The sequence below is a fragment of the Larus michahellis genome, chromosome 1 (genome assembly GCF_964199755.1).
Source record: "Larus michahellis chromosome 1, bLarMic1.1, whole genome shotgun sequence".
NCBI lineage: Eukaryota > Metazoa > Chordata > Aves > Charadriiformes > Laridae > Larus > Larus michahellis.
The window spans coordinates 152,819,002-152,890,380 of NC_133896.1; the positions used below are offsets into that span (position 1 = coordinate 152,819,002).

Genomic DNA, 71,379 nt, shown 5'->3' on the forward strand with positions numbered 1-71,379 from the left:
AACAGAAGTTATCCCTCTATGCTTTAAAGGCTGCCAGAGTTGTAAATGTAGGCTATAGGACTAAAGGAATCACTTCAGCCACCAACTCCAGGACTTGAACTCATGCGAAAGCATTTAAAAATATGCTTATAAACCTATCAAACTCTGCTTTCAAAGGAAAATTCTTGTTGTAGGTTACGGTACCATTGTAAGGCTGCAACTGGAGGCGTTCTTTTAGTCATTAACTTTTTTTTCCCCCAAAGTTAAACATTTAAATTAGTATTTCTGTATTCATGGCAGCGACAGGTGCTAGGCTCGAGAACAGTGGCTACTTTTGACAGCCAGCGTGGGGACACAGTCTCAGAAATCATTCAATGACTAAGTGTCCTGGTGCAGAATGAGCTAAAGAGGGAATTTGCAGTTTAAACATTAAACAAGTTGCTTAGCTATTAAACAATTACATTGTTTTAATCCTTAAGAGATGGAGACCAATCTGTCATCTCTGGTTCTGGGTTTCCAGCAAATGTGCCCAACAACGTCATTTTCCAGTGATACCCAGATCACCTGGAACACAAGTAGTGAGAGAAAGGAAAAACGGCACAAACCTCCTCCGGGCAGCTCCTCTCGATTTTGCCTGTCTTATGAAGAGAAAGAGTGCACTTGACTTTCAAGTAATGGCAAAAATTAACTTCATGGGTTAATAGCCTTCCTGGGTTATAAGCGTCCCTCTGGAGCTGGAAACATCACTTAACCCTCCTGCAGTAGCTGGAGGGTCCCTTTTTTGTTCTTTGGGATGATATTTAATGGCGATGCCCTGCAGCACTGCAAAAACCTCTCCGTTACTTGGTATGAGGCGCAAAATGCTCTCCCACAGCTTCCTGGCTGAACCTGTTAGAGATGCTTACTCATGGTGAGCAGAAGTGCCTGTGTATGCATCAGCCGGCTGGGGAAGGCCTTAGGAGAAGTCTTTGAGAGAGTGTTCACAGGGGTGCAATTACACTGATGCCCAGATTAGCTCTGCCTCTGAGGAGGTGGTTGCCCATAATCCGCAGAAGCAGCAGCAGGTTGCTCCCTCAGGGCTTCAGGCTGGAGTACCTGTGACCAGCGCTGTGGGGCGGCAGCTTCTGCATGCAGCCTCAGGGGAGCCCCAAAAAAGCAGAGTTTATCACTCTGAATTCAGCGCTGGCTTCGTTCATGGGGCTGCTTTTGAAGATTAAAAAAAATAGCTGTGGTCCTTCCTTCATGCTCTGCGCCTGTAGTCGTGTATCCTGCTGCTCCTGCCACTCCTCCAGTTCTGGAAAATTAGGCAGCTGCCGGTACCCGCGCCCTTTCTCAACCCTTTCCAATTTAAAAACCGAGCTGTGCAGACACAACAGTTAACATCGTAAGGGCCTTAAAACGGCTTACCAAAGTTCAGACCTGCACAAGTAAATTGCTGCCATTAAAGTGCCCATATTAGGGAGGTATAATGCCTCCGGTAGACCTGGTTTATGGGGACGGTTGCTAAGCAGCCCTGGAAAAGGCTGTGGAAAAACACATCCTCAATGGACTATTGATTTCATATAATAAATCACTCCATAGCTGAGATATTCTTTCACTAATTAATGGATTTAGAGACTGCGTTACACGGTCAAGGCCCTGATGACATAGTCCACATAAAAAGAGTCTAACTCCTAATGGAAGAGACATTTTGAGAAATGTTTTTTAACATAACGCATGCAGGTGAGCAACCGACTTCCCTCCCAAAGAAAACAACGCTCAGTCAAGCATGTTTGTATATTTTAGTCCTTAAATGTCCACTGAAGCTATTTCTAAATCGGTAAAAAAGATCTATGCCAGCTCTTTGGTGTCTGTTCTCCCTGAACTCTTTGCGCATCTGGTGACATGTACCACAGGCACACATTTCCCTGCCTGTGTTACTGTGTGATTCCCATGCGGCTGCAGTAGTCAAGAAGAACCACCTTTTTTACCTGAGGTAACCTCAAAACTTCCTTCTATGTTCCAATAGAAATACTAGATTTTTTAACAAATTTATTTCAGTAACACGCTGATGTATTTCAGTAAGCTGGCCTCCTATACTATACTATACTATACTATACTATACTATACTATACTATACTATACTATACTATACTTCGGGGGATAACTGCAGAAAGTCTTTCTGTCTGTTTTAGCAAAGTGGCTAGGAAGAAGGGTGACATTTATGCTTTTCTTCTGAACCAGGAATGCAGATTTCACAATGCTGCTATTTGGTCTGTGTCAGCGAAAATCTAAGAAATATATGACCTAACTCTTCTGCATAGAGTTGATTTCCATCAAAATAAAATATCAGCACTAGACTATTACAATTTTTTTTTTAAATCTGCTGAAAATGTCTGTCAAACTAAAACAGCAATGAAAATTACAGACAAATATTTATTAATATATTTATGATTTTCCCCCAACCATTTTGATTTTTTGATCATATTCACTAGAGAACACCTATAACGCCGCTCGTAGGAGATCCAGTTATTGGAATAGTCACAGTAACATTTTCCAGAAATGCGTCCTTGATATCAAAGAGAGGCCAGAAAATCAAGTACAAACATATGACCTCATGATTTTTAGGGAATCCCTAAAAATGGAGCTAAATTTATGATACAGTGAAAGTTCTCATTTGTTCAAATCAGCATTTATTGTTTTTTTAATTATTATGAAAGCAGATAACAGCAATTAAGATAGATCTTTTCCTACTATATGGATAAAGCTGGGTTAATGTAACGGATGACATACAGCCCTGTAACTCAAAGCTGTGCCTACGACGAAAAAGTTCCAAAGCCTACTACAGCAAAAGTAAAACTAAAATATCATAACGCCTGTATGAACCACCTGAACTCTTGCAAGCCGGCCACGGTGTGACTACCAGCGCCTCTCTTTTCCAAACAGCACGCTGTGGGCGGGCTGGACTGGTGGTAATTTCCAGTAGTAATCAATGAAATGGATTAAAAGGTAAACAAACTGAATTATGTGAGTTACCACCTTGATGCGTAAAATAGCATGCACTTTGTCACGTGAAACGCTGCTAGCGCTGTGTCTGGTAAAAGAGATGATGCCTGTGAGCAGAATTAAAGAGATTGATGCTAGGAGACCCTGCTCTGGCAGGGGGGTTGGGCTAGATGATCTCCAGAGGTCCCTTCCAACCCCTGCCATGCTGTGATTCTGTGATTCTGGGAGATGAAAGCGCGCCCGGGTGCAGCTGGCATGGCACTGCTGGGGCGATGGGGCGTTGGTGGGGGCACTGCGGGAAGGTCCTCCATGGATCCGTTGCAGCCAGGAGAGTGTGGCGTACCTGCTTTCTCTTTGTGCTACCCCTGAAATGGTGCGGAGCGACCCGACAGAAAATTGTTCCGAAGCGGGAGCAGATGCATTGAGCTGTCAGGGGGCAGAGCCATGACGAGACACCGTGGCGCCAGGGACACACCTTCACGTCTCCTCTATTGCTCTACCCAGGCTGAGGGGACCGTCCTCCCTCCCCGCCCCGGGGAAGCTTTGAGACTTGGGAATATTTTTCTCCATATGACGATGTCCCCGGCCATGCCCTCAGGAGGAGCTGCTTATTGTGCAGATGACCAGCAGGGCTGGGTGCAGTGGGAGCGGTGGTGGAGGGCAGTGCTGCTGCTGCCTCGTACGACCTGGGTGAAGCACACCCTGCTCTGATCTCTCAGGCAAATCTCTGCCATGGATTTAAAGACCTTCCACTGGTGGTGAAACCCTTCAGCATCTGCGGAACCATCTGGACAGGGCTGGTGGCAATGGGAAGCAGCACGTGCTGCAAATACCGACAGAAACTCCACAAGACCTTCAGCAACTTATGCTGTACTAAGCTTCACTGCTACTATTTCAACAAGCTACAAAGTCAAACCTGGTCCGATTCCCTGCTGCATCATGCTATGTCGTAAAGGCAATTCCCATGCAAATGTTGGATGTTCTCTTCTATACAATCCATCCATAAAATAGATTATTTTGGTGTAGCAATGGACAGTATCAATTTTAGGAACTAACCTCAGCTCCAGCTTTCTTCCCTCTCACTGCTGGGTCTCTGTCAATGTATTATTTCCCTTTTTATTACCAGCATGTAAGTCACCAGCCTCAGGATCAATGATATCTTTCTCTCATTTTTTTTCTTCCCATTTACCAACTTCTCATTTTCATAATATTGTTTAAAAAAAAAAAAAAATCAGCCTAGTACCCAGACCCACAGCAGTGTCAGAGCTAGAAGGATTTTTGTTGTGTGTGCCCTTTTATTTTTGGAGAGGAGGCAAGTAAGAGGACAAATAATGGCAAATATGTGGATGGTGCCGCAAGGAAGGGTCCATACTCCCGTGTCTGGGAGAGACTTTGTGACTGTAAAGGCACGACCTGGGTGCCAAAGTATCGCTTTGTCTCTGCCAGTCCGCGGCAGGCAGGCTCTGTCAATCAGCACTTTCCCACCCAAAGGCTTCTTTCCCCTCTTGGGGCAAACTGAAAGTCCTCAGACAGTTGTTCACCATTTCCAAACGCCTGTGGGGCTATCATACGGTGGTCCAGTTCCTGGCTCTACAGTTTATGCTGTGACTGTTGAACAGGGATATGAATCCCAGCATAGAGGGGGATTAGGAAGTGATATTACAGAAAAGGGTCAATAGGACAGTATATAAACAACTATACTTCCAATAGCCTTGGCCAGCTTGCTCTTGCCAATGTTTTTTCACTGACATTATTGAAGATACCTCTCAGTCCAGTGCAATATCCTGCAGGCAGATAACTAGAAAGGATCTGTAACATTGCTCTTAGGAGAGCAGTTATTGACACTTTCATAACCGTATTTTTCAGAAAGGCTTTCTTCATCAGCAGGAAAGGTCATAAAATGAGGCATGCAAGTACAATTACAGATCTTATGATTTTAGACTGAATTAAATTTATGATTTACGGTCTGATTTGCATGTGAGAGATAATGCTATCTCCTTCACCTGAGGCTGGGACTTCTCTTCTTATGGATGGTCTTTTGACAGGGACCAGGAGATTCAGGAATGACGGAGCACTTTCTTTTTGTATTTTTTTCCATATAAAGGAAATGTTCTCAGAATTGGCAATATTTATCTGTGTCTCTTACTTCAGAGAATCTAATATAACAAATAAAAACACCTATGAAGATATCACATGCAGCTAGAGGGGTAGATGGTGTGTACACTGGTTTGATATTTGGACATGTTCTCCTGGCTGACTTGTAGATAAAATAAAGGAAAAAAACTTTTATTAGTGTCATGTTTTTAAATTTGTCATTAAAACCATAGGCTTAGTGCCCTGTTTTCATGTTCTGGGGGTAAAGGACAGCTACTATTCAGCTAATTGATTCTAAGCTTTAACTTCAACTCACTAGAGAAATGGTAGCCACTGATTACTTTTTGCCATTTGGGGAAAAAAGGAGAGCTCTCACTACCTGCTTTTGTTTTATTTGAAGTCAAGAAAGACATGCTTTGCTATAAAGGCACACAGACCGGTGTGCTATAAAGATTTTATGAGTTTGAGCTTTGGAATACTGTCTTACTCACAAGTGATGAAGTCATGAGCACATTGTGGCTGAGATCCCATTCTTTCAGGAAATACAGAAAGCTGGTGCTCAGCAGTATCTGATGGAATACCACCCGTACTAAATTCATGGCAAATTCCCAATGACTTCAGGAACAGGATTTTGCCAATCATGTTTAATATTGGCAACACACACACAAACACATATTATTAGGTCTATATTTATATACGCATATATCAGAATACATATATGAACACTCATACATGTTTACATAGAGTGTTCTTTTAACTCCCTGAATTAACAGAATGTTAAGTCTCTTAATTAAGAGGAACGGGATTGTGCCTATCACAATAGGGGCAACATATAGGCAATATATACAGTAACATATTGTAAACTATATCTTATATGTTATATATTAAATATACTACATATAATTCCATCTTAGATAGATAGCAAATTTATACACATGTATGAACATAAATATATGTATTTATACAGAATACGTTCTTTCAACTCTCTAAATTAGCAGAATTTAACTCTTAATTAGTGGGAACGGAATGTTGCCTTTCATATAGTTGGTACAAGCACCTTTCCTGTATTTGGTAACAGCAACATATATATACATATATGTCTACATCTACATCTACATCTACACCTACATCATCTACATCTACACCTACATCTACATCACCTACATCATCTGCATCTATATCTACATTATATACATACATGTATATGTATATACATACATTAAAAACTACTTTATTAAAACATATATACATACATACACATATGTATCTATATACAAATTTGGACACACATATGCACATAGACATAAATATATATTCCCTATACTCCCTAAATTACTTTTATTAGTGTAATGTATGTGTGTATATATAGGTCCTTACATGTCCATGTAAGTTTATAGATTGTGTTAACTCTCTACATTAGTTTATATAAATATTTATATGCGTGTGTACGTATACGACTGTGCACAAATGTCTTTTCAAGTAATTCAGAGCCAAAAGCATCCACTCCGGCTACGCCTGTACCTTTGCCCCCCTCGGGACGTGCTGGGGGGTAGGACCCGGTGCCGGGGTGCCTGCACACCCCTCGCCCCCGCTGCCCCGCACCCGCCCCGCGCACCTGCGGCCGGAGGCGAACCGGCGGCCGCCGCCCGGGCGCTGCCGCCGCGCCCCACAGCGGGTCCGGGGGCGGCGGGGGCGGCGGCTGGAGGCGGCGGAGGCGGCGGCGGGGCCGGGCCGCCGCTTTGCCCCGCGGGGGCGGCCCCGGGGGGGAGCGGGGCGCCGCGGCCGGCCGGCGGCGCCGGGCCGGGGACTCGCCCAGTCACCGGGGAGGAGGCGGAGCCGGCGGGGCCGCGGCGGCGGCAGGTGCCCGCGGCGGCGGGATGGTGGCGGCGGCGGCGGACGGTGCGGGGCCGTAGGGCAGCGGGGCTGCGGGTCGGGAGCCAGGGGGACGCCATGGGCAGCCGCGGCCGTTCCCCGCGCCCCGCCGCGCCGCTGCTGGTGCCGGTGCTGGCGGTGCTGGCGGCCGGGGCGGCGGAGGCGAGGGCCACCTCGGAGAGCCAGCTGCCCGGCGCCTCGGCGATGGGCACCGGCACCCCGCCGAGCCCCAGCGGCACCGCCTTCGAGGAGACGCGGCTCCACGTCTTCACCCTGGACTACCCCCACGTGCAAATCCCCTTCGAGATCACCCTCTGGATCCTGCTGGCCTCCCTCGCCAAGATCGGTGAGCGGGGCCGTCGGGCGACACTCCTTTCCTTCCCTCCCTCTGTCCCCACCACCCCCCCGGGTCGCCCGCCCCCCGGTCCCGCCGCGGGCATCCGGGCTGGGACCGTCCCGGGGACGCGGGGACCGCCGGAGGGTGATGCTCCTTGGCGGGGCGGGATGCCCGGGCGTGATTTGGCTGGCAAAAGACGGGGTTTTCTCGGTGAGGGGGAGAAAAGAGAGACCTCCAGCCCTCTGCAGCAAGGCGTAAAGCCCGGGCTGCGGGGACTGTGAAACCCAGAGTTCAGCCGGTGCGCCAGCCGCGGAGTTTTCCTTGTCAATCTCTTCCGGAGATTTCCCGCTGTCATTTGAGCACTATCTTCTTTTTCTTAAAATAACGCCGGGTATAATGACAGTTTCGGAACAGAACAACGGATCGATGGAAAGCAAATATTTATGAGAGCAGAGCAAGCCTCCTCATTGTACTTTCCCACTATTCACTTATGTCCCGAGAAAGACAGAAAAGACAGCACCGAATGAGTAAGAAAAGCCACCTCTTCCCTCATGTGGAAAATATTTGTATTGCATAGTTTCACTGTTTTGTGTAGTTCATATAGAATGTTTTTAATTAGCTTTCTATGTCCCAAACAGAAAAATGAATACACGGTAATAATCTAAAGAATGTCAGGTAAAGGTGTGGTGTTTGTTAAAACACACATTTTATTTATTAGCTATTTAAAAATCAGTAAATCTCTGCTAATGATGAACTTTGTATCTTCTTAACTAGAAGGTAATATAAGGAATAAAGCCATGGGAACAAAAAGAAAGGTTTACTCATAGTCCACTTGTTTGATTCAGAAGTCTTGATTTTGCAGCTCAGATTACAATAGAAACTATGATCATGCTCATTTGGATAAAACATTTGGGTAAAACTTAAAACTTTAACTTTTGCTTGGGACATTTAAATAGACTGTGTCACATTCTGGTCAGTGATCAGGTAATTAGGATTCCGCAAAACCGAAAATTTGTACTCACCTCCTGCCACAACTAGCGTTGTAGTTGGGGGCCTGATCCTCTACCCAAGGAAGTTGCTCTGGCTTCCTGACTTTCTGCAGAAATACTCTATGTTGCATCCATTAAGGATGCATGTGTCTTGATGCATGTTTCTTAATGCATTAAAGATGCATGCTTAATCTTGAGTATGTATTGAGGTGTTTGCAGAATCAGGACAGAGTTCACATATGATACACTGTCATGAATTGTAACAGACAGAAAATATGGAGTCTGTTAAAGAACTTACCTCAACCAGTTGAGTACTGTAAAATTGCTCTGGCTTCTGAGCTTAGATACAGCAAGAACTCTTAAATAAGCTAAGGCTAGTGAAAAAAGTTTCTGTTTTTTTAAAGATTACAGGAAAGCCACTTGAAACATGTAAACACACATACATACACAATAATATATAGTTTCTGTAGGACTGTACACTCTATCATGATATTTTGCTAGTGCACAGGCATCTAAAAAGTAGAAAAAAAAAGTGACTTGGCTACTTTACTTTTCCAAGCTGACAGCAGTGCAGTGAACAAGCAAGCAGAGTAGATGAGGAAAAATGCATATAATTTTTAAATCCCTTCAGTTATACCAAACTGAATTAGCTGGTGTGGCTAATCTAGGGCATTACCTCTGCTGTTATACACGTGCGTGCACTAAGCAATGAGGGCCGGATGCAGGAGAGGCCCTAGGTGTGGCAATGCTCAGCTTCACCACACCTATCTGCAGGCTCCCCGACTCCGGGACTGGAATTAGGAACATCCAGTTCTTGCTCCTGGTGCTCCGTCTGTGCTTCCTTATACAGCGAGCGCATCAGGTAAACCGTCCCAGGACAGATACCCATTGCTCCGAAGTCGCATTCCCACAGCGGCAATTCTTCACTCGCTTGTGCCTTCTTTTATATTGAAGGTAGCCCTGATGGGCAGAGTTCTCTAACCACCGAGATACAGGAATGTCGGCTCTGCCACATCCTACTGTGTTTGTAGGAGTGGGCCATGTGTCTCAGTTCAAAGGGATGGAGAGGGTTTTCCCAGCCTGTAACACCGAGTGCGTCCCAGTGAGAGAGGAGGCTCTCCAGTGCGTTCCTCTGCCCAGAATTTCTTCCCGGGCAGCACAGGCATCTCGCCCCTGTCGTGCCAGGCAGTGTGAAATCCACCTCGAGACTCCTGCACTGCCCAGGAAACTTCGCTGCTTAATCTGGCATCGCAAATTCCTTTCTGGGGCTAGGCCCTGAATGCTTACACTTGGCACTGCCGAGCAGCAAACCTTTATGACCGGAGCCCTAAGGTCTTTTTGGCTGCAAGGAGCTCAGAAGGTAGGGTCGCATTCAATAACAGCTCTCACGGTGTGTGGACCATCCCAAAGACAACTGTATGGCAGCACCTCCTTATCGCCCGACTGGAGCCTTTTTGAACAAACGCGTTTTTGCAGAAGTGCAGTTTCACCGGAGCTGAAATGTTCCAGCATTTGCTAATTTTTATAGGGGATTTATCTGACAAGTTTCTCAGATCCTGTCTGTGATCATGTCATTGTAGGCTAGGTTTAGAGAGAGCGAAAGAGACAGCATGAGAAAGGAGAACCTGAAGCTGTCAAGCAGAACTTGAACATTTTGACAAGGTACATTTTCACAGAAACATGGCAATTTTTATTCTAGCATAGAACAAGGGCACATTTTGAAATCTAAGAAATTGCCTTGAATGGAATTGTTATTTTCTGGCTACCTCTACTTATTTATTATCTAGTGTGGTGATACCATATAGGAGGTATGTTACTAACATGCTGATGGCCTCCATGAGTATATTAGGTAGGACCCAGTGCACCTGAAGCATGCTGCAGTCTCTAGGCAGTGAGACTAGTCTACTTACCTCCCAGTTTTGCTTAATTCTTATGCAACTAAACCTATAAAATGTTGTCTAACTGATCCAGATTCCTATTACTTCTATGTTTAATCACAAATGCATGATTAGAAGTGCTTCTTCCGGGAACTGAGCTGATATCCTTCCAACACTTCTCTCCTGAAAAAAGATTTAAGCTGTTCAGAGGGCCCTTGGAAAATTCATGTATAATCAGAAGCACACATCTCAGTGGCCTTTCCAGCATCAGAGTGCACTGGATTTCATAGAATCATAGAATCATAGAATCATAGAATCATAGAATGTGTTGGGTTGGAAGGGACCTTTAAAGGTCATCTAGTCCAACGCCCCTGCAGTAAGCAGGGACTTCTTCAACTAGATCAGGTTGCTCAGAGCCTCACCAAGCCTGGCCTTGAATGTCTCCAGTGATGGGGCCTCCACCACCTTTCACCCAAGAAGTAGGAAACCAGGTCTCTAAGGACTTTTAGCTTGAAGAATACTGACCTTGACGCTTTAGGCAAGCGTCCTAGTGCCCAATGGCCTGAGGGTAAATATCTTCTGTCCTGTTGAAGTTGAGTCAGTGCGTAGTCAGGAGCCCAAGAACAGGGTGAGAGGAGGAGAAAGTAGCTGTGGTCCTGGGTTCAGCATAAAAGTCTGAGTATTCATGTACTGCAGGGGATCTGCTCCTAGGGCGCTCCTGACCACGTGTCTGTGGGTCCGTCAGAGCAGGGAAGATGTCCCTCATCCTGCAGGTCACCTGTGCCTGACTTGGTGTGCATTGGATGCTAAATCCTAGCTCTCTACTCTTAAATGGGGAACCACAGCCTGTCCCCGATCACCTTTGAATGCCTTTCATGGAGGCAAGCAGACTTCTAAGAGTTTTGATGCTGTTTATGCGGATAAAAAGCACATTTAACATAACAGCAGCCTTTCTGTCACCTTTAAGGATGAGGTGAAGTCCCAAAAGCTCTGAGAGGGTATGAACTTTCCAAAGAGTGACTTATAAAGAAGAAAAGAAAAAGATATTTATTTTTTTTCCACCATAGACTTTTCATTGCCATTGCATTACAACTGGCTGGGATGTTTTTTGTTTGCATTAAAAGCTGCATTTAGAAAAATTCCCTCCTCTTCAGTTTTTTATTGAGGAAATGATTTAAGATACTTTTGAAAGGCTTAAAAAAAAATCTTTTAGCAAAATCTACTTACTCAGGGGAAACTTCAATCACTATATTGGAAATTTTGGCGTCCTGCCACTGCAGAAACTAAGACAAACCATAAAACGTTTATGTGGAAGTGGCTGAAAGGTCAAGTCTCCAACCGCAAATTCTTGTGTTTCCAGGGTCATTACCTGTTCTGCCAATATAGGATATTGGTGACTCTGGTTTTGAAGAATGACAGCGAATTTGGCGGTCCTTCTAACAAGTTACATAGGCTGTGTTTCTAAATACTAAAAAGCAATCTGTGTTAATCCAGAAAGGAAAAAAATGCAGCTTGAGAAGTTTACTTTAAAAAATAACTTTAATAGTTCTAGAATATGTAAGTGAAAAGTCTGTGGATTAAAACAGCTTTCCCCTTGGCCCTTCTTAACCATTTGTTCTTCCTAATTATAAGTTCAGACTTTCTTTTACCTGGAAAAAATCTATAATGAAAGGAGAAATAACAAAACAGGTGTTGCAAGATACAGAAGCCCAATATTGGGAAACTGAATGTGAACTATACCAACCTTGCACTAATTTAACTGTTTCGACTACAGGTGTGATTTTTACTGAAATAGTTTTACTGAAATAGACGCCCGTTATTACCACACCCAGTGTTTCCATGCAGCTCTCATTTAAAATAATTTAAATGCTTTTTAGTTAGGCAGGAATTGTGGGATCTTGTGGGTGTGGATAGTTTTCTATATAATTATGTAGGCCAAATTTAGATAAGGAGGAGCCTGGAAAAGATTGGCATCGCCAGGACCTGGAATGTGACCTTGGTGCATAAGGTTGATCATTCCATTAGATTGGCCAGGGTAGGTTCCTTCAAAACTTCCCATTCATTACCAAAATTGTCCTTAAAGCAGTCAACTTATGCAATTAATGGGAATCTTTAAATCAACACTGCAGGGCTTGGAGAGTTTTAGTAGGCTAAGGAACATTCCAGCATTAAGTCCTCATTCCATAACCTTTTTTTATTCATTTTTTCAGTACTTTGCAGAGATCTTTACGAGAGACTCTTGACACTGCTGCAATTCATATAATACAGAAGAACGAGCATAACACTACTTACTTGTCACTTTATGTAAAACATGTCTGTTATTGTGAAATTAGTTTGGAGGCTTGGCTAAACTGGAATAATAATGTGTCTGTAAATGCTTCCTCATGGTGGCTGAGGAAGTGGCCATGGGTGACTGGGTGCAGGTCACATGTGGTGGTTCCCCTCTCTAGCTTTGAGACTCTAAAAGACTTCTAAATATGAAATGAATGTACTCCTTAAACTCCTTTGTGAAGCTGTGCACGGAGGAAGGGGTGGTTAGTGTGTTTGCAGGGTTTTTTTCTCTATCGAGGTGTAATTTGCCCGAGAAAAGTGTTTGGATTGTTTTTCTGGAGGATTCCACATTACAAAAGTCCCCCCCACTTTCACAAACAGAAGCCTTGCACACAGTTGTTCCAGCCAGCCTAGCTATTAACTGGAACATCCAGCTATTAAATAGATCCTCCAGCAATTTATCTGCATTAACTACCCTAGCTGACAAATTTGCCTTGACCTTTTGTGGTGGTCCAGTTCAGTCTTTGCAATGAAAATGAAATGGCCCTGCAATTGCTGTTTGTTTACTATAGAAACGAAGATAACAGAATCCAGAACAATCTCTTGGATTCTGTACAAATAACCGTTTTACTTTCTTGTGTTTGAATTTCCCTTGAAGGCTTTCATCTCTATCACAAGTTGCCCTCAATAGTACCTGAAAGCTGTCTCCTCATTCTGGTTGGATTGCTTCTTGGTGGGATTATTTTTGGAGCAGAGGAGAAGTCCCCACCTGTAATGAACAGTGATGTTTTTTTCTTGTATCTTTTACCACCCATTGTACTCGACGCTGGATATTTTATGCCAACTCGTCTTTTCTTTGAGAACTTTGGTACCATATTCTGGTATGCCGTGGTGGGCACACTCTGGAACGCCATCGGCATCGGAATTTCACTTTATGGAATTTGCCAGATCAGTGCATTTGGTTTGACTGACATCACGCTGCTGCAGAATTTGCTCTTTGGCAGCCTCATTTCAGCGGTGGATCCCGTGGCGGTGTTAGCCGTTTTTGAAAATATTCATGTCAATGAGCAGCTTTACATCCTGGTGTTTGGAGAGTCTTTGCTGAATGATGCTATAACTGTGGTAAGTTACTTGATAAATGATTAGTTGATAAAAACGGTAAGTGATTGTTTGCATGCCACTCCGTTGTATCTCTCTGTATCTGACTGTTACAGTTTGCTAATGGATGGAAGTTAAGGAGTGCTAATGTGTTTATGTAATTTTTTAAACTTTAGATTTAGAAACTAGAGTAGTCTTACTGCACCTGAGTAACGTGTAATGGTAGCATATTTGCTGTAGGGATTTTACTACCCCATCTCTTTAATTTCTGTATCTTCGAATTCTGTTACTTCTGTAATCTGAAACTGGAGGTTTTTCTCACCTGCAGAAATGTTGTTGGACAGGAGAGGGAAAAGGGCCAACGTGGGGTGTCCCAGCGTGTTCACAGGGAAAATGGGCAAGCCATTGAGATGGCAGAGGACCCGGTGGATGCTAGCCTTTTGCATGTGCCCATCCAGTTGGAACTGCCCTGAGACCACCAGTGCATTTCTCCCAGGCTACAGATGAGATAGGACAACCATCTGGAGGCAGTAATTTCTAATCATTAACCAGCTGAACTGGGTTTGCGGTGCTGACCTGCGGACAGCAATCTGCAAATTCCATTAACACCCCCAATGCCCCTCGTTTGCACCTGGTGACACCATGTCTGGGACATTACTCCCATTTATCCATGCCTTACTTGAAATCCTGCCCGTGCCAACTATGTCCTGGCACACTTTCTGTTTTGTGAGACATGGAGGCCCAGTTTTTCATCTGCCAGAAGAATCAGGAAGATTCATGAATTGGGTCCAGGCCTTCCCTGTCTCTGTCCCTGGCTTCTTATATCTGTCCCATTCTGTGCACAATTTTTCTTTGCTTTTCCCCTTTTCTAGGACTTTGCCTCACCTGCTTAACACGTGTATATCTCATCATTTAATCTGATCATTTGGTACTCATCATTTCGAGTGTGTCCATGGGAGTATAAGTTGGGTTTTTTTACGTTTGTGCTTCACGCTTTACCTGATTCTCTTGCTACCCAGCCAGCTGAATCGCTTGCCTTAAAGCCTCGCTTTTCTCACTAGTTTACAGCTGAAACTGCCTGCCATTGCTAAACTGGTACTTAAGCCAGTTTAAATAAATGGGTGTAAATACTGAGTTTCAAAAGGCTTAGCAGTTCAGCCATGGCTGTGTCTGTCTCTGTTTACTCAATGACCACTCACGTGGTAGAATTCTTTTTTCACACAAGTCTTTTTCTGGGGAAAAAAGGTCTGGTTTTATGTTAACGCTAAACTTTTTTGGGTTTTTTTTGTGGATTTTTCAAATGAAAATCACTTTTTCCAATCACGAAATCAATCACCTTTCCACTGGAGCAGCTGTTAATCCAGCATGATTTGCTAGGAAAACACTGCATCCTGATGACGGAAGTATTCATGTGTGCCACTGCCCAATGGCAAATTACTCCAAAACACCATTTTTATAGACGCTGGCATGGCAATTTAATAACCATGATGCATGGCTTTCCTGTAGGCGTCATTATGGCCTCCTTTGGAGGTAGTCCTTTCTCACGGCATGCCTGCCCAGGTGCCCTAACACAAGGGAGGTACTCTTAGGAGTCTGTAGGGCCAGCCCAGCATATGAACTGGCCATCATACATATATTCATGAAGGAGTGAAAGGAATTTAGAGTACCTTTGGTCTTACTTCCCAGCTATCGCTTAAAGGTAGCACTTGGCAGGAAATCAAGTGGTTTCCACAGGCTAAGCATTGGTCTGCTAATGGTTCCTTGTTATGATTTTGCACACCTGCAATCATGTGATTATACTTAAAATGTGACCCGGGCCGTCACACAGATCCCCCGCGGGGTGTCCTTAGAGGACCTCGCCTCCCCTGCCCATAGCGGTGCTGCCAGACCAGTCCTTGCTGTGGTGCTGCCGGGCTTGTGCTGCTATCTGCTCAAAGGAGATGATGTTTTGTAAATACCATCTCTTCCTTTGCCCTTGTTGTGGTTCCGGGAGAGCTGATAAAACCAGCTAGCAGGCAGAGCTCAGCACCTTCCATCCGGCGTTCGTCTGCTGGAGCCCTTGAGTCCCACCTACTTGGGGAGGTAGGATGGGATGCGGGGATGAAGCAGGAGGGGAGCTGGAGGCAGGCTGGCCATACGCGGGAGCTGCCTAATTCCTACGGCCACTGCAGTGTCAAAAAACTCAGGGGCTACACAGATGGGCAGTGCAGAACGGCGTGGCTTTAGTAAACATGCTTTCTAAATACTTTAAGCCCTTCTTCCTGCTATCCCACTTGCACTGCCTGGCTGCTCCTAATAAAAAGCTTTAATTATGATAGCAGAGTCATCTATGCTTTCCCTTTTCAGAAAAAGTGTTACCACACCTTCGTTTTAGATGCAAAGTGAGGTTTGCTTTCTCAGGAATCTCAGCTCTACTGCGTTTCTCAGATGGTCTTTCATGCCTGCTAGTTTTTGCGATGTGCCTGTGCATTTGGATGATCCTTTTCGCTCACTGATGGAATTTTGGAGCTTGAATTTGTCTGAGGACAATGTTTGCCAGTTGGTTTCTGGTTCAGAGCTGGTACTTTACCGGAAGACTGCACCAGTGATAACTAGCACAGTGATATTAAATGGCAAGATCACAGTTGAAGTTGAGTGTTAGCAGTTCAAATTCCAATTCTGGGCTTAAAATCACAAGGACGGATCCAGTGTCATTGCAATAATATTATTTCCATGTTAGAAAACATTACAGCAGTGCTCTGTATTCCGCCTCTAAAGAAAACATTATTTTAGAGTGCTTTAAAGTAATTTCAGAATTAAAAACTAATAACCGAGAACCGATAAAGATAAGCAATTAGTGTCTAGGAAGAGCAGAGATACTCTGAGACAAGGTTAAAAAGTGATTGGTGACTTACGTTCCTTGGTGTAACCTTCAGTGAGTTCAGCTTAAGGCTGTTGAGTAAATGCAAATCTTGAACTTGAAAAAAAAAAACCCATTCTCATACCAAATGCATTACAAAATGTGACCGGAGTTGATGTTGTTTAACTCACCTGAAAGCTTAGAGAGGGCTGTAAAACTGAACTGCGGTAGAGTAAAAGGGAAGTGAACCTGATTTTGATCTCATTTACAGCAGTGTAAATAAAGAACAATGGGAACAAGATTAAAATCATGTTCATGACATTCCGTAGTCCTAGCTGCTGCTTCTACCACAGTGGCCTGGTTTGGGGCTGAGGTACAAAGGGGAACGTTGCTTTTCTTCTTTCAAATAACTTATGACAGCAGATTTGAGATTTATGGGGATGTCTGTGTGTAAAAAGCAACAGGCTCCATTCTTTTTGCAGGGTGAATACTTCACTGTGAGGATGAGGTGATGTTATGGAGAAGCTGTTGCTTGAGCAGATCAAAGTTATATGCTTCTTTACAAGCAGCTCTCAGTGGCCTTACTTTGGAGACTTGCCTTATATTTATTTATATGGTTACTTTTTAAAATATAAAAAAGGCTATTTAAAACTCCAGTTAAAGAAAATAATCGTCTTCCCTAATACATACCAAGGGAGTATTCTGCCAGGTCGAATTCTGTAGGTGTCTTGAAGAATAACACAACTTTGGGGTAGTCCCAAGTTTCAACAAGTGACTCGGGGGAAGTCCTCTCCTTGCAAACAACACAAGTCAACAGTATTTTTATTTCATTCCGTGATTCATGGAGTCGTGGGTGTCTGTGGGCTGAGAGGTCCTTGGAAAGTGACCAACAAAGGCTTAATTCTGGTATACTTCTCCTTATGCAAATCCATGAGGTCCACAAATCAAAACAGGCTGAGAACCAGTGGAGCCTATGACATTACTTTCCTGCCCTGCACAGGGCATAGTAACAAGGAGCAGGACAAAAGGGCTGGGAGTCTGCCTCACAGCAGCAGGTGAAAAAGGACACTTCTCCCAGGTGGACTCCTCCTGGGGGCATCGTTGTTATCAAATAAATAGTTCATGCTCCTGCTCTTGTCCTATTTGTTGCTTTCTAATGAAAATTACTGGTGACCATGCTGGGTTTGATTTAACCTTCTTTTTTCGTGCTTACTCTGGAATATATTTTTTCTTTTCTTTTTCAGTTCTTTCCTTTCACTTAGCCCTAAGGACCCGTAATAGGCCATGTTTTTTCATTAGTCTATAGCGAGAACTTTTACCTCTGTAAGACCTACCAAATTTTGGCCGAGAAGAGCTGAACAAGTTACTTTCTGTCATGTGAGAGAGAACAAGACTGCAAATATGACAAGTCCCTCCCAGCCACTCGCTCTTCAAACACCTACATTGTTGGCACAGTGCAAGTACTGAAAAAAAATTGTTCTCAAATAGCATTTCTGATAGAGAAACCTGTTTGGTTTACTAAGAAGTCTAGAAAGAAAGTGGAGGTTTAACTCCTGCAAGCTGTCCAAGATGACTAGGCAGGTGTTTATGGTGACCACGGTGGCTCAGCCTGTGTACCCACTGTGATAGGAATAGATGCCTGTGACCAAGCTTAGATCTGTAGAAGGAGACTACGTAGCCATCAGGGTATCGCATGGCTGGGAGCCTATGTGCAGCACCAGGCAATGCTTAAATCTCCCAAGTAAGTCTGCAAATGGGACGACTCTTTAAGGTTTCTGTGAGAGTAACTCATTCCATTGTTGTCTGTTCTATAGTAGCTAAAATGCTGGGTATTAGAAAAATGTGGGCTTTGCATTTACATCTATTTCCTGTGTAAAACAAAAAGGCTCTCTGGTTAAGAAAATACCATAATGCCATTCACCCAGTTTGTTCGGGAGGATGGTTATAAACACTTTGAAAATTAAACTGGGCAAACACCTGGTAACAGGTACTGGGGATTAAATCCAAATCTCTAGAAATAATCTAAAGTTTGAAAAGTCTTTAAATCTAACCTAATGGTTAATAAATCGGGGAAGGAGCACTCCATGGATGCCATGTTTCTTGTACTCCTTGGGGTGGTCACTATCTTTCCCCTCAACCCCCCATGCCAGATGAATCTATGGTCTAATTCAGTACTGCAGCTCTTGACGTCTCATATAGATAAAACACATTTGAAAATAACGTGATTTTTCACTGATTATGAAACTGTATTTTTTCCTCCTCCTTTTTGTATTTCTTTTATTCTGGGGAAAATCTGAAATGACCATTTCTGGAGAAACTAGAAGCTCTGCAAATAAATGAATGCAAAGAAAGGTTAGGTAGGTCTATGCTTGTGGCTTGCAGAATGTCATGAGTTAAAAAAACTGATCCATTTGCAAAGATGTGAATAATGATATTTACCCTTCTTTGTATATCTCCCTGATATTTATGGATGACAAGTAATATGCCAGAGGTAAACAACAGCATATCTCAAACATGGGTTCAAGGTAGATAGATAGAGAAATTCAAAGTTCAACATTGAAGCAGAGGGACATAATGACATGAAGGGAAATTAAGAAGAGTGCAGAAACATAATGTGCTTTCTTTTTCCTCATAGGTCCTGTACAATTTGTTCAAGTCTTTCTGCCAGATGCGCACAATTAAGGTTATTGACATATTCGCTGGGATTGCTAACTTCTTTATAGTGGGGATCGGTGGAGTATTGATTGGAATCCTTTTGGGATTTGTAGCAGCCTTTACCACCCGTTTCACCCATAAAATCCGAGTGATTGAGCCACTCTTTGTCTTCCTGTACAGTTACTTGTCATACATAACAGCTGAAATGTTTCATCTCTCGGGCATCATGGCGTAAGTACCCCAAACTTCAGTAATAATAGCACCCAAGTAAGAATGCCAAAGGAAATTGCAGAGAAGACCAGATTTTGCAAACTTTGCTCTATGGCATCGTTCCACCATGCATGGCAGCGATGCTGGCTTGAGGATTTCCGGCCTCTCCCCTCCCGCTTCCATCCCATTCTCTCAGCTTGCCGCCACACCAGCTGTGTCACTAAAACTGCTCATGGCATCACACCATAAACCGTATCTTTGAAATGTTCCAAGTTAAAAATAATCCCTTATATTTTCAGTGGGGTTATTTTTAACTCAGATCAGTTTGGTGACCCGTGTCCTCATGTGACCCTACAACTAGTCATAAGGGCATGGCTGAGGGGTGGCCCCCAGGGATGTGGGGTCCGTGGTGGCTGGGAGGGAGAGGGAGTGGTAGCTGGGAACTTCATGAGCTGGCTTCGCTTCCGATGCCAATATATTGTGAAACTACATCTTACACTTAGTCATATGAGCAGCCAGTAAGTACCATTCAATAAAGACAATATATATATATATATAATTAAGGCAAACTCTCACTGGATTATAAGCACAGTAAGGACTGGGTGAATGAAAAATTTGCAGAATCTAGTCCTGTGGTGATATAACCCTTTAGTTTAGTATCTTGATACGTCTGCCTGTGTGTTACAATGCTCTCCGAATACATCATTATGTATAAGATAATATTATTCTTCCCACTTCCAACAGATAAAAATATTTTCACTCCTGGTTTTTCACTTCTGGGCTTCAGTAGAGAGAAAGCACAGCCTCTCGTTTGATGCTGTTTATACTGCAACAACCTCAACTATAGAAAGAGTTTGATATACTTGAAAAGTTTGCTCTGGTTCCAAGTAATATTTTTAGAGGCCAACCTTCTTTAATGACTGTATTGTTCTAGTGGCAAATATAAGTCATTCAGGCATTAGGAGCATAGCTTTTTATGAAAGCTCAGATGCTACTTCTGAGTATCACTAATATTTGATAATACCTCATCTGGTGGTTATCTCTTAGGAAAGTGAAGGTAGGTTTGATATCATAGTCATGCCGGTATAAGGTTTTCTGGGGCTGGGAAGCAATTTACATGGAAACTTACAGCTGATTATTTCAGTAGTATAAAAATAGAAATATGCCATGAAACGGGAGGGGTTAGTACTTTAATATAAGTAAAGAGCTAAAGATTACATGGGTTTCTTTCTCTGATATGAGCCTAAATAAAGTAACATATGCATCCACTTTGACCGAGTTCACAAATGTGCCATCTCTTCCCCTAGCTTCTATTCATAGCATTTGTGTGGTTTCTAGTTTCCTCCACTTCTTAAGTCAAATGTCCTTGACATCCTATGATCAAATACTTAAAGGGCTTCTAAACCAAAGACGTGTGGCTAAACTGTACATGGAAAAAATTGTGGCTGTGTGCATGAAAGTACTGATTTGGACATGCTGCGTCCGGGATACAATGGAAAGGGCACGGCGGGTCTGCTGGTGGGTCAGTGGACCCACCGCATGGCAGTGCCTGCAACCAGCACACCAGTGCTTCCCGTGGCACTAGCAAACTATTCCTTTTCATTCATACCAGTGGCCCCTGAGCGGGTGCAAAACAGAAGAGGAAGCACAAAGTATTTTTTCCCTCCAGCAGCACAACAGAAAATAAGTTGGCTTTACAATGCCCTGTATGTTTTTTGACTCTAAACATATTTTGTAATAGCTAGCAGAGCTGGGTACATCAGTAAGACCCAGGGGGAGCAGGAAGGGCTCTCTGCAGCCATGTAGTGTCTCAGCGGTCATAAGATGTAGAGCGTGTCCCCTCCCAGCAGCGCTGCTGAGGGCCTTAGAGCTCCTGTAATCTCCGCATCCCCCTGGAGTAAATCTACCCCATGCTTTTCACCTTTTGCTAGGCTTTGAACTGCAGAGAGTATTTTGCTCTGTGTCACAGTGCAACGTGCACCGGTGTTGAGTTCCCTGTCGTTTTCTGCAGCGAGTGACTCACGGCATGGTGGCCTGGGTCTGGCTTCAAAGTCAGCCCTCCCTTGAGCATGTGGTTGGACCAAATGACTTTGGAGTGTCCCTTACAACCCGGGTTGTTTATTCATTATATGATTCTATGGCCATTTATAGTTCAGCCTATAGGGGATAATTGCCTGATCTCCCTTTTTTCACCCATATCCACATGAGTCCATTACAGTAGTGATTCCCACTTCCTTCATAACCAGGTTCGTAAAGATACTCAGCGAGACCTTGTGGTTACGTGCTGTACCATACTTTAGATGGAGGATGTGAGCAGGAACATACAGTGTTATCAAACAAATAAGATACATACGCACAGTGCCTCACTTCTGTGCTAGGGGGAATTCACTGGCAGAGGAATAAAGAGGAATGAAAGGTCCTTGTCCCTCTCCTGATAAGTCTGTGTACTCCTTCTGGAGACAAACCATTCTTGAAGCATCCGTGTGTAAGCCCTGCACGGGGTTACCTGGCTGAAATAGCAAAGGGACTAAACCATGTCCCCGTGAGCTGCAGTGAGAAAGTCCTCTCCAGAAGGAGAGGCAAGAGCTTTTGCTCTAATTAGAGCCGGGCTTGAATCAGGACCCACGGCCGCAAAACATACAGATTTGAATCTGAACTTTATTTGCTTCCCTTTCTAGTTATAATGCTGCATTTTCTGCTTACTAATTTCTCAGAAAGGCTGTGAAGCAGCAGAAATATTGATATGTGTTTCTTTTTTTTTCTGCAGCAGTGAGTTAGCAGGCTGAAACGAACAAACATTGAAACTACTGTAAATTTAGTAGGTCAAGGAAACTTGAGGATTGAACCCAGTGGCCTAGTTTATTGCAGTCATGACAGAAACTGTACTGTTTGTACAGGAGGACTTTTATCCTCCAGAAGCACAGAAGGTTGCAGGTTAATTGCAATTAACTGTTTTTTCCCTCCATTTCTTGACCAAGGCAACTACCTCAGGTCACAGAAGTGGAAGCCAGAATTACTGTGTGTGGATAATAAATGTAAAATAAAACAATAAAACATATCTAAGCTTTTATTTAGATTGTGGTGACAGTAAAAATTTGGTTTGGGAAGAACATGTAATAATGTACATAAAATCTTGCATATTTAAAGGAATTTAATTTATAATGAATTCTAACACTGTGTTGTCATACCATTTTAAAATTAAAGAGACTTCAACAGCTTTTTTTCTAATGTAGATAAGCATTCTGAAGAGGTGGCAGATTGATAAAGTAAGCAGTGATTAGATGTGGAATATTGCTTACCTGAAGTGTAACAAATAATGTACAGGACTCTCTGTTATATTGGTGAACCAACATATCAATTAGTTGACACTAATTGAATGAATGCAAAATGTGACCGAAATGAATATTTTTTTATATATATATATATAAAAAGAGTGTTGTCCCTTTAAATTCTAGTGGTTGAGCATGGTAGGTGTTTTAAGTTACAGCTTGCAAAGATCCTGATTAATCTGGTGACAGATTCTTATCAGTCATCTATTTGCAGTGCCTCCATTACCTCAGGATCCAAAAACAAACCACGTCCAGAGCATGCTTCCCCACTCCCCAAGCCGCAGGGCTTTCCTAAATGACTGTAATCATGAAAACTATTTGTTTTAAGAAGGTAATAAATAGTACCGAGTGTTTTGTTCTGTCTCTGATGCAGACCTGACAGCCCTAATGCTTTGAGAATTAAGCTTTGAGACTCCGAAACGACCGTGGGTCTGGAAATGGCTGTTTTGCAGCCTGCCCACTGCGTTCTTGCTAGATTTCATTTGCTGCCCTTGCACTTGCCGGCTCCACTGTGTGCTCAATTGGCTGGAGGTAGCCAGGATGCATCGGACTTGTTACACTTGTACAGCCAAGCTGTGCACGCACAGGAGGGTTGTCACGACCTGTGACATAACCTGAGATATTTGTCAGTCCGTCAGTGCAGCCTGTGGCTTGTGAAGAGCTGGTTTGCCACTGAATGTGAGAGTTCTGGAAGGCTGAAAGCATTAAGCAGATTTGAGACCCTTCTTCACATACACTTTTGAGGGGGGTTGCCAGAACTATGTGTTAACTGAAGAACCTGGGGATGTTTGACAGCTTCTGGGCTTGGGTGTACGTCCTGGCCAAGTCATCACCCCGTGTCAGGACAAAATCCATGCAGGTCCCTGGTCCACTCCCACTTTTTTCCTGAGATGTACAGGCACATATGTTTGTGCGATCTGTGACAAGCCCCCAGTCTGGGCAACTGAGATCAGAAAAAGGAGGAGAGCTGTGAAGAGCATCAGTAGCCTGTCTGTATTGGCAAAGATGCAGGACCTCTGTTGTCCCAGCCCCGTGCTCAAAATAGAAATGTTACCTAAACCACTGAGTGTTGCAGGGAGGGAGCCTGCATGCTCGTGAATCTGGATCTTTTCTCCTGTGGTGGGTCTCACATCGCCACGATGAGCTCTGCTTCCTAGATAGCATGCTGCTCTTGGGCCACAGAGAATCTTGGAGGATCTTTCTGTTCAATACCATGGTGAAATCAGCTGACAGTGAGGAGAGAGCTGACAATTATGTCAGTACTAAATGCAGATGGGGGTCTGGGGTAGTTTTAGTCAAGCTTCTTCTTAGTCTTGGAGTTTGCTTAAGGCTGGAGCTAGTTTTTGTATGGCAATGGCCATTTTATTTTGTGCTGTCTAGATCTGCCTCCCTGTCATGAAGTGTAGGTAGACGAAAATGCAGGGTGAAGGCCAGGTTAGATACACTGTTCTGCTAGCAAACCCTCTCCATCTGTATTTGTAAGCCACTACCTGCCCTGTTGAACTGCATCTGTCCCCACATCATACCCTCTTTCCTGGGTTTTATTCACCCTGGTGAGCCTGAAGGAGCTGTGCTGCTTGACAGAGGTCAGTGAGGTACACCGTGCCCTCTCCCAGGTTCCACATGTCCTCACAGGTTCATCCCTCAGCAGTGATGCTGCCCAGTCACTTTGGGGATGCAGATGTGTTGGTGGGGTCAGAGATCTGCAGCTATGTTTCAGATCCTGGCCATTGTCTTCCACAGCAGCCCATGCTGGCTCCACCTAAAAGAAGGAAACTTCTGGACAAAACTAACTTCAATTAATTAGGAGAAGTGTGTTCAGAGTCTGACAGTGAGTACAGCTTCAGCTGCTACTATGGACAACCTCTTGCAAAATGCTAAGAAAGTTTACTAAGGTCATTTTGAAGTTACTGCTACTTCTGGGATTCCTGTTTCTGCTTTGCAAAATATTTTTTTTTAATCCCTTCTTGTAGATGAAAGAACCTAGACATGTGTGTTCGTAATGTCAGTGAGCTTTTTCTGAGCTCTCTATCTGTCTGCCTTTCCATTTACACTCACATTCAGGGGCGTTTGAGTTGTTCAGAGATGGGGCTCTTTGCTTAGAGACAGGATATGCTCAGCAAGAGACTTTCTGCAGTACGATCTCCATGAGATGTGGGAGACTCGTCTTTGACTTTTTCCAAAGAGATGCTGGCAAACCTACCACCTCCTCCATGAGAGAGAGCAGTGTGGAGATTTCAGTAGGAAGAAATATCTCTAAATAATTATAAACTGAAAACCTGTTGGAACTGGGATAAATAATGGTAGGACAAGTCCTCATGGGATATGTTCAGAAAGACAACATAAATACACATCCCTCTCCCTCTGTTTACGTTTAGTGTACATGGTTTGACTGAGAGCCCATACATGGGTGTGTATAACCATTTTAACTGTGAAATCTGAGAAGACATGTTTTTGCCCTAGATAATAGAACCAGGAGCAACAGCTATTTCACAACGCATCTTGCCTTAGTTGCCCACCCTGATAATTATTAGGCAATTGAGACTGTGCTTCCCTACACTGAGGCACCACCTTGAGGTTATCCTCCAGCCAGCTCTGCTAACTGTCCTTAAACCTGTAAACTTTGTCGCTGGGTGATCCTCAGCCATCCCTGCACCATGGGTAACTGTACTGAGCAACTGATGTACAGCCAGTAATGTCATTCTTTGCTCTTCCTCCCCGTGAAGAAACTCTGTTTACTAACACACGCTCAGAGCATGGACACATAGGCGTACTTACAGTAAGCCCTGTCTATTCTCTTGTGTATCAGCTGAGATTCACGTTTCATTAATTTGCAGATGCTTTAAATGTGCAACAGCACCTGCATGATTTCTGGTTTCTCCTATGGGTCCATGGTCAGTCCTATGCACAGACAAAGCAAGCAGTGGCCTAGAGTGGTGGAGGATGACAAATTGTCTGTCACCTTGCTGCTTGCTTTGCCTGGAAAGAGGAGCTAGCTATTGTCACTACTGTTGAGGAGGGGTGTAGTTTGGTGGGACAACTGCTGGTGGGAAGGATGTGCAGTTGCCATCCTGTCTGATGTCCCTCAGCAGCAATAGAAGTAGCAATCTCTGTTTTCCAGGGCTTCTCCAGGCTCTCCTCAGCTCCATCTCTTTCAAAACACAGAGTCTGAGTGACCTCTGTACAGATCACGTGGATTTAGTATTTGACAAAACTCTGCATATACTGATATCATCTCAGAAAACTCCCCAATGTGGAAAAAGAAATCTCGTGCCCAAAATCTGTAGGTTCACCAAGTCTATAAATTTGAGACTGGTTATGGAATAAGTTGTGCTTTGTTTTTAAAGAGGGCTATGGATAAGTGAATAATATTCTGTAGAAATATGAGAGGCTAAAAAAAAAGTCAAGCCAATGACATACAGGATAATGTTTGCCTTTCAGGATTACAGCTTGTGCCATGACCATGAATAAATATGTGGAGGAAAATGTTTCCCAAAAATCCTATACGACAATAAAGTATTTCATGAAGATGCTGAGCAGTGTCAGTGAGACCTTAATCTTCATCTTCATGGGAGTGTCTACAGTTGGGAAGAACCACGAGTGGAACTGGGCCTTCGTTAGCTTCACCCTCCTTTTCTGTTTAATCTGGAGGGCACTGGGTAAGCAAGTCTCAGACTAGCCGTCAGTATTCTTTGCAAGTGAAACTTTTTACCTCTCCTCAAGCAGAGAATGCCAAAATTTAGGCAGAGTCCCATCAGCTTGTAGAATGGTCTTCTGACTTGTAAGATGTCCTAGATCTCAGGGTCAGCTTCCACCTTCCCCCAAAATGGAACCCAGAAATCAGTCTGGTCCTGATCCTGCCCATCTAAAGCCAGAGGCAGTATGCTTGGTAATGAGAGTACGTGTATTTAAGTAAACGTTTATTTACAAATAAGCAAATTTTGCTTAAAAGAATTAGCAGCTGTACAACCATAAAACAAGTTGTGGGAGTTGTTTTATTTATGTATACTAACTTTGGGATTTTTTTATGCATACAAACTTTGGGATTTTCCCAGTCATTGGCATAAATAGCACCAAACCAGGAAATGCTGAAGTGTTTTTCAGGTATATATTGTCAAGAAAAAAATTCCTATAAGAAACTGCTCGACCCCTCCTGAGTTTGCAGTACTAGCTCTTTTACCTTGAGACTTGAATGCAGGTCAGGCTCATAGGTCTTATGTTTTTCTATGTAATGATTCGGTTTCTCTGTGCATAGAGGCAGCTTATTCTCTGGTCTGCCTCCGCCACCGCTGCTTCCAGCTCCCAAGTCTCCCTCCAGTGCAGAAATCTGGACTATTTTTCCCTTCTGCACCTGCAACCCCACAGTTAATACCTTATGCTGAAAAGCAGCTAAGCAGTTTGACTGCCCCCCAGCTCCTGGCTCCCGTGCTTGCCCCCTTCACCTGCCTTTATACCTTTACTCCGGTCCACCATGTCTCTGGAGCCTTTGCCTTCGGTACACCAGCATGCACTGGCATCTGCTCCCTCCATCCCCGGTCCTGCATCCTTCCTCTCCGTGCAAGTAAAATTAAGTGAGTGAATAGGAGTTTGCAGAATTCAAAGCTGAGATTGATGGAGGTGACAAGCCAAAGTGTTCAAAAGCACCACAGATCCTATTAAAAAAAATAATTAGGAATCTTGGTCTATACTGACACAGAGAATTATTGCTGTTCTGCAGATACAGAGCCTAGCAGATAGCTGTCTTGTGGAGATCAATTACCTGCTTCAGGTCCTAAATCCAGCTGACCTGAGGGGGTTAGCTCACTAAATATGTTTAAGATTATGATCTTTAGGCATTTTAAATTTTTCTTCCATAGTGTTTTCAAGCTGCTAAGCAACATTTAATTTCTTCAATAATATACAGGTAAGAAGCAAATAAAACTGTTTTAAAACCAGTATTAGCATTGTGGGGAATTTCTGTGCAATTTGATTTCCCTTTTTTTCCCTCCTCCCTGTATTTCTGTTTTTTTTTTCCCCTCAGGTGTTTTTGTTCTGACTCAGATCATTAATGTGTTCCGGACAATTCCTCTCACTTTTAAGGACCAATTTATTATTGCCTATGGAGGCCTTCGAGGAGCTATTTGCTTTTCACTTGTATTTCTGCTTCCTCCTGCTGTGTTTCCCAGGAAGAAATTGTTCATCACTGCTGTTATTGTGGTGATATTCTTTACCGTTTTCATTCAGGTAACACCTTTCCTCTTCTGAACAACTTCTTTCTCAGACAGGTTAATAAGCAGTGGGTAGAAAAACAAATGTCCTAACTTACTGGAAGGAACATACTTGAAAGTACTCTCCATGGTCATAGTTTTAAAAAAATGCTATGCAGACTGGTAGCAAAAGTATGCCAGATATTAAGTACTTATGCTAACATATAAGTAGTATTAAGCATTTAAGACCTAGTGAGGTTGGAGTAGAGATAAAAGATAATCTGGGTACAGCCCTAGCACTAATTCCTTGTTAGAATGTTTAAAGTTGTGCATTTACTCAGGAGTTCGGTGTTGGATATGGTGCAGAGTGAGCAGGGGATGGAAGACACTGAGGGCCCTGAGAAGTGAACTGGAGTATTTGAGTCGGAGTGTTAGGCAGTGATGGTGCAAACCAGCCGGACATCCGTCCAAAAGCACCAGCTGTATGGAAGAATGTGAGGAACTTGCCTCTGGTGTTAACCTGGCTGTGGAGGCCTGGTCAAGAGTGACCAAGAGAGAGGGAAGTGACTGAAACCAGCAAAAGGTAGAGGAGGCTAAGCCCCTCAAATAAACATATGGGGCTAGTAATTTTCCAGAGCGGTGAGAGAGAAGCAAGAAGCTAGTACATGGAATTTCAGGCCTATGGGAAAAAAAATATATTTTTAGCCTGCCTTTTACATGAATAAAGCTGACATGGGAAGTAGCAAGTATCTGCACTCACACTTGGGAAAGGTGAAAAGGTGGCTGGAGCAGCTGGAGGTCAGTTAGTTGACCTTAGCATATAAGCTGTGAAACCTGATTTTGAAGGATAGAAGAATTTAAAATATGGAGGTAGACAGAATGCATTGTGAAGTGCAAGATGGTTTACCAAGGGAAACCTGGTATCATTCTTTGATAAGGCAGTTTATTTTCTAGAGTAATCTCATCTAACTGGACTATTGTAAAACCTTTGAGGGTGGGGGCTACATAGGACATTGTTAGCTTTACTCGTTAAACTGAGGTTTAGATTGACATTAGGATGAGGAAGGAGCTGACAGTTTCTCCTATAAAGGGCAATAGAAGCATATTGTCCTTTGGGTCAGAAAGGACCTCTGGGGGTCTCTAGTCCAACCCTGTGCCTAAAGCAAGGCCACCTTCAAAGCTAGATCATGTTGCTCAGGGCCTTGTCAAGTTGAGTTCTGACTGTCTCTATGGATGGAGATTCCCCAGCCTCTCTGGGCACCTGCTCCAGTGTTTGACCACCCTGGTCAGACAATAGGCTGGTGAGATGTTATTAATGGAATTCTTTAAGGATGGTTCCTGGGGATGGTTTTCTTTAATATTCTCATTATTGACCATGGCACATAAACGTAGGAGTTTTTTGTTGCTGATGTTTCTTGATGACAGGCTTTGGAAGGTATTCTCAGGGTGATAGCGAGATGGGGTATCATGTAGAAAGAAGAGAATAACTGAGGGCCAATATGATAGAAACAGAATGAAATTTAACAGTACTAAGTGCAGGTGTGTTCGTGTTATGATTTTCTTGCTAGGGATTTCTCTTATGAAATGGGAACCTTTGTTTGGGAAAAAATAGAGATGCAGGTGTACTAGTTTTTAATGGAGTAGAGTTTAAGCCACCAGTGCAGTGGGGACAGAAGAAAGATAAATATGATCTTAAGACATACTGAGACAGTTATTTCCATCAGAGAATAGTGTCATGTTCTAGAGTGATCATGGGACTGGTAAGCCTGTTGTGTGAAAGGAGACCAGGATGCCTTGGCCTTAGCAAAATGAAAGGAATATAAGAGGGAATATAATTGCTGTTTATATGAGGGAGTGGACACCAGAGAAGGAGGAGCACTGTTTGAACTAAAAAGACAAATGTTGGCACAAGAACAAAGTGGTACAGAGTGGCCATGATGCAATCAAGAAGCAGCGTTCTAATTATCAGAACAATGAGGTTCAGGATGAGTGTTCCAGTATGAGCAATGGGGCAAAGAAACCTAACTACTTTTAAGATAAAGCATTTACAAAAAGAAACATGTGACCTGGTTGTCTGGGATAGCAGGGACTGGTCTCAACACCATAAGAGATTCATTCCTCTCCTCTGTGCCAGTGCACCTATACAAATAAACAAATTATGTCAATTCTTCCGCAAATAATTGTTCAAAACCATTATATCATTCTGGGATAGCCAAAACATTTTGTTCTTTCTCAGAGAATAGTCAGGCAAGGACACATATTTACAAAAAGCCTTAGTATCACGATCTTGAATAGCAATTGTAATACTAGTGTTGACACATCTTTGAGTACCTGTTTTGGAAGTAATCACTTAAAACGAGGACTTTATATGTTTGCTTTGGAATGATGGCGGATCTGTTTTTTAATTCAGAAAACAAATGAGAGTTTTTCTAACACATAACAGGACTGAAAAAAAAGTTTAAAAATACTATGGATGGGGTAATTGTTGTATTCCTGATGGGGTTTGTCAGGTTGCCCCTCTTGGACCTCTTAGCTCTAGAGAACCCCTTCCTTCCTCCTGTTGCATTAGTGGAGTCTGTGTGTTGACAAGGACTTCATAGCTAAGTGCAACACCTGCAAATCAGAAGAGTGAATTCACTATTGTAAGTATTGTGTCAGGCTGGATTTTGGGGTTAGGAAGGTGAAAGGGTATCCAGAGCTAAAAAGGTATCCACAGCCATTTTCAGTGCTCTGACAGAGACAGAAAATACTGAACGGCTTTGTTTTTTCTTTATGTTTATGGAAAAAAAAGCCCCAGCACTATGTGCTTTTTTTTTTTTCTTCACAGGGAATAACAATTCGCCCACTGGTGGAGTTTCTTGATGTCAAAAGGTCAAATAAAAAGCAGCCTGCTGTCGGTGAAGAAATTTATAACAGGGTATGCTGCAGCTTCAGTGTCGTAGATGAAACGCTCATATAGATGAAATTCCTAGTAGCTTTCAGTAAGACAAGTATTACAGAGAGACACACACACTTTTTTAGACTTCTTTTTGATAGCTGTTATAAGGGCAATAACTGTAAAGCTTATATTTAACCTTTATCAATTACCAAAATTATCATTATTACATATCATAGAATCATAGAATCATAGGGTTGGAAGGGACCTCTGGAGATCATCTAGTCCAACTCCCCTGCCAGAGCAGGGTCACCTAGAGCAGGTTGCACAGGAACGTGTCCAGGCCGGTTTTGAATGTCTCCAGAGTTGGAGACTCCACCACCTCTCTGGGCAGCCTGTGCCAGTGCTCTGCCACCCTCAAGGTAAAGAAGGTCCTCCTCATGTTTAGGTGGAACTTCCTGTGCTCAAGTTTGTGCCCATTACCTCTTGTCCTGTTGCTGGGCACCACTGAAAAGAGCCTGGCCCCATCCTCCTGACACCCACCCTTTAAGTATTTATAAGTGTTGGTAAGGTCCCCCCTCATCTGTCTTTTTTCCAGACTGAAGAGACCCAAGTCCCTCAGCCTTTCTTCATAAGAGAGGTGTTCCAGTCCCCTCATCATCTTGGTAGCCCTTTGCTGTACCCTCTCCGGCAGTTCCCTGTCCCTCTTGAACCGGGGAGCCCAGAACTGGACACAGTACTCCAGGTGCGGCCTCACCAAGGCAGAGTAGAGGGGGAGGATGACCTCCGTTGACCTGCTGGCCACACTCTTCTTGATGCACCCCAGGATGCCATTGGCCTTCTTGGCCACAAGGGCACATTGCTGGCTCATGGTCATCCTGTTGTCCACCAGGACTCACAGGTCTCCTTCAGCTGAGCTGCTCTCCAGCAGGTCAGCTCCCAACCTGTGCTGGTGCATGGGGTTATTCCTCCCCAGGTGCAGCACCCTACACTTGCCCTTATTGAATTTCATAAGGTTCCTCTTTGCCCAACTCTCTAGTCTGTCCAGGTCTCTCTGTATGGCTGCACAGCTTTCCGGTGTGTCAGCCACCCCCGCCAGCTTTGTGTCATCAGCAAACTTGCTGAGGGTGCACTCCATCCCCTCATCCAGGTCATTGATGAATATATTGAAGAGGGCTGGACCCAGTACTGACCCCTGGGGAACACCACTCGTCACCGACCTCCAACTAGACTCTGTGCCCCTAATCACTATCCCCTGAGCTCTGTCTTTCAACCAGTTTTCTATCCACCTTACTGTCCATTCATCAAGTCCACTCTTCCTAAGCTTCCCTATGAAGATGCTGTGGGAGACTGTGTCAAACGCCTTGCTTAAGTCAAGGTGGACCACATCCACTGCCCTCCCCTCATCTATCCGTCCAGTCATGCCATCATAGAAGGCTAGTATCATTATTTTGGAATCTTCACTTTCTTAGTTGTTCACCTCTTAAGGTAAATTAACTTTCCGTAGTTTCTTTTACATATAAGAGACATGTTATTTTAGAACTTGGTTACATTAGGAAAGCTTTGGCAATTATATTAGATTGCATTTGAGTTAGTCTAATTAAACAAATGTAAACTCCTCCTAAACACAGTCTTAAACTTACTTAACTCTCACATCATCAGCCCCTTTATGGGTTTGTATTTGGTACGTGTATGTCTCCAATTATTGCAGTTTATTAGCCATGCATATTCTTGAATGTATTTCTCCTTGCGGCATAGCTGTGACAGGTGGTTTTAAATTCTAAAAATGAGGAATAATAAGGGCCACGTTCAACAAAGAAGTCAATCTAGGTATCTAAAAGTGCGTCCTTTTAGAGCTTATCCTTCGGACGTATCTACCGTGATTTCCCCCTGAATTTGAGAGACCCCTACTGTGGTACTTGAATTAAGAGCAAACGAGCTGCCTCTGGGGCTCAAGTGAGATCTTAGCTGAACTGATTCACTCTTTTGTAATTCATAATAAACAGAGGAAGAGTATGTTTCTAATATTAGGTGCTTTGGATGCTTTGAGGTAAGTCTAGACCACAATCCCCTATAATTGGAGCTCAGGACCTGGTGCTGGGTATCTCAGCTCTGTCCTGTGCATCCTGAGAGGCCAGTGCTGACGTGGGGAGCTGCTGCCCACTCAGGCTCTCTCCTCTGCAAAGTCATACCTGCTTCACTGTCAGGCCTGGAGAAGTCCCTGGAGAAGTCCCAGGCATAGCCCTAAGCAGTTAGGGAACTTAAAAGAAATGAAAATATGGGGGGGGTGGAGGGGGGAAGTTACTGACAGATTCAGGCAGGAGCTGGGCAACACTGATGTTGAGGAAATTAGCAACTAACTTATGGCTTTTGGGGGCTGTGAGCTAAGGAAGCTCCAGGGGAACAAACCAGAGTCAGGCTCAGAGTTTGGTTAGACTGCATTTAGTGAAACGGAAACATCGCCCTGAATTCTGACTAGACTTTTCTGTTTTGAAGTAAGTTAGAAACTAACAATATCTAAGGGTGAGCCAAGCGATATCTGTAAGTTTATGTAACGAACCAACATTTCCCCTTTAGTTCTTTGACCACGTGAAGACTGGAATTGAAGATGTGTGTGGACACTGGGGTCACAACTTTTGGAGAGATAAGTAAGAATGTCATTTGAAACTTTTGTTATACAGGAAAGGCTAAACTGGCTCAGCAGCAACAAATGAAGGCCGTTGGGCATCAGATTTCATTTTCAGCATTTTAATCTTGAAAGCGGATGGTTGTTTTTAGAATGTGTGGGTTACGAAGGGAAAGCAGCAAAACAATGTCTTTTTACTAAACCGCAAGCAAGTAGAACAAAATCTCCAGCTGGGAAGAAAGGCAACCCTCTGATCCCAGGGTAAAGTACAGTACCTTCAGAGGGTGTGTGTCCTCTCCCTGTTTCTGACTGTTTCAGAGCATTTCCCATGTGTCTGCTGAGCCTTTCATACCATCCGGCTTTCCTCCTGCAAATTGTATGTCTGTGCGGCGTTAAGTGAGGGGTTAGGTCCCTATTTGATGGGAAACATACAAAAGCTTTGAGACTTTCTCTAGGGAGATCAAGGCGCTAGCTGGCATGAGGTGCGTGAGAGATCCTAATGGCAGGCAGCTCCACAGTTCTTGATGCTGTTATTTAAGACTTAGTGTCAGCTAAGAAGATTACCACTGGCAATACCTGAATAATTCAGGTTTTCAGTTTGGCTGCTGAATCATCATCATCATCATTGGTTTGGATCTGACTCCCTTTTCTCAGAAGCACATTCTTTTACACCCAAATCCCTTAGACCCAAAGTGTGGGCATTGCTCCCCCACCTTCTAGTTGCTGCTCCAACAGGAATTTAAGTGTTTTCTACAAAAAGGAACAGCACAAGCAGGAAAGGCCGAGAAGAGCCCTCTCAAAATGACTTGATGGCAGCACAGTGAGGACACTTTTGTGACAGGTGCATGACATGGGCACAACTTTCCTTTACTCAGCCTGGTTCCCCTCCAGAGATCTTTAATTAACAGATTATGGAGCAAAGGAGGGTCCCACCTCTTCATGACTTTCAGACCCAAATTCAAGAATAATTTCAGAATGGCCAGAGGGCAAAATATTTTCTGGCAAAAAAATCACCCCAGCTGTAATCAATATTTTTTCACCAAGCATCCAAGAGGGTTGCAGTCGCTTTAGAGGAAGGGAAAACTTCCAAAGGTTTATAAAACCAGGCTAAAATTTCAAAGAAAAAGCAGTCGGTGCAAATTTAGACCTTGTATTTGTTATTACAGTAAATATTTAATGTTCTTTTTGTCTCAATGAAAATGGAGAATTAAAAATAATATTGTCTAATAACACCGAATACCTAAAAGTTAAAAGCTGCTGCTAGGGAGGCTGTGCATTAACGTATCAACCAAAACACAGGTTAAGACTATCTATCTGAAGCGATGATGAACTTGACCCTTTTTTACGTTGCTCAGCAGTAGGTTGTTAATATGAGTAGACACATTCCCAGGGAATAAACTCCTTCACAATTGCATTAGCTACAGTATATTGGCTTTCCTTAACTATGCACAGTAAAAATTAACTGGTTGGGTTGGGTTGTTTTGCCTCACGTACAGGTTTAAAAAGTTTGACAATAAGTACCTGCGAAGACTTCTAATCCGGGAGAACCAGCCCAAATCCAGCATTGTTTCTTTATACAAGAAGCTGGAAATCAAACATGCCATTGAGATGGCAGAGAGCGGAATGATAAGCAAAGTCCCATCGTCAGTGTCTCTCAGGTAAGCAAGCGATGCCAGCACGGCCGAGCATTTCAGCTGGGTCACGTAATTCATTTCACAGCCCAGTCAGTAGGCAGGATAATCACTTTGACTTAGGACACTTTGTGTCCAAATGTCACCTGAGCAGTAAGTGGATATGAAACAGGCGTGTTTTGCCTACAGCTCACACACGAAGCGCTCGGTGAGCTGTGCTCGTCCGGAGCGTGTAGTTTTACAAGGGCAGCTGCTCACGGGAACATTGATTTGCCATGTAGAGCAGAGCTGGATTTGAACCAGTGCCTGTCCATCTGCTGCAAATAGCTACGGGAGAAGCCTGAGGGACATTTTGAAAAGCACCCCAATCAAATTTACAATTCGGTGTAATTTATATCAAATTTTGGAGAGTGAGTTTTGAGCCTTACCCCTGGCTCAAATGAGATCAAGATTTCATTCCTACATGTTATGTTTTCACCTGTTCCTTGGTTGTTTTGAAATGTTGTTTCCAGCTCTAACAAAGGAAATAGTTCAAATGTAATTCCCAATCATAAAACTAAAAACATTCTTCCTCTTTCCCTCTCTCCTCTGTTTTCCTTTTTTTTTTTTATCCTGCCACAGTGAATATCATGAAGGAAAGATAAAGCCACTTTCTCCCACTGAAATGGAAAACATGCGGGAAATATTAACAAAGAATCTCTACCAAATACGACATCGAGTAAGGATGAAGTTTTGCATACTTAAATATCCCACTACTCTTTGACTTTACTGGTTATCTTCATAACACATCTTTGGGCTAGTGTAGCATCTGCTGTAGCACAGCATAATAATTAATGCTGATATTTACTTCTATTGCCGATGCATACATGTCCTGTCATATGTACAGTAACGTATTCATACTCTTTTATTTAAATAGCATGATGTTATACTACGGCTAAAAACCATAATGTTTCTGTTTTGTTGTTATCTACAATATACTTCCACTACTTAAAAAGGATCGTAGGTGCAAATTCAACCCAACATCGTCCCACTTATATCAGTATTTTCGTCACTTCATGACATGAGATTAGATTTCCCATTTGCCTCCAGTTGTGAAGTTGTTTGTATTAAGAACAGAGGTGATGAGCTGGAAAAACAGTGAAATAAAAGCAAAAGGACATTTCACATTTACCCTCCTGTGGCTAAGTAGTTTGAATGTCTGAGTCCTTGGAAAACGTTCAAAAGTGGAGCAAGCTTCAGCTTGCTGGAGGTAAAAATTACTTCCCCCTAGGTGACTCGTCTTATCGCTTTCAAATGTGCGTCCTCTATTGACATATTGACTGAGCTAGTACAATGTGGGGGTAAACACTGTATTAAGCCGGCTTTTTCCAATTTATCTTTCATTATAAATATCAGCAGGTTAAAAGAAAAAAAGAAAGGAGGAGGTGCTTGTGAAGCAGATGACTGAAAAAATGCTGGCATAATTACCGTGCTTGCTTTTCAATATGATTTTGTTCGCCAGGATTTATGATGCTTATTAAAACATCAGAGCAAAAAGGCTGTTTTGCACTGTGCATATAGTTCAACACATTTGACATTGTGCTTTTCAGAACGTAACCACTGCTTTTATATTTCAGACAATGTCATATAACCGACACAGCCTGGCTGCAGATGCAAACGAAAAGCAGGCCAAAGAAATTCTGATCCGTCGCCGGCACAGCCTTAGGGAGAGCCTGAGGAAAACCAACAGCCTGTCAAGAGAAAGACCGGTACTTGCATTTTAGCCATTTTACAGAAAACAGTTCGTTGTAGCTAAATCTCATGCAGAAAAAAATCTTCTGAAATGCAGAAAAAAAAAGTAATCCTGAATTTGGCAGACAACTGCAGATCCAGTGTGACACTTAACACTTTGAATGGCACACTTGGGCCCCTTAATTTCTTTTGACCCCTTCAGCTAAGCTTCAGTCTTGTAGAATATGATATTGGGAGTGGGATCTGCTGCCATAATTTTGTCTCAGAGAAGCTGAACGGGCTCCGTACACAGTGTACTTCTAAGGCATGGTCAGTATTCTTTATCAGTGTTTTGATGAAGTGTGGATGATTGAGGTCAAAAATTATTTTGAGACAGACAGACTCCAAAATATGGGAAAGAGGAGACCTTTTGGTGGAGTCAGTCAGGGTGAGCACTTCATTTAAAAAATGTTGTGGGCTCTTTAGTATTCATAACATGTAGTCAGGGCTTCAGGTTTTGACACAGAATAGGAAAATCCCCTCTGCCTATGAGAAATGATGCGGCATGATGACATTTGGCTCTCTGAGGCAATCCTGCAATACCTCCATTGTAAACTTCAGACCATTTCTGAACAGAGCGTGCTGATTCAGCAGGGAAGCTGATCTCCCTTATCATCTTCCTATTTTAGGTATTGGGGAAATTACCCATCCTATAAATACGTATTTTCGTGGTACAGGAATACTTAGTGCCTGCTACCTTCATTGATGCAGTTGTCCTTCAGCAGCCAAGGCTGGAATGGTGTCTCCAATAAGTGCTGTATCTCATTTGTGATCATTATTAAGGTTACTGTGGCTTTAATTGTGACAATAAGTCTGTTCCTGAATGATTTTTCCCCTCTCAACCAGAGTTACATACATTGTCTTTGTCACACAAATGAATGACATATCAAGTGGAATAATTAAGAGACTGAGCAGGATTGAGACATTTTGGAGGCAGGGAGAGAAACAGCGTGTCTGAGAGCTTTTTAAAATGCACAGGCTGCGATTTATCCTTGGATAAATCTACCACAGAGGGAAGCATAGTGGTCCTGAGCAGCACAACAATATCCAGAGAGGAAAAATGTCTCATGGAAAATAGATTTCCTTTCAGGTTCCCTTTGAGTGTGCAACAATGAATGGTACAAGCAGGGGAGAGCCGGTAGACTGTAATGGTTTTAAAAAATCTTTGTAACAAATGTAAGAAAGGATGCCTTTGATAAATTTTTGAATTTTTTAAAAAAGCAACCTTTCCTGGAAAGTACCTCTTATGTTGCAGGAAAGATGTGGTGTGCCCTGTGCCCAGGGCCTTTAGAGCTTAGTCTTGGGAAAACAAGGATTTTGTGCCCTGAATTGGTAAATGATCATGCTGGTGCCTAACTTCCCCATCAACTACAGTGCGACTAGTCAACTGTATAAAGTCATTTATATGTATAAAGCGCTTGCAGGATCAGAATACAGATTAGTTTGTGTGCTCGAGCTTCAGTCACAACCAAATTTTTGCAGCTGACTAATGAGTTCCAAACTTGAGTGTTGGAACTCAAAAGTGATGCCGTGCTTGCAGCATTTGCCTTCCTTAGGAAAACCTGTACAGGTAAGATTGTGGTTAGAGACCATACATTTATTAACTTTGATCTCAGAGGGCATATCACTAGGCTTTGCTTTGATTAAGCTGCTTGAGATTACTCAGTCTTTACCTTAGTTAGCATAGACTTCAACCAGCAATTGGTGTTAACTTGAGTGTGTAGTAAAAGATCACGTATTAGCTAATCCCAAACTACTCTCTAGCCCTTTAGCTACATAAACCCGTTCAAACCTTAGTCATGTATCTTCACATAGCTAATGCAGGTACTTCAGTCTGCAGTAACTTAACATTTCTTATATTTCTTTGCACAGGCTGCTGCAAATACAAAAAGATTCCTTTCACTTCCTAAAAACACTAAACTCCCAGAGAAACTACGAGTGAGAAATAAAACATCTTCCAGAGGTAATGACAAACTTTCTGCCCTCTCTTACTGTGCTGCAGTCATTTTGCCTATGTAGAAGGAAAGATTTTCCAGAGATGATATAGAGAAATAAGCATATTAATTTTCAAATAAATATTACACAGTTTATGTTCACATGCTTTCATTCTAGAGCATATTTCTCTTCATAGCATATTTCTAGGTGCTGGATATTTAGCAGGGGTCTTATAGCATTAAAAGCAATGGGTTCTGAAGCAGGTATTTGAGTGTGGACAAATGCCCGGGCAAGCAGAGTCTTGTGGGGCATCTCAGTTGAGATGCCATAGTGGCATTGTCCTCCCAGCACATCTCCTCATGTAAGCAAGCAGCAGCCTGAAACAATTCTACACCAGAAACACTGACATGGCTCATACTCCTTGTCTTTATTCCATAATATCCAGATCCCCTTCTTCAATTATGAGCCTATTTGGTTTCTTTTCTCACTGGGGTCAGGGTAGAGGACATTGCTCTGAGAATCAAACCAGAGAGGAGAATGAGGAGATAAGGTCTGGTTTGTAGTTCTCATGAAGAACTTCTCAAAATCATAGAATCATAGAATCTTCATGGTTGGAAGGGACCTTTGAGATCATCGAGTCCAACCAAACACACACAAAAAAACCCCTACAATCTCTGTCACTAGAGCATGCCCTGAAGTGCCAAATCTACACATTTCTTAAACACCTCTAGGGATGGTGACTCAACCACCTCCCTGGGCAGGCTGTTCCAGTGCCTGACCACTCTTTCAGTAAAGTAATTCTTCCTAATATCTAACCTAAACCTCCCCTGCTGCAACTTCAGACCATTTCCTCTGGTCCTGTCATTATTCACCTGGGAGAAGAGGCCAACACCCACCTCTCTCCAACCTCCTTTCAGGTAGTTGTAAAGGGCAATGAGGTCTCCCCTCAGCCTCCTCTTCTCCAAGCTAAACGTGCCCAGCTCCCTCAGCCTCTCCTCATATGACCTGGTCTCCAGACCCCTCACCAGCCTGGTAGCTCTCCTCTGGACACGCTCCAGCACTTCAATGTCCCTCTTGTACAGAGGGGCCCAGAACCGAACACAGCACTTGAGGTGAGGCCTCACCAGTGCCGAGTACAGAGGCACCATCACTTCCCTACTCTATGCTGTGGTTTACAACCAAAATGTCTTTTTTTTTTTCCTGCCTAAACTCACAAATGTTTCATATTGGAGTTCTTAAATTCTAATAGAAAAATAAAAAATCTGGAGGAAGAAACCCCTTTGATGTGAAAACTTTGCTCAATTCTATTATTTTCTATCATGACTGGTTGCATTACCGTGCCTATACCGTGCTCATGAGCATTCTCTTTTATGGCAAGCAACCATCAAGATCTCTTGCTGGGAAGATTAAATCTCTGCACAATCACTAATATGTCTTGATCCCCACCCCAATTATTTTCCCACTCTTCCAAATTAATTTAGTAATGGACCGTATTTTTGTCTCTTAATAATTACATCTTTGGTCTCCTTAATGTAGCATGCCTTTTATTCTGTAGTTATGTCTGCAGAGGTCACCTACTGTCACCTAGAATTAAAGAGGAAATGTGCCTCCAGATTATTCAATTGTCAAAAAATATATTATTTGACATATTTAGGGGGGAAAAAGCCTGTAAACACAGTCTGATGAAGACCTTCCTTGATATATAATTATCTGGGTGAATGGATAATTATGTGTTGATATATTTTGTTGACCCTTTCATCACCTTTTTAAAAGAAATAACATGTAGGCTACTAATGGAAGTTGTTCATACGACAGTTGTGCAATACACAATTCTTTGCTTTGGTATATTTAAAACATCATATCTGACTTAAGTCTAAGGACAAATCTGGAGCATCCAAAAATGATTGTTAAAATGATTATCAAAGGACTGAAATGTGCAGGTTTTGATGAAGATGTTAGTCAACTTAAAAAAAGTCTGCTGGGGAAAATACACGCACATGTACACATCCAGAATGTTTCCAGCTTGGTTTACCTGACAGAGATCATTTAAGAGTATTCCCTAAATGATTATGCCAGCTCTCCCTTGACCATTTTCTACCCTGCTCTGAGGGGGTGAAGGAGTCTGCAGCACTTGCAACCTGTGCGATTTGCCTTGTGGATTTTCTTTGATATCTTACATTCAGGTGTATTAAGGATGGGTTGTTTCCTCCCACATTGACCTTGGGAGATCCTTTGCTTGGTGAAGTACTGACTCTCCTTTTCCAAAGCCGAGTTTCTATAGCCCCTGTACTTGTCGTGCTCTGGAAATGCCTCTCAGATCAGGTTGCATGGGATGCGAGGGTGAGAAATCTCATTTCTGTATCCTGCTTGGATGCAAGCGGGGACTCGACCCCAGGTAGCTCAGAGAGAGTCAGATTTTTCTATATCCAGAGGCAGAACGGGGGAAATGTCAACTCAAACAGGGGGGCACTCAGTGATTAAGGAGCAGCTGAGTGGGGACTTTCTAAAAATCACAGTTTTGAGGGGAGGGATGTTTGTAATTGAAATCTGTTCTCTGTCCTGGCAGAGATAAGTGTCTATTACTTGGTCTAATCAGAAAGCACTGAATTTGGGAAACACAGGGGAACTTTCTTCTGTTCCTGCTAGTGCTCAGTGTGCTGTTATTCAAATATTCCTGAAACAGTAATATTCTTCGCCTAAAATTTTAATTTTGTTTTCAATTAACAGTGGGTGACAGCAGCGACTCTGAGATGGATGCCGCTACCACAGTGCTCAATCTAAGACCCAGAGCAGGGAAAATCTTGAGAGACCAGAGACTGAGACAGCAGAGGCCACCGCCCGAGTTTAGGGTGGAGTGGAAGAACGAAGTTGACGGGACCCAGGATGGACGAGGAGAGCAGCAGGAGCCGAGCACCTTGCCTCAGCCATCCATCGGGTTCAGGCAACCACTGCTGACGAGACCAAGATTTGGCACTTTGAGCAGGGAAGATTTGACTGCAGACCACGGGTCGGCAAGACCTCTGCCACCACCACGGTTAGTTAGGCAGGCTTCGCAAGGGGACAGGCAGAGAAATAAGCCTGAGAACCAGCCGTACTGATCACAGCAAAAAGAGAACTCTTGGTACTAAACCACGGACATAACGAATTAGGATTCTAAACTGTCAAATCAGACTATGGGATCCATTTAAAAAAAACCCAGCCAAGCCCCAATGTGGATCTAACCACTTCCATTTGGATAAAGTCAATGCCATTAACTAAGTGAAAGGAATAGTGGAATAATTGCAAAGCTGAGGACATAAAAAAAAAATCTCCTTTCTAAATAACTTATGGCGATGCTTTAATTACATTATTTCCACTATTAAGGTAGGATGGAAATGTGCCTTATCACATCATCTTTTGTGGAACCAAGTCATGCAGGTTCAATACCCAGTTATCCATTGAAAATCATTGTTGAAAGTCCGGTGAGGAATGGATTCTTAAAAAAAATTCTGTATAATTTCAGATTTTATTTATAATCAAATAATACTTGTTTTAACCAGAGCTTTAATATGAGTAACACTGAAAATTGCACAATGCACCTATCATACAGACTTTGTAAGAAGAATAAAGATATTGCTGAAGCCCAGTTTGTTCGAAGAGCTGTGATGCAGAAAAGGAGGAAGAAGAGAAGGAACAAGCTGTAGGAGCACAATTGCAAATACAGTTTATAGAGAGAAGACCTGAGTAGCTTGAATTTTTACTTTCTGAATTTTTGGCAATACGTAACCTTTGAGAGGTACTGAGAATCGCCAAGGGAAATCTGAATGACCTTGGCTTTCACTAATGTCAACATGAGCTGAGAGCACCTAGCAGGACACCAGAAGCCCTAAAAAGAGACAACTTCAAGTGGATAAATAATGTCCTTATTCAAAAATTGCTTTTTGCACCTTAGTTTCTCAGGTGCAGTGCAAACACAGCAGTAGAATAGTTGCAGAGCGCTGCACATAGGCAAAGCGAGCAGTCTCCTGTTTGAGTCAGGGACCACTGAGACTCAAGAAAGCTCGTTCCCTCGTGCTTGTGACCCCGGTCAACTTGTTTTACTTTGTTTCCTCATCTGTAAAAGGGGAAAGATAATCTTTTCTTTGTCTGAGCTATGCACTCCAAGGAACAAAAATGTTCCGTCTAATTTGTTTGTACAGAAAAGTAGCACAGCAGGGTCCCGGAATCAGTTGAAGTCACTGTGCACCTTAATAACACCCATAAGAAACGCGGACTTCTTCATCCCAGCGTAAATGGCTGCCACTTGAGTGCAAGGGAGGGTGCGTTAAAATACATGATACTTAACTGTAGCTCTCAGGAATTTGCACTTTCTGTCCCCCTTAATCTGTCTTAAGTTGAGCTTGCTTTAGCACAGATACACATTTCAGCACAATGCAGAAATAATTTTCATTCTACTTGTTACAAGATTGATAACTTTCATTGAAGAATGTACACTGTGAAATCATAACTTTTCTTTTTTGTTAGCACATTTCTAAATCTGTGGGCAATAAGATTCATTTTTTTTTTATTTAAGCTTGTTTTGAAACAACTATTAAAAATCAAAATTTCCTTTTAAAAATTACAGGGTAGATTTCTTTCAAAGGTTTGAAGGTGGGGTTGACAAATTAGTTTTATAAATGGGGATTAAGACTTTCCTCCTTCTAGCAGCTTTTCCAACATCTTTATTTCAGGTGTGTATTTGAAATGCCAAGCCTTCCTAAACTCTTTTATTGGCACAGGTCTTTTAGGCTCTTTCCTGTGTTCCAGCGATGGAAGTTTCTGCTGTGTGTCAAATGCAAAGTCTAAGCTGCAGAGGGATGGCTGTGTGAGCCCTAGAAATTTCGGTCAAATGTTCATGGCTGTTCTCAACAAATTATTTTTGTGGAAGACAATACTTAGCTATCCTTTAATGATCGTCTCCCATTTGGAAATAGAACTGGGTTCGAACAAAGCCAGCAAGCTTTAAAAACAAATTTGAATTTGTCTTTTAACAGGAAAATATGTTTCGTCAGTAAAATTATGTCACGGCATTATTGGGATCATGTTTGAATAACAAAGAAGCCTTAAGTTTGGATTTCAGTTTTGAAACCACGTCCTCCTTGGAGATCAGACTGTTTAGATCAGGTGTTTTATATCAGACCCATCTGAAATCTGACCAAATAAATAAATAAATTTAAAATGTTGCACATCAGCATTTAGTTTACTCCCTGTGGAGATTTCTCTTCCATGTGCTGGTAATGACCAAGCAGTTGGCTTGTATCTGGGGAAAGAAGCCTTTTTTTTTTTCCCAAATGGTTGTCATTTTTTACGGCACGATTTTAAATAATGTATGCAGGTTTCAGGAGCCTTACTGCTCTGCTGGTTGTCCGTTAGTACAGTGCATACTCAGATCATGGGTACTTAAAGTGGGTGCCCTGTGGTACAAGCACATCAAATTGGAGGTTGTTTTGATGAAATATGGCCTTAAGCCCTTGATGCTTGAAAACACGCTAGCATGCTGTTACCTTTCCAAAGCACTTTGAGATCCACAGAAGACAAGCATCAAGGCACATCTCCAGCATGGTTACACTGTGAAGCAGAACCGTGAGTCTCCTGGAACTCTGCGTCCTTGCAAGTGCTCTCTCCCTTCCCCACTCCTGCTCCTCCCACCCTATTCAGGCTCTTTTCCGCTACTGCTGGGTCAGACCTTCATCACCTCTGAGAACTATCCTGGTTGTTCTTTTCAGTAATGACAGCAGCAGGTGACACAGGCAGTGTCTGAAGGAGCCCTTCTCATTCAAGTCTTGCCCTGGTTTTGGTCACAGGTTTGTCTTTTCCTATGTTTTGTTTTTTTTTTTTTTCCCCTGCAAAGGAAAAAAGAAAGCTCAATAGCTCTTTTTGATCTTTCTAAAAGGCCCATCTAACTTTAACTTGCAGAGGAGACTTTTCCTTCATGTTGGAGCAGAGAGTTTGTCTGCTGAATGAAATGCCCAATAAATCTGTCCTCGAGCACCATCTGATGGGGAAAGTCATGTATTGACCGGGGACATGTGTTTCACTTTTTCAGGAAACCACAGCTTCAGCAGTGACTGGGAAACTCGCAAAATCCACATGCAGATTTTTTGTTTCCGGATGGACTCCCCAGCACACTCTGTAGTATTGATATTTTACTGCCTTGGTGAGGAAGCACAATGCCCAATTGTCCAGATTTAGGGACAGAAGGAAAATATCTGTGTTACACTCTGATTCGAGGTTTTCTGAGAATGTCTTTCCCCCTTCAGCTGCTGAGAGGCCTATAAATTGAAAGTAAATAGGACAATGAAGTGGGTATAGCAAGAGCTAGAGAGTAGACACCCAGTTATATGTTTTAAGCAGATATTTGAAAGAGAAACCAAGAATAATTTCACAGAAGCACAGAATGGTTCGGTTGGAAGGGACCTTAAAGATCAACTAGTTCCAACCCCCCTGCCCTGGGCAGAGACACCTCCCACTAGACCAGGCTGCTCAAAGCCCCATCCAGCCTGGCCTTGAACACCTCCAGGGATGGGGCATCCACAGCTTCCCTGGGCAACCTGTTCCATTGTCTCAGCACCCTCACAGTAAAGAATTTCTTCCTGATATCCAATCTAAATCTACCCTCTTTCAGTTTGAGGCCATTACCCCATGTCCTGTCATTACATTCCCTGATAAAGAGTCCCTCCCCGTCTCTCCTGTAGGCCCCCTTTAGGTACTGCAAGGCTGCTATAAGGTCTCCTCAGAGCCTTCTCTTCTCCAGGCTGAATTTGCCATAAGAGGCAAAATTTTAAGGGCTGCCCTACTTGGTACTAAAGTATAATGCTAGCTCCAGTGAAACCACAGGTGTTCAACAAAAGAAAACTGTGCTGCATAACAGTTTAGAAACTTGAGAATGTCCTTCTCCACTGAAACTACATAGAAACCACATGGAGAAACAAAGTTAAAAATTTGGCCAAAATACTAAGCATGCTATTATGAAGAATATCTTGGGGTCTTTGGGAGAAAACACACTGCAGCCTGCATGGGATTTTTCAAGAGATGCCAAGTCCACCAGTTCCAGACACCAACAACATTCTAACGCTGAAACTTCAAGAAATGCTTCAGCTGGTCACCATTTCTAAAATTGTCTAAGTTCTGCCAACATCCCCCATCTCCTGAAGAGAAGATGAAGGATTTTGAAACTGGCTGGAGGAATGCTTTTTGTACTACAAGAGCTCTGATCCTATAAAAATATGTTTGTAAATATGCTTAAAACGCAGCATGTGCAATACACAGCCCCAGCCAGGTCAACAACAGGTTGAAGGCTCAGGTCAGAATGTTTTCTGGATGGAGGGGGTATCAAGTCTAAGCATAAGAAGGAGGAACTGTTTTAGGACACCACAGAGAGAGAAGTCATGGACTACCTGATTCAGGTGCTATTTAAATCTGTGAGAGGGAAGGACTAACAGCCTTTTTTATCCCTCATTTTACCAGATCATGATATAACTTGCACTTTCTAGATAAACCTACAGCTGTGCTTGACACTGTCAGTTGTGTGAACAACTATCAAGACAAAGAGTTTCATCTCCCTCTTGGCCTGTTTATTAGATGTCCAGCTAAATGGGGTTAAACCACGACATTAAAAAATCAAAAAAAGCATGGCAGCTTAATTCTCCTCTGAACAGTTGAAGGAACCTTAGCATTTGGAAGTTAATCAACGTTGGGGCTGAAAATTGTTCCTCTTAGATACTGTGCTGAGTCACTTGAGACTCTTATCCGTGCAGGTGGTAGACAGATCTTCTAGTAGGACAACACAATGGGAAGACTGGTTTGACATCATTCCTCTCCCAAGTCAGCAAACACTGATGCGATTCCTGTACAGCAGTGACAAGCTTTGGAAGCCGTTTTATCCTGTGAGATTTGACAGAATATAAGGGAATAGGATTGCAGAAGGGAAAGCAATAGTTGCACTGGCTGCTCTGATGAGTCTTACTGATTCATGATCTAAAATGTGCTCATGTTTAAATTTGTGATTTGTGAGCTACAACAGCATCCTAATAGCGGCAGGTTTTTTTTCAAAAATATTTTTTTTTGACACAAAAAGGAAAAGGCATTTTAAATGCCCCAGTTTATTTCATTTATTTTTCATATCTGAGACCTCCTATTTATTGTCTCTAAATTAGAGAGACATAGATTTGACAGATGGACCACTCAGCAGATAAGGAATTGTCTGGATGGCTGCACTCAAAGGGCTGTGGTCAATGGCTCGATGTCCAAGTTGTGACCAGTGATGAGTGGTGTTCCTTGGGGATCGGTACTGGGACCAGTACTGTTTAACATCTTTGTCAGTGACACGGATGTTGGGATCGAGTGCACCCTTAGCAAGTTCGACAATGACACCAAGCTGTGTGGAGTGGTCAATATGCTGGAGGGAAGCGATGCCATCCAGAGGGACCTGGACAGGCTTGAGAGGTGGGCCCATGAGAACCTCATTAAGTACAACGAGGCCAAGTACAAGGTCCTATGCATGGGTCAGGGCAATCCTATGCACAATTACAGTCCGGGCAGAGAATGGATTGAGAGCAGCCCTGAGGAGAAAGACTTGGGGGTGTTGGTGGATGAGAAGCTCAACATAGGCTGGCAATGCACGCTCACAGCCCAGAATGCCAACCGCATCCTGGTCTGACTCTAAAGAAGACTGGCCAGCAGGTTGAGGGAGGTGATTCTCTGCCTCTACTCTGCTCTGGTGAGACCCTGCCTGGAGTACCGTGTCCAGCTTTGGAGCCCCTAACATAAGAAATACTTGGACCTGTTGGAGTGGGTCCAGAGGAGGGCCGCAAAGACGATAAGAGGGCTGGAGCACCTCTCCTATGAAGACAGGCTGAGAGAGTTGGGCTTGTTCAGCCTGGAGAAGAGAAAGCTCCAGGTAGACCTTATAGTGGCCTTTCAGTACCTAAAGGGGGCCTACAGGAGAGATGAGGAGGGACTCTTTATGAGGCAGTGTAGCAATAGGATGAGGGGTGATGGTTTTAAACTGAAAGAGGGGAGATTTCAATTAGGTATCAGGAAGAAATCCTTTCCTGTGAGGGTGCTGAGACAATGGAACAGGGTGCCCAGGGAAGCTGTGGATGCCCCATCCCTGGAAGTGGTCAAGGACAGGTTGGAATGGGGCTTTGAGCAGCCTGGTCTAGTGGGAGGTGTCCCAGCCCATGGCAGGGGAGTTGGAATTAGATGATCTTTAAGGTCCCATCCAACTCTAACCATTCTATGATTTTATGATTAGAAATTTGACAGAATAGAAGAGCAGTTCCTATCCTGTAGCACACCTCAGAAATAGTTCTTTGATGCTAATTTAGTATTTAAAATAACTAGAAATCTGGCTTCATTTCTCCTTGTTAAGTTAACACAGAAGTTTTTCCCTTTAAAACAAGCTCTACAAACTCATTGTGTAGAGAAAGAAGTCTGAGCTCCACTCAAAATCATTTGATTCTCAAAGTTCAGGCTCCAATGCAAGATTCATGATCAGCTCTTTGTGAATGAGTCTTCCAAATTACAGCGCTACCAGCACAGTCGAGGTCTTGGGTTTTCAAATCCCAAAATGCCAAGCCATAAAGCATCACTTACCCAGGGCTATTCCACAGCACCCATAACCAAACGTGGGCTGGCAGCACCTAAGCATACCCATCAGCTAGAATGCAGTGGCATTACAGAGAGTTAATAAGCAATGCTTGTTCTGTTTTGTTGTTTGGGTTTTTTTTGCTGCATTATCTGCTCAGTAATCAACCTATTCTCAGAAAATGAGAATGGTACTGACCTCTGTGGTGGTGCTGCGGTGAGTAAATTCAGAGAAAACAGGACAAGAAACTGAAATCTGCAGAACTGGTATGTTTATAAAGTTTCTCTTCAAATGTATGCAGCGGACACCAACATGGAATAAATCTTAACATTCGCTTCGTCATTTAAAAGCAATAAAATCAGTACATATCATATGCCACCAGCTGCTTTACAGAAATAAATTACTACGTTGTATACACAGCCTCTTCAACGTCAGCTGATCATAAAGGTCAGAAAAGTAGTTACTGTTAAAAAAAGTGACATTTTCAAAACATAAAAAGCAAAAAACCCCAGCCCTGCCTACAAGCCCAAGAAAATCAACCCAAAACTAAAGTAGCAGCAAGCAAGAGAAAAATTTTAATTTGCAGTGATTTGCAGGTAGAAACATTTTTTCTTTAGTCCATATTCAGATCCCTGTTTTGTTACTGTCTCACATACCACAAGTGGATTCAAGGAACTGCTAAGTTAATTCAGTAAAGGCCACTAGACTGTAGCCAAAAATAGCTGCAACTGCTCCTCCCTCAACTTAAAAGGGGGAGTCCCATCTCCTCATCTCCAGGGATGTCATTTACTCATCACTCTCTGAACTCGCACGGTTATGGCGACTAAGAGGCAACAAAAGAGATGCAAACATGGTCTCCAGGCACTGGGAACAATAGCTTTTAGCACTTTATCTCAAAACTGGCAAGTTCTCTATTTTCTTTGATTTCTTCTTTTTCATTCACTGTCGAGCCACTTCATGCTTGAATCCTTGGCTCCTGTGCCTTTTAGATGAAAAATAGTAGTCAGATTCAAATCATCATTTTAAGGAACGGGTTCAAGAAAAAAAACACAACAAAACCAAACCAAAATCATCTGCACTTCATATTGACTTGAACACCTCTATTTTGTGCTGTAGTTTCACCACAGGAAGAGGGGAAAAAAACACAGTGACAAAATGGTAGATATGGAATGTCACTTCATTTTATTTCTATTCCTTTAAAAAAAAAAATAGTGCAACTTCTCTTTAAATGAGGCTTTATAAAGAAGAAATGTTTCTGGAACACTTCAGACATCATTTTGGCCTACAAGTAAAATACCTTTCTTCTGTAACATCAGTTGCAACATGGCCCTGAGACCACAGATTTCTCAATTTGCTTATTTAATTTCATTGTTATTTAGCTTATATGGAGAACTGTTTTTCAAAATAAAGCAAAAATATTTGCTGCCGCTGGAAATCACATTTTTCACTTGTGTATAAACAAAACACTGAAATTTTGAAGTTTTTATATAATATTCAGGCAGCTGTAGATGTTAGTATAAACTGAATTTTATGGTGTTTACAGAATTCAGCTTTAATCAGTGCAGGAACTTAGAAGGGTAAGTGTTATGTTACCTGATATAATCAACAAGTATTGGAAAATTACTCAATCTTTTATATATATTAATTTTTGAGGGTTTTTTTCTACCCTTTTCCTTCACACCTTGCTATAGTTGCAAAAAGTTACAGAAGGATGTTTTTAGGTAAAAAAAAAATAAATTGAAAGATGGAAAGAAAGAAAATCAGAAATTTAGGGCAAGAATGTTTTGGGGAATCTACCAAGTAAGACAAGGGGAGATAAGACACTTGAAAATGCCTCAAGTTCCTAGGGAGAAATGAAACACAAATTATTACAATAAGGAACTCTGAGGATCTGTACTGAAATCATAGCAGTAATAAGACACACACTCATTATGTGAATATATAAAATTAAAACACCTCAGAGTTCCATACATATTCCCATCGCGCTGCCGCTGGAATCACTGAGGTTTCAAGAAGGATTTAAACGATACCAGGCACTGGGAAAGGAAAAGAAGAAAATAAAAATGAAAAATGCAAAACATATCTATAACTCTCCTGAAGCAGCGACACAATTTGCACGGATGCATTCAAGGAGATAACTACACTGTTTTTAATAAAAAAAAAAAAAAAAAGAAAAATCGCCAACAATTATACATTGTTGACTTTGTACTTTCATCAAGTAATACCAGGAAAAGCATATGGAACATTATGAGTGCAAAATACGTTTTTCGTATGTGTCAAATGAAATGCAAACAGCGGTGACTGGCGAGTAATATGAGCGTGAACAGTAAATAGTGCAGGAGGGTGCTACTACTCTCAGTATAGCTCTGAGAGTAAGTAACCTCTCCTTAGTTAAGCAGTGCAGACAAATGAAGACTAAAATACCAACAAATAAACAGCTTTTCTCTTGCCACTGAAATGTCACTTATGCATTAATCCAGATTCATGAACTACTGCCAGTTGCTCCAGCACACCTTTAACAGTCATTCAAAAGAATTAAGAAACAAATTTATTCTTAAAATGTAGAAAAATTGCACAGGAAATATTAACAAATAATTTATGACAAAATTGCTCAGTAGAAGTTATTACTAAACAGAAACCACCGGTTCGTTTCAATAAAGCTTACGTTCAGTCTCAGTTTCAGTCTGAATCACCCCATATTATTCTAAAATTGTCCCATTTTAGGCCTCCTAATATATGAAATTAGCATATACTCAATTCCGTTACCTGGGAAAGACCAGGAATCAGCAGGGGTCGGATGGCTACCCTGAGGTGCCTAATCATGCTATGCAGCAAGTTTTGTAGACAAAGTATGCTTAACAAAATCACATAAGCAAACACCTTGTTAATTAAGCTACTGTCACAGCAGACAAATGGCAGCAGACCGCAGCATAAGAAATTAAGGCTAACGAGCTATATTGCAAATTCTCTTTCTGATTAAATAATAAAAATTCACTTCTGATTAAATAATAAGAATCAATTTCTGTCTTTTAGCAATCTATCAATCTAAACACTGTTTCAAATGTGACCTACAACCAGGATTTGTGTATTTCATGGCATTCTTTTTTTCCCCTCCAAGAAGGTTAAAAATCCGTAAAAACATCCCAGGCAGTACAATACAGCAACAGCTGCCCCTCTCACCAGTGTTTTAGTGGTACCAGTTAGAGCAACATTTGTCTAGAGTTAACATCCCTGCATCAGAAATATTTATATGTACTTGCCTCCAAGTGAACAGAATGTGCCCTCTTAAAAGATCCTGTTACCATTGTACAAGTCTGGCAGCATCACCTCAGGCTGATTCACTTTGCCTCTCCTGTAAGATAAGTCGATGCAATCCAAATTTGCAGCTATTGATTTTTTAACTTAACATTTCCATGGCTACAATATTTTTGTTTGTTGGCATTCATTATCAGAATAGCTACTAAAGCTAGTCCAACCCCTAGACTTGGAGGGCCACAAGGACTGAACTCCTGAGCAATTCCAGAAAGCAGTGGGGCAACTATACGTCCCACTGATGTCACAGACTGTCCAACACCTAGGAGCGTACCACTGGCCTCATTCCCACCAATGGTCAATTCAAGATCGATGATACAAGTACGACCTATAGTAGTTGAAAAGGCTAAGAATGTGGAAGACAAAACGACCATCCATATGCTCAGCGCTGACGCGTACAGGAGAATCAACGTGCAGGTAAGAGTGCTGGAGTGCAACAAAATTCTGTAAGTGTTGTGCTGATACAGTCTCGTTATCGGTCCGAGCAGACAACCAGCCAGGACTCCAAGTGCGCTGCTATAACTCATTAGGTATCCAGCAAACAAGGGTTTCACCCCAAATCTCTCATCCAAGGCCAGACTAAAATTGCTGTAGTACAGCAGTATAGCAACAGACATCAGCAACCGCACTAAAAATATATCCCACAGATCAGAGCACGCGATTCCTTTAATCCTCTTCATCACTGTTGCAACTTGGACCCACGGAGACCAGAAAAGACTACCGCTTGTCACAGCTCCATTAGTTGCTGATTTGGAGTGCAGGTCACGATTTGTTTTTGCTGAGAAACTGTCGGTTCCTTTGTTGCCTTGTTGACGTTCCCTATTGCCAGCGTTTTCTTCACTCCAGGGTAACATCCAGACAAGACCTATATAGATGAAGAAATTAGTTGATTTAATTCAGTTGCATTAACTTTACATGGAAGACATTAGTCTGACTGTAACATTTTACTTAGTGTAAAGATCAAAATTTAAAAGAGGGCTTCCAATGATCGTTTCACTTTAAAAAATTTACAAAGATTAAATCTACTCTTATTTACAGTATCAGTTCAATTTTAAATGTGGTGAAAGCAAGGAAGGAACACACTGAGATGCCATATTCACAACATAACAAATCTAATGGCCGAAGTCAAAATTCTGATTTCCAGTCTTCATCTTTTGGCACATTAAAAATTCCCATTCCTGTGTCTGAATGTAAAAGTGATATATACAATACAATGTGGAGGTTAGCTGTTTCAAAAGTTTCACCCGTCCACCCAGGTTCAAATTCAAAGGGTAGTATCAGTATACAGAACATGTATGCCATAGATGATAAACACACCATGAATTCAAGGTATTACAAATGGCATAAAAAGACAAGAGTGGGGAATGAAGGGACCCAAGATGCAAAATACCGCATACAACTTACCAGCATTCAGAAGGAAGATAGAAGCACAGATGAAAGACGTTAGATAAAAGCCATCTTCCAACTCTGTAAGGTAGCCACCAACAACAGGCCCCAGAATGAAGCCCACACTAGAGGCTGCATTGAAGCGTCCCATTACTAAAGGGCGGTCTCTCTCAGAAACCAAGTCAGAAAGCAGGGCTTTAGAGATGGAGAGTGTGTGTTTGAAAATACCTGCAACATAATATAAACAAGATAATAAACATGTACCACTCAGTCCAAAGGATCTTAAATGACAGAAACTATCTGATGTATCAATTTTCAAAATCTATTTTTAAGATTCCATAAACCACAAATTCTTCAATGCTAGAGTCATGCAGCACGTTGGGCCATGCCCATCGTCCTGGCTGTTCAAGGATTTGTACTTAGGAATCAAAATTATTCATGCATCTGTGTTGAAGAAGTGCTCCTGCAGCCCTGCTGAAAGAAGTAGTAACTTAGCTGAGTGCTAGAGCAAACTAGGAATAAAACAGCCGCTAAAATAGGAACTTGTGGGTGGGTAATAGTGGAGTAGGAACAGCTTGTTTGTTTACGAACATAGCGCTGCACGAACTTTGCTCAGTATGGAGATTTCCATGATTGTAACATACCAAATTCATACAGGAGACTGGTGGGTGGCAAAAGATAAGTACAGAAGGGTAAGCATACTGCAAGAATACTAATAATGCATCTTTTATGTTCCTTCCCTCTGACCAGGGCAATGCTGTCACAGTCACAGTGCTGTTAGCATTAAAAAGTATTACCTCTACTAAGTAATCAAATATCAACCAAATAATTCATTAGAAAATTGTCTTTAAATTAGGAAAAAACATAAACAGTTCCTAAATCAAGAGTATGGACCATGGAAGTGCCCTTTAGTAGATGTGTTCACAGTAATAGCAGTGCATATTATACCAGAATACATGCAAAAGGTGTTCCGCTATTATAAGAACTCTGATACAAATCCTGGCACAACTCTGTGCTGCAAACGTACATGCTTTTGCACAACATAAATATTCTGTTGAAGCAGTGACCTAAAATTTCAGCCAGATTTTGTAGTATCACTTTGAGGTATGTTTTCAGCATGAGAAAAAAACCAATAATGCACACATCATTCCATTCCGCATTGCAAGTGCAGGCCAAGATTTCCAGCAGTGGTCTGGTATATTGTATACCTGTTATGACTAACCTTAAAATAGCCTCTTTCATGGAATTGCTGCACTCCTATTCTCATAAAATTCAGACACTCGAGGTGGCATAAAACTTGTGACAGTTTTTGAGTATTCATTTCAAATTATTTTCAGAAAAAAAGTCAAAAAGTTTGACTTGTAGGGATTTTTTTTTCCATTACTAGGGTTTAGTTGGTGCTACTGGATGATGATGCTGTGTAGCCATCCACATACCACAATTTCAGTAGCAGTAATTCTCAAGCTGAGACTACAGGGAATTTAAACCACAGAACGCCAAGCATTTACTCACCTACAGGGACTCTAGAAAGGGCAAACAGAAAGACAGTGGTGGATGTTCCAAGTAGGAAGTAACCCAGTGCACTGAGAAGAATACAAGCAAGCAGGGAACACCGTCTTCCTACTATATCACTCCAGCAGCCCTTTCATAAAGCAGAAAATTGAGATTAGCTTTTTATAACATTTAACAATCAATACTTCTAAATTAAATTAAGAAAAGAGATCAAAGGAGTGCCAATGAACGCTTCATAGGCTTATTACACAACTTTCCTAAATGGTCAAAATCTATAAGTGATGAGCAGAGTTCTGCCCTGCTAGCAGTGTACCTGCTGAAACTATCATTCTATTTAATGTCATACATACAGGTTTTTTTAAAATAACATCTCTCTCAAAAATACAATCCTGCAATAAACACTGTGAAATATTAGTAGTAGGGGTGCTCTGAAAACGTTATCACAACCAACCACAAATATTTCTTTCCAATAGTGGTCGTGATGTACTAGACACCGGTTGAGCATCCTAAAAGTAATGATCTTAGCTATGAGGTGTTTGTCATCTGAGCGCAGACAAGTAGGAAGTATTTATGAGAAGGGCAAACAGTAAATGTGCATGTAGCATGCTTACAAATCGGCTTGATTCCAACAGGAAGTTTTTTAAGAAAGCAGGCAATTCTCATAAGATTATAAAAGCAAGTTATCCTGGGTGGCCTGCATAGAAAACCCTGAAACAGTTTTTTCATGAGATGCCCAAAATCTGCTCTCTTGAAAGTCAGGAGGTACCAGGGTAATATTAAAGGTGCTCCTGGTTAAATATAGGCATCTAAGGTATTGATAGGTAAAGCATTCATTCAAGAGGTTCAGCCTTGATGTTTAGTCTCTGCGTTCTTGCTTAGATAAGGATGTAAAAAATCAAAAGTTAATAGAAAATAAAACCAAGCAAACTCACAACAAATGTGCTGGAAAACAGTTGCATTATACCGTAGAGAGATCCTAAAACAAACAAGTAAAATACCAATGTTAAAAATTAAACTGATTTTTTTAAAAAATGAGAACGGCACAAATTTTTTAAATGCTGAAACATGAGAGAAACTCTGGAAATCATTTACTAGCAGAATAGGAAGAAGGAGCAGGACAAACCAAAGATGGAGTTTAGCACATAACCAAGGAAGTATTTTCTGCTGAAAACTTGTACTACTATGTAATGAAGAAGGATGTTGCTTTGTATGGTGTATCAAACAAAACAGATCTTGGCTTTCTCAGAATAAGGACAGAATTTCATTACTGGGAGGCACTAAATACTTTCCTCTTCGCACTTCAACCTATTACAAGGCACCACAGAAGCCCTGAAGAAACTACAAACCCTACTCTCTCATCTTGGAGGCTAAAAGTTTAGCAGCAGTTAGTAACAGAAGAGAAGCAGCAAAAAGAAGCAGAGAGAAACATATGCCAGCCTCTTTCATTTAAAAGAATACACCTCAAAACCCAGATTCTTTTAAAGTTAAAAATCAAAGCAGACTGTTGAAATGAAAACATAGTTTTGATGAATTGCTGCTTAAAATAATACTCTGACAACTCAGAACAGAACCAGAATTATTTCATGAAAAGTGCTAATTTCATCCAAAATAAAAAAGCATGGTAGTCAAAACCTGAATAACAGAGCCCCTGTCAATCACACGTAACTATGAAGAATATCATACTTGTATCATTGCAAACCATAAACAGTACCATAAGATATAAATAAGAACTTTAAAACCACAGAACTTCATCTTACCACTTTATTTTTAAGATAAAATTCCAAACATTCAGAATTTACTTGTAAATACTCCCTAAAGATGATAAATATTTTGCCAAAAGCCAGCTGCAAGGAATGTAATCAAACTGGGGGCAATCACAGTCTTTGGAAAGTTCAGGAGAACCAGCTTCAGAAGTTCTGTTTGCAAAGCCTATAAATAACAATAAAACTAAAAGCAACACCTCCAGCTCTCAAAGTTGCTGAGCTGTGAATTCTTGGATGCTGGAAAAGCATCCGTACAAGTATTACTGCAAGACTTCCTTGTTTGATCCAAGAATGCTCTTTCCCAAGCACCTGCTTTTGGCTACCGTCAGTATGCAAATTTGGACAGGTCTTTGCGTCGAACACAGTATGGCTACCCTTACAGTTTTACTTGGAATTTGGCATTACTTTTCATTATGCTACTAGCAAGGAAGAATTATGTTACAATGTCCAATTTGCAGTAAGGCATAATGCAGTTCACATTATCTTATTCTTTGGTAAATCAGTCAAGTACTGCAACTCACCTATTATTCCGGCAACTGTATGACTTGCTCCTAGAGATTTGATATGAAGGTTCATTAAAGGAACAACCATGCTCACACCAAATAAATCCTGAAAAGAAGGTAGGAAAATTTTTAATAACAGATCAGTTTTACAAAGGTGATGTCTTAATAACAGTCAATATGTTATAAAAAAAAAAATTAAATCATTTCCATATCAAGACAAGATTAAAAGAAAATTTTTCACAGCAAAGTGGTATGTTGTAACCTCTACAACACACCCAGTTGTACAATATTACAAAACCACATAAACTGAAAGATAAAGGATTGCCTCACAGAGAAGTTAAAACTATGAAAACAGCAATCCTCTCCCCTCCCTCCAGATACAACCATTCTGAAGTTATATATTTAAACATTAAATATTCCTTTAATATATATTAAACTTGATCTGTTCAACAAGAAAAGTATTTGGTACCAGTAATTTAAATTCAAAGTGCTCTGTAATTTCAATAACCTAAAAATATATTTTACTTGTGCAAAGAGAGTATATTTGGAAAATCTACAGTATTTTAACTCTCAACCACAATGGGGAAGAAGCTATGATAGATCTAAACCTAACTACAGACTGCCTTTGTGTATAACTTTAGGAATGTAGTGAAGAGACAGAAACATGAAAAAAGAAAAAAAGAAAAGCGTAAGTGAAAAACATTTTGTAACCGGAGGGCAAAGGACACTGCCCATTCTGAACAGTACAAGGATCTCCTACTTATTCCTTTTGATTTTTTATCTTTTGTTAAGGCAACCACATTGATCCAATAGTTCTTTCACTAATACTATCCGGCACAGCATACAGTGCCAGAACAGAATCTTACAGAACGCCTACTGGAGCAAGATCATCTTTTACCAGTGACTGCTTGAGTTGAACTAGGCTTCCTACTACATCCAAAGCCTGAATAACTGTAACAATGCGTATCACTAAGTAAATTCTCACGGTCTGTCATTAAGTATCTTTTGATGGCTGAAATTAAGACTTGCAAGGTTAGAATCATTATTGAATACATTAGCATGAGCAAACAGCACACGACTTATGAACATCTTCGATAACACAATCTTAGGCGCCATTGGCGAACCTGAAGAGAGGTTCAGTGACCTCATCCAGGTCATCGATAGAGACATTAAAAAAGAACACGTATCAGAATACATCCAGGTAGTACTGGACTTGTCATAAGCATGCAGGTAGAGCAAGACCCATCAAACACTATTGTAGATGGGTACTTATTTCTCATTTCATCTTTATTTTCTTACATTGACTGCTAAATACCCTAATATTTGCCTGGTTACAGGAAGCTTGCATCACAGACAACAGTTCTTTATTATGATATTTCACCACACTCTTACACACTCTGAAAAGCTACTCGCTTCTTGTTTGATTTCAGCATGTACTCCAGCTCGGTGTCAGCAAGGTATTACAGGGCTGGGGAACCACACTGTTTGAAAGTGAGCTAAAGAGCAAAGCTTGTTCTAACACACCTTTTCCTGGAATATTTGCTCCAGAAGCCAACCCAACCAATTTGACTGTTTCTACTGCCCAACCCGAAGGCAGGTAAGAGAATATATCTACATTTCATGGTGCAAATTTCTGCTCATTTTGTATTCAACTTCCAAGTTAACCCTTTTGATTTTAGATTAATTAAATGACATCTTCCCGAGGCTCATGAAATGATACATAATACAAACTTTCTTTAAAGACTATATATTATGTTATTTCAGTAAGGGTTTTTTTGCGGCATTTTTTTTGTGTGTGTGTGTGGTTTTTTTGTTTGGTTTTTTTTTTTTGGAGGGGGGTTAGAAAATGCGCAGGGTTTGATTGTTGTTTTGGGGTTTTTTTAGGGGGTGTAGTGGGGGGGTAGTGTTTAGTTTACACTAAGCACTGGTACATGAAGAAACAAGGAAGAGCTCTCTGATAAGCGTAAGGCGACACTCTGCGTTAAAGGGCGCTGAGCAATTGCATTTTCCTTCACTTTTCTATCAGGCTGCACGACCGTCGGCAGGTTAACAGCAAAACCGCCGCTACAGAACATATTCAAATTCCAAAAAATCGGGTGAAGCGATGAAGCGATGCACCTCGGAACCCAGCAGCCTCAGCCGGAACGCAGCCCGGCCCCGGGGCCGGTGGAGCGGCAAAAGACACCGGCGAGGAAGATGAGGTGCGTGGGGCGGGGGGTGCCTGTCCGACCTCGGGCCTCCCAGCGCCTCCTGACAGCCCTGAGGGGACTCGCGGCTCCACAGCCGGCTGCGAGGCCGTCCCCACCTCGACCACGGCCGGGCAGCGGGTGGTGTGGGGCGGCGAAGGAACGACCCTCCTCACGCAGGCACGGCCGCCCCGTCCCAGGCCGCCCCCGCCCCACCCCGCTTCCCCGCTTACCAGGAAGCCCACCGCGTAGAGGCAGCGCACGAAGCGGGTGGACGCCGCCGACGCCGGCCTCCCCGCTGCTCCCCGGCTTCCATCCTCCCCCTCCACCTCCTCCATCCGGCCGGCGGCGGCCGTGGGCCCGCGCCCCGTGGCGGCGCCGGCGCCGCTGCCGCTGGGCATGCGCAGTGCGGGCGGGGCGGCGTGAACATGGCGGCGGGGCAGGGAGAGAGGGTAGGGGATGAGGGGAGATCCTGGTGTTTTGTTGGTGTCGGCGAGTGTGTTCTTCGTGTTTCTTCTTATTTCGGGGCGAATAGGAGGCGGAATAAGGATCCCTGCGGGTGTCGGAGGCCGTCGGGATCCTTGCCAGCCGCCCCCCCCCACCTGTAGGACTTTGCCCTTGTTGCCTGTTTGTACGTGGAGAGTTTTGCAAGCCCTCATCTTGGGGCCCGGGGCTCTAAGGAGAGCAGGACGAGCTGACACAGGGTGGAGGGGCTTTGGAGGCAGAAATACGCCCTGGGAGCCTGGTGGCGGGTCGCCTGGGCCGTTCTCTCTCGGTTGCGGCTGACAGGTGGCTTTTGAACCTGGGCACCTCCTTCATGGGGACAAGTGGCCGTGTCCCACCACTGCTGCTGTTGCTTGTCCCTCTCACGGGGCTCAGCCCGGTGCCTTCATCAAGTGTTTCTGGTGGCAGAGTGTTTTCCTGCCTTGTTACGTGGCTGCTGGTTGCGGCACTGAGCCAGGGAAGAAGGGCATCCCTCTTTCTGCCAGGCACGCTGCTGTGCTGCATTCCCATTAAAGTCAGGGATGTTGGAGATGTGGAGTTATGGATGGCTATTATGTTATAATGTATTTGCATCCAAAGAAGTAAAACAGCAGTCTTAAATCTCTGAGATGCACAGGTGGAAGTGATTGTCACATGTAAAATACCGTTATGTTTGAGGCAGAGGTGATTTTTTTTTCATGTAGCGGCTAGGCCCGGGATCAATGAAAGGGCTGCGGTTTTAAATACTTTTTTAAAAAAAAAACAAAAATGCACAAGGAACAACTGAACTAGCAAACAGGAGATGTTTTAACTTTTTTTTTTAATTATCATTAAGGAGAAGCTTTAGAAAAACAATTACTTAAATTTTAAAAGCACCAGCTGATAAATTTTGAGAATGATCAATCAATAACTGACAATAGAATAGCCATAGTTCTATCTTCATGTTTTCAGAAGAAATAATTATTACGGCATGAAGGGTTTTCTACAGATTTAGGTCACAAAAAAGGAGAAGGTAACGCGGGTTTCCTTATGGTTATGAAGAATTAAGCTCAAACCCCTCCCCCCCCCAAAAAAAAAAATGGAAGACAGACCTATTTCTAGATACGCAGCTTATTTATAAGATACCAAGGCAGAGCTTAGCGTAGCATATCCATAGGGACAAAGAATTTGTCAGAGTCTCCAGAATAACTCAGTTGTTTAATATCCCAGTGGCTGTGATATTTTATAGTTGGCTTAACCAATACATCCCATTAATTTAGCTCTCTAAGGCCACTTTGAATAACAAATCCTCTCAGTGAGATTTTTAAAATTCTGGAATAACATTAATGGAGATCGCAATTGCATGCAATTTCTCTGAAATGGACAAAACGGTTACAAGATATTGAAATATCAGAGCATCGTGGGAATTGACACTACATTGTCTGATCGATAGTGCGCTAATTTTACCCCCTTGGTCATTTTGACTCTGACAGAAGAAATGGAAAAGGCCTGAAGATGTGTCGGAGGAAACTGTTGAAGAGGTGGATGATGTTGCAAGGGTTTAGGTGCTGTTCCTGGGGTATGAGGCAGATTGACTTTTATGCGAACACTGATCCCAAGTGAAATTTTTGAGGTTCTACATAAATGTCAGTCTCTGCCGTAAGTCTCAGAAACCAGAGTTAGCAATTCTGCATTCTTCTGAGATTCTGAAGATCAAAATGATCTAATATAATGGGGACAAAATAGCATAGACAGGAATATTGAATTGCCTGACAATGAAAACTCTTTCTTAGTTATGTCTATTATTCCAAGCTACCTCCATGCAGGACAGCTTGTAAAGCAGAGAATAACCGAACTTTTTGATGGTCTGATAACATTGTCAGTGCAAACTGTTCATGTAGGGAAAAAAAAAGTATTTAGAAAAATATAGGTGTCTCTTCCTTCTCTTACTGCTTTTACAAAAGCATTAGATTAGTAAAGAATTGTGCATGCTACATGTTTACTTTTGCATAATATATAAGAAAAAGGCATTAACATACAGTAACATGGCAAATATCTCAGTTTCCTGTGAAGTGAAGGCAGATGGTTCCTGCTACCTCACTCATGTTCTGTCACTGCAATTATAAAATTTAAGATAAAGGCTCACAAATACAGAATTCTTAAGATACAGGCTCCTAAATAAAGTGATGGTATGACTGATAATGGAATTGACTAACAAAGGAATGAAATACGATGAAGATCATGTATCAGAGTCTTATTGAAAATACAACCAGCCTAATATTGTTGGGGGCAGAATTACATGGTTGGTTGATTAAAATGATAGTATATAGTACACTTACATTCCTTTCAGGTATTTGACTTGGTGCTGCTTTAAGGTGTTTGACTTGTTACTGGATGGTTCTTAAAGATAGTAGAGCAATATGTACTCAAAAATGGCAAATAGCACGTGGATTCAGAATTGTTTGATGCGTCTCCAGACTGTATTTGTGAACGGATAATCTTCCCTGAAGAATAAGTGTGTCTAGGTGGTCCTGTTGTTTCTAAACCTTTTTCCATGACCTGGAAGAAGAGATAGAATAAAAATTACTGATTTTATGGATAACGCTAGGACCAGGAAAATTATGCAGACTACTGACACAGCACGATCTGAATACTCAGCTTTCATGATATGTAAGTACTCTGAGCGTAAAAGCACAGCTAGAAACAAAGCGTGATGCATGCTTAGGGCGTGCACCTCTTTCTTGTGGCAGTCTGTGATTATGAGATGAATTTGGTAGTCATGGGAGATAACCAGTGACCGTAAGTTTTGATTGCTATTCTGTGGCCCAAAAAGCAAACTCCATCTTCTGATAGGAAATAGAGGAACCTGAAGTAGAAAAGCAGGAAAAGTTTATTCCTTTTGTATCAGTTACTTGGTCTGGTCTGAATACTAATGCAACATGGTGTCTAGTTCTGCTGTTCTGAAGATCAATGTTGAATAAATGCAGAGGGTAAAAAAAAAAAAGGTTACTTTAACGGCAGTATCAGGCTGCCGGAGATCGGTCTGTCCTCAGCCTTGCTGAGTGGGCTGGTTTTGCCTCAAATTATGAATGGGAGGAGAACTAGTCTGGGGGAATCACAGAATCGTAGGGTTGGAAGGGACCTCTGGAGGTCATGTAGTCCAACCCCCTTGCCAAAGCAGGGTCACCTAGAGCAGGTGCCACAGGAACGTGTCCAGGCGGGTTTTGAATGTCTCCAGAGTTGGAGACTCCACCACCTCTCTGGGCAGCCTGTTCCAGTGCTCTGTCACCCGCAGAGTAAAGAAGTTCCTCCTTGTGTTTAGGTGGAACTTCCTATGTTCCAGCTTGTGCCCGTTACCTCTTGTCCTGTCGCTGGGCACCACTGAAAAGAGCCTGGCCCCATCCTCCTGACACCCACCCTTTAAGTATTTATAAGTGTTGATAAGGTTCCCCCTCATCTGTCTTTTTCCAGACTGAAGAGACCCAAATCTTCAGCCTTTCTTCATAAGAGGTGTTCCAATCCCCTAATCATCTTTGTAGCCCTGTCTGAGAAAACGTCTGAGGTTCAGTTTGCTAACGAGAAGAAGGGGTGAGGGATCTGCAGTCCTTTACGAAAACCATCCGCTGTGGTAAATGCGTGGTGTCACCTACCAAGCAAGGGCTTGAAGCAGTCTGCAGCTGCCCTTCCTCAGCCAGCCTGGTGGCTGTGCGTGCTCCAAGCCAAAGCGCTGAGGGAAACCATCTGAAATCTAACAAAGTTTTGAAGAAAAAGAACCTTTCATTCCTTCCATAAGGAAGAAAATTTTAAACCGTATAAATTCTTAAATAAAGTTCGTAAAATAATTTTGCAAGACAGACCTGAGACAACTACGGCAATTTGTTGTGGTAAATGGAACATCTTCTTGGATTCACACGTTACAAATAGGTAAGGTCAAGACCTCCAAAGGTATAATTTGTCATCAAATTTAGCGAATCTAACAATGACTTATTTCATTCTGGTTTACCGCTTCAGATCATTAGGGTAACATTCAACAGTCATTTCAACTTTTCATATACAAATTGAGCCTAGTAGAAAAAGTTTCAATCCAGCGGTCCAGAACATTTTAAGAGGTACTGTAAATGAACTTGAGTTTGGAAACTGATGTTAATCTGAAAGACATTTAAAGTGTAATCTCTCTGAAAAGATCTGCAGCTTTAAGGAATGTGGAAAGAAACCTTTTAATTGACTACAGCCTTAAGCTGTGAGTGCTGGTGGGCATGACAGAGTGATTTAGAAAGCATTTCTAAAACTCTTGTTAAAGGAAGGAATTACTTCAGGTGTTAGGCCTCATTCTCCCCTTCTGGAGTTTTCCATGGCAGCATAACTAAGACCACGTAGCTTTCCCTGTTTCTTTCAATTAATATTTAACAGATAAAATAAATATACCAGGAATGGTTTAGGTACTATTGATCCTGCTCTGAAGCAGAGGATGGCCTGGATGACTCCTGGTGACCCCAGTCCACTTCCTGTTGTACTTCTATACCCTTATTTCACACACACACAGCCTGTGATTTTTTAATTTTTTTTTAACCTCAGGAGCACTGTAGAAGCTGGAAGTGTACAGAAAGGACTGTTCCTCAGGCTTCCTGAATAGAATCCGAAAATGTGTACCAAAAACTGTCTGTGCAGTAGATGGAAGGAGTTACTACCTGAGAGTGTGATTCATACTAGCTTCCTGCTGTGGAAGGACCCATGTAAGACAGCAGTAAAAATGGTGAAGAAGGGTGCAACTCTTAATTTCTGACTGTTTCTGGCGTGCAGGCATATAACTGTTTCCATGGGAAACTGCCTGGAACAGCTCCTAAAATTAGTCAACTCATTAACTTCTGTGTAAATTGCACGCAGGGGTAAGCCATTCCTTTAAAGCACCGCAGGAAACATTAATGGTATTGGCCTGGCTTTCCTATAATTGAAAGAAAAGTTTGGAGCGCTCACCCAGGATGTGAGGAACTCGGAAGCATCTTCTTGTACCTCTGATGGTTCTAGTTATCTTGCCCAACTTCCAGGGACATGGATTAATTTCACAACAGTCACTGTTAGGACATCACATAACAGTAGTGTTATGACTCAATCAAAAAATATCGTGCTTTCCCATATTTTTACCTATTTTATCCAATGTCGATTTAATGTAAGATATGATGCAGAATGGGCTATATGAAACAGTGACCCACTCACAGTCACTAAAATTTTCTCTTCCTTTCTGTGGCTGAATGAATCTTGTGATGCTTTGCAGAGTGTCAAAGTCCTGAGCACAGAGAGGGTATGAGGCAGGGTCCAAATGGGATATACACCCTACAGCTTTCTTCATTCGGGTGGCTGCAAGTCTATCGCATGTTCCTGCAGATGCGTGTTGCACCAGATTGTGCTAATAGAAATGGGAGGGAGAGGCTGTAGTTTTCATTACCTCCCACACAGTAAATAAGCAGAGTGTATGATATAATGCATGGATACATAAGAACGTGTAGTTATAATGGCTCATAAAGAAGACTGTTCTTGTTGGTTTATTAGAGTTCCTGTTGAAGCTGTTGCTGGGATATAGGCTGCTTCTGTCCTCAGATCAGAAGAAGGGTAGTTACCATCATCGATCTCTTCATGAGCTTAGTGTAGCTCATGCAGAATGAACGACTCTGTGATACCTGTGTCCAGAATGGCTTGATTTCATCCATATGTAGAGGACTTGTACTCTCTACAATCTCCTCTCAGGTTTTACATGAGCCAAAAATGTGCCCTTGTGGCAAAGAAAGTGAGTGGTATCCTGCTGTGCATTAGGCATAGTGTTGCCAGCAAGTTGAGGGAGGTGATCCTTCCTCTCTACTCAGCACTGATGAGGCCACACGTGGAGTACTGGGTCCAGTTCTGGTCTCCCCAGTACAAAAGACACATGAACATACTGAATAGAGTCCAGCAAAGGTGATGAAGGGACTGGAGCGTCTCTCCTATGAGGAAAAGCTGAGAGAGCTGGGACTGTTCAGCCTAGAGAAGAGAAGGCTCAGGAGGATCTTTTAAATGTGAATAAATACCTGAGGGGAGGGTATAAAGAGGACAGAGCCAGGCTCTTTTCAGTGGCGCCCAGTGACAGGACCAGAGGCAGTGGTCACAGCCCAAAACACAGGATGTTCCTGCTGGATATCAGGAAACACTTTCACTGTGAGGGTGACTGTGAGGGCACTGGCATGGGTTGCCTAGGGAGGTTCTGGAGTCCCCAGCCTTGGAGATATTCAAAAGCTACCTGGACATGGTCTGGGGCAACCAGCTCTAGATGGTCCTGCTTGAGCTGCTTGCGTTGGATAAGGTGACCTCCAGACGTGCTTGCCAACCTCAGTCGTTCTGTGGTTCTGATATATGTGGCCTGATTTACTGTAGTGTTAATATTAAAGTAGTCATATCTCACACTAGTTGTTCCAGGCCCCGTTTTAGTCAGTGGAGGAAAAAAAAAAAGGAAAAAAAAAGTAATTGAGCTTTTAAGGCATGATTCATTGCACATTGGAGCAGTCATCCAAAAATAGGTCGGATGGACTGTGCCCTGGAACTGCCAATATGACTGTAAAGGAAACCTGAGGTGACTGGCTTAATTGGAGACAGCTACCCTGCAGCTGTCTAGTGTTAGGTTAGATGAGTCCCAGCCAAAGATTTAATGGACAAGGTGTACTATACTCTGTACGTCTGCCTGGCGCGCTGCTGACAATTGGTCGTGTAGGTGCAATGGATAACATACCACCCAGCTGGAGAGGCTGGGCAGGATGAGGACCTGAATCAGCAGGTGAGATACTCCATCACTCTTCAGAATGTTTTTCTGCAACAGTAAATGGGCAGTGAGGTCTCAGAAGGACTCAGCTCTGAGGCAGCTGCTGGAATTGTTTCTTGGTGTATAGTGAGACATGCAACCAGTTCTAAAGGGCTGTTTTTAGATCATGGACATATCTGCCAGCACAGATAAGGAGCTGCCTGCCAATTCCAAACATACACATACGACATTTACTCAATCACACACAAACATAAACAAGCAAATAAACAACCTCCCCTCCCATAAACTAATCAAGCTTTTTCTCCTTCAGATGGAAAAGGAAGAAAGAAACAGCCTGCTATTGTTTTGGTTTGGGTTTTTTTTGTTGTTCTTTTCTATTTTTAAATACAAGGAGGGGCTCGGATACTATATTGAAGCTGGAGCTATTTAGATACATAAATAAAATATGCAGATTTAGGAGTTAGTTTAGCCCTATCTATCTGGAAATTAAATGGAAATAAAATCATAAAACTTTTGCCAGCTTTGTTAAATGAGGTTGGAATCCATCCATTATGTGGGGGCGTTCAATCTTCACACTATGAATCAACAAAATCAATGAATGTTGGGCTTAATTGGCCAAATTGATTGTATATTAAAACTGATTAAATTACTTCATTGTCATTATAGTAGGGATAAATTTGGCTAAGTCATTGTGATTTTAAAATGCCAGTCTTTCTGTAGAAATTTAGGAGTTTTGGAATTAGTTGGGGAGTGACCTTACTTAAGATTCAGAATAATGATTGTTTTGGCTTGATAAACCTGACCCTGTTTTCTCTGCCTTGAAACATTCTCTCTTCTATTGAGGGACCTTCAGAATTTAATTGAATTGAAGAAAAAGTGCCCATAGACTTTCTGTGAGCATTCAAGTAGTGGATAACATGAATTTTTAAGCTGACATAACAAGACTTAACAGGGCTTCTGATTCATTCCTGACATAGCTGGGCATAATACTGGAGATGTTAGAGTATTTGGAAGATAGCACTGCCGGAAAATGTGCCATAAATATAAAAGAGAATAATTAAATTAGATCCTCTCAGGATGAACATGCTGAACTGACACCAGAGTGCATGTACAGTATATTAAAAATAAATACTTGTACTGCACAGGCAGCGATTCAGCTGTCATTTGAATTCAGTGAAACTTTTCATGCAAACTGATTTCAATGAAGCTACTCATGAGAGTAAGTTATTCTCATGCAGAAATGGGTTCACGGAGTCACCGACGTATTTCTGACCTGAAGCCACGTAGGTATAATAAGACTGAAACCAGCTATTTTGTTTCTTTTATTATTTGTGGTTCAGTAGCTGAGTCAAGTGGTTGGAGTTCTCTTTTTACTTCTGAGGCAACATTGAAAAAACCATTTCACCATTGTGTGACACGGTTTCCTTAGTTACAGGTATGAAGAGTAGTGCGTAACTATCTTTGAAAAGACCTTTGAGAATTGTAGAGTAAAGCATGAAAGTGAAAAATATTTTTATTATTTTCGCTGTCGGAATTCACCAACTTCAGGTTTGTCCCCTTTTGCAGTACTCATACATACATAGGTCTGTCCAATTGGTATCTTGGAGGTTATAAATTCATATCATTGTAAAAATAACATTATTTAGGATGAGCCAAATGACATTGTATTAATTTAATTAAATTTTATCTGTTTTTTTTAAATGGTTATCATGAACATGTTGTGACTATCTACATCTCTGGATTTCACTAAATAAAATGTCTTGGGCTTTGGGACAATGTTTTGTAAGGTCACCCATACAACAGCAAAGTGGTTGGGAACTCCAGCCCACTGAGTGGGTTTCAGTTCCAAATTAAGACCTTTGCATTCAGACTTCTCTGTGTGAAACAGGAATCTGTGCTGCCGTTAGAGTTGATGGACATCTTGTTAAAACACTCAGTAGTGCCTCCAGAATGACCTGGCCAGCTAATGGAGACTGGTTTCAGAGATCTAAACAAAGGTATCTAGCATCACTTTTAGGTGGTGTGAACCTGGCCTGTGGTTGTCATTCAAGAAAGTTGTGGGTCCCCTCTGAGTCCCTTGTCATACCTGCCTGCCACATGTAGATGCCTTAGACATCCTGGAGCATCTAATGGTGGGAGATGACAGGCAAATGTATCCCTCTGTCCATGTTTGATTCAGTCAGCATCACGTGGGCTCCTAGTGACATTTGAGGTTAAAGAAGGTGCCTAAGACCCCTGTGTGGGGCTGGCAGATATGGTTAAAACGGGGAGAGAAATATACCTTTCTGGAGTGGCAGCTGAGAGCTAGTAGGAGACCCTGGGAGCTAGCTAGAGCTAGGTGTCTGCCTGAGTGACTGAACTGAGCTCTCCGAGTCTAATCGAGGTTGTGCTGAACCACTCTCCAGGCTCCACTGACTGTATTGACTAGATTGCTATTGATTATAATGGAAAGACATCTAGCTCATGTGAAATTGTCTAAATTTGGGCATGTTAGTCCTGAACTGAATTCTACCTTGCTTTTTTCCTTTTTTTATTTTTCTATTTTGAACTATATTCTATTTCTATTAGAATAAAATCATAGAATCTAATAGAATCTAATAGAATCAAATAGAATAAAATAGAATGGAATGAAATGGAGTGGAGTGGAGTAGAATATTTCAGTTGGTAAGGGACCTACAACAATCATCTAATCACCTGCCTGACCACTCCAGGGCTGACCAAAAGTTAAAGCGTTATTCTAACCTGCAAGTAATGCTTTTCTAAAATATGCCTTATTTTCTTTTATAGCCCATTCCATGTGTTCTTCTTTTTCCCAAAGTCATTTTTTTTTTCTTTAATGACATAGAGAACAATAAAACATCACTTTCCCAAGTGATGTTTCCAAACATCACTTTCTGCTATAGCAAAGTGAACTGCATCAGTGGCTGTCAGGGAAAGCAAATATGGCAAAAAGAGTCTGTCTGACTGAAAATTCATTTACTGTTCTGCATACACTGAAACTGTGCAGTGCAAAAAGGCCACAAAATGTCAGAAGTGCTTGTGTATGAAGTTAGTATAGTGTCAGGTTTCAATAAAATATGACTTGTAACAAATGCAAATATGATGTTAAGCGGATAATGTAATGTTATGAAAACACGCAGGACACATCTCTGGTTCATCTGTCTGGAAATGAGGAGATGTGGTAGAAACAGTCTTTTCCTTTCTCTCCCTCAGCACACTGCTGCACTGTCCAAACGGATACTGGAAGTAGGAGTCCCTCTACCTGGAGACCTAAGTCTGTTACAATAAAATTTTGTGACAAATGTGTTCTGGAGTAAACTGACTTCATCCTTCTCTTGCTCCCAGCATGTCCCAGCATGGGAAGTCAGTGAAATGTTTTCTATTGTGGAAATAGGAATTTTAATAGGAATTTTTAATGGCATGCATTTCTGATATAGGCAAATAAGATGCATCTGAATAAATAAAGTAGTTAAATGCTTAGTTTAGTGTTGTTAAAGCTATTTCTTTAACAGTAAGATGTAGATTTTAAAAGCTAACTGGATTTGTAATAAAAGTTAGGATCTTTCAAAGGCATCTCTGCAATTTGGCTAACAGGTTTTCAAAGCTCCATAAAAAAATCTCAGCCTTCATTTACTAACATGACTTAACAGTAACGTCCAAAGTGTTCCATGTGCGTCCTTCCCCACTAGCAGCCAAGGAAACATTCACCACCAAGCCTGAGCTTTGGAAGTCCTTGCTGCTACTATGTGCCCTGTAACGCAGTTCACATGGACGGACAGAGCCATTGCATCTCCATCACCATCTCCACTGATGTTGGTGCACCAGCTGCAATAATATTTCAAGTCAATCCCTGCTTAGTTAGGGGAAGGTCGGCTATTTCTGACTGGCCTCACCCAGACAGAGAAACAGAATGAAGCTCTGCCATCAGTGTCCTAAAATAGAAGGCCCTTTTCATCTGTCAGGCTTGAGTCAGCCACATGGAACACAAATTAGGAGACACAAATCGACTTACAGGGCATTGGGAAGAAGGGCACAGGCAGAAAGTCAAGTGAAGAGAAACTTCTTCAGATATGAGCTGTATTCTCCAAACAGCTTTTTAGTTACTTTCCCAATAATTTTACTGCTTCCTCTTAAGTAGTTAAGTTTTTGTTTTTGTTTTGTTGTTTGTTTGTTTTTTTTAAGATAACTGCGGTAATGAAACTGAGTGTGGGGATATTTTTTGGAGGCTTCTTTGCGGCTCTGGGGGTTTTGCTTTTTTTGGTGGCATTTGGAACTGATTATTGGCTTCTTGCTACAGAAATAGGAAGGTGCTCAAAAGCACCTGAAGATGCTGGGGTTAGTATGGACACTTTTATTTGTAATGAGAATGATATATGTTTCTTGGATGTGTTTTTTTAAGACTTTACTTCTGTATGAACTTTTCAATATACTCATTTTGACATTCTAAAGGCTTACAAGCCTACTTCAAAACCTCTTGTAACCAGTTGTATCTGAAATGAATTTGTCTTTTGCGATACTACTTCTGCAATACGACATTCTTTCAAAGGAAGTATGACTGTTTAGATATGCTATAGCTAACCTATATTCAGACAGGCTGTGTTTCATAATGATGGTGGTGTTTTTTACCTCACTATCTAATTTCAGTTGAACTTGAGTCTTTCAGCCATTTAAAAATTGTAAGGTAATGGCGGCTTTTTTTTTTTCCCCATAGGGAGAGAAGGCCACTTTCCATCATGAAGGTTTCTTCTGGAGGTGCTGGTTTAGTGGAAATGTAGGAGAAAATAATGCCAGCATGTGGAATTTCTGGTATAGTAAGTAACCTTTTACAATATCTACAGTAGTTTGTTCTCCAAATTGTTGTGGGATTTTCTTCTGTCTTATGAATCACCAGATTTCATATGGCTTCTTTGGCGATTGGGTTCTTCAACTACCCTAAAATAAATTCTTTACGTTTTTGTAATCTGTACTAAAGGAAACCCCAGGACAAAATGAGACATGTTTATCAATTTATGCTGTGGCTGCCCTGTTAACCTGAGTCCATTCTTATCAGGACAGTCTCTTGCCACTTATAGTTAAACAGAGAGTTTATTTCTATAACATAGGGAAAAAGAGCTTAATAGTTAGGATCTTCCATGAATTTTTGCTTGGAGAGTTTCTCCAACTAGTTCTACGAGTGGGTTAAGGAGGGCATGGGCAACTCCACTGTGAAAATGGTGTAGGACGCATTATCTCCAGAAAAATTCCTCTACTAAATTCACAGATGACCCTTTGCTTTCTTTCACTATGTGCCAGGATTCTGGAAGATC

The 71,379-nt window shown here is 42.1% G+C and overlaps 3 protein-coding genes across 5 annotated transcripts in view; 2 read left to right on the forward strand and 1 right to left on the reverse strand.

Moving 5' to 3' along the window:
* Nucleotides 1-7,008: 7,008 nt before the first annotated feature.
* Nucleotides 7,009-42,345, forward strand: SLC9A2 (solute carrier family 9 member A2). Its single transcript, XM_074572910.1, has 12 exons — nt 7,009-7,276; nt 13,063-13,526; nt 18,977-19,227; nt 25,977-26,194; nt 27,556-27,758; nt 30,549-30,638; nt 33,174-33,244; nt 34,719-34,880; nt 35,475-35,571; nt 36,470-36,601; nt 38,496-38,586; nt 41,286-42,345. Exons 1-12 carry the CDS (start codon nt 7,009-7,011, stop codon nt 41,654-41,656), a joined length of 2,418 nt encoding a protein of 805 aa, XP_074429011.1. The 3' UTR covers nt 41,657-42,345.
* A 6,756-nt stretch (nt 42,346-49,101) lies between these two features.
* Nucleotides 49,102-59,205, reverse strand: MFSD9 (major facilitator superfamily domain containing 9). 2 transcript variants are annotated; one of them, XR_012590143.1, is made up of 8 exons: nt 59,061-59,205; nt 56,660-56,747; nt 55,308-55,351; nt 54,376-54,505; nt 52,882-53,091; nt 51,426-52,342; nt 50,122-50,201; nt 49,102-49,147 (listed from the first exon to the last, which is right to left on the reverse strand). XR_012590143.1 is itself a non-coding variant. In XM_074609553.1 (6 exons), the coding sequence occupies exons 1-6, from the start codon at nt 59,163-59,165 to the stop codon at nt 51,552-51,554; spliced, it is 1,368 nt and encodes a 455-aa protein (XP_074465654.1). In that variant the 5' UTR covers nt 59,166-59,205; the 3' UTR covers nt 50,691-51,551. The 2 variants fall into 2 exon arrangements, 1 of the variants encoding a protein (XP_074465654.1); XM_074609553.1 differs by lacking the exons at nt 49,102-49,147; nt 50,122-50,201 and having other exon boundaries at nt 50,691-52,342.
* A 10,753-nt stretch (nt 59,206-69,958) lies between these two features.
* Nucleotides 69,959-71,379, forward strand: part of TMEM182 (transmembrane protein 182) — a 24,093-nt gene continuing 22,672 nt past the window's right edge. Inside the window, exons 1-3 of one of the 2 annotated variants that reach the window (XM_074609581.1) lie at nt 70,053-70,210; nt 70,371-70,408; nt 70,785-70,884. In XM_074609581.1, the coding sequence (XP_074465682.1) occupies nt 70,866-70,884 (19 nt within the window). In that variant the 5' untranslated portion in view covers nt 70,053-70,210; nt 70,371-70,408; nt 70,785-70,865. Of the gene's footprint in view, nt 70,409-70,784; nt 70,885-71,379 lie in introns of both variants that reach the window. The other variant, XM_074609572.1, reaches the window with a different exon arrangement.

What these genes read in the sequence shown, in the direction of transcription:
- MFSD9 (XM_074609553.1), bottom strand. Translation starts at nt 59,165, where the DNA reads ATGGAGGAGGTGGAGGGGGAGGATGGAAGCCGGGGAGCAGCGGGGAGG. An exon ending in TCTACGCGGTGGGCTTCCTG is followed by an intron (nt 56,748 to 59,060) that starts GTAAGCGGGGAA and finishes CCTTCTTTTCAG; the next exon opens with GATTTATTTGGTGTGAGCAT. An exon ending in TATCTTCCTTCTGAATGCTG is followed by an intron (nt 52,343 to 52,881) that starts GTAAGTTGTATG and finishes TCATCTATATAG; the next exon opens with GTCTTGTCTGGATGTTACCC.
- SLC9A2 (XM_074572910.1), top strand. Translation starts at nt 7,009, where the DNA reads ATGGGCAGCCGCGGCCGTTCCCCGCGCCCCGCCGCGCCGCTGCTGGTG. An exon ending in CATCTCTCGGGCATCATGGC is followed by an intron (nt 19,228 to 25,976) that starts GTAAGTACCCCA and finishes TTTGCCTTTCAG; the next exon opens with GATTACAGCTTGTGCCATGA. An exon ending in CCATCGTCAGTGTCTCTCAG is followed by an intron (nt 34,881 to 35,474) that starts GTAAGCAAGCGA and finishes ATCCTGCCACAG; the next exon opens with TGAATATCATGAAGGAAAGA.